General features: G+C 39.1%; 6 protein-coding genes across 7 annotated transcripts; all 6 read right to left on the bottom strand.

Moving 5' to 3' along the window:
- Window positions 1-3,155: 3,155 nt before the first annotated feature.
- LOC118794111 (homeobox protein Hox-B5a) lies at window positions 3,156-4,877 on the bottom strand. The gene is made up of 2 exons (XM_036552272.1): window positions 4,157-4,877; window positions 3,156-3,482 (listed from the first exon to the last, which is right to left on the bottom strand). Exons 1-2 carry the CDS (start codon window positions 4,743-4,745, stop codon window positions 3,235-3,237), a joined length of 837 nt encoding a protein of 278 aa, XP_036408165.1. The 5' UTR covers window positions 4,746-4,877; the 3' UTR covers window positions 3,156-3,234.
- Window positions 4,878-7,444: 2,567 nt separating this feature from the next.
- Window positions 7,445-9,390, bottom strand: LOC118794113 (homeobox protein Hox-B6a). Its single transcript, XM_036552274.1, has 2 exons — window positions 8,886-9,390; window positions 7,445-7,705 (listed from the first exon to the last, which is right to left on the bottom strand). Exons 1-2 carry the CDS (start codon window positions 9,310-9,312, stop codon window positions 7,449-7,451), a joined length of 684 nt encoding a protein of 227 aa, XP_036408167.1. The 5' UTR covers window positions 9,313-9,390; the 3' UTR covers window positions 7,445-7,448.
- An 8,578-nt stretch (window positions 9,391-17,968) lies between these two features.
- LOC118794114 (homeobox protein Hox-B7-B-like) lies at window positions 17,969-21,859 on the bottom strand. The gene is made up of 2 exons (XM_036552276.1): window positions 21,421-21,859; window positions 17,969-18,270 (listed from the first exon to the last, which is right to left on the bottom strand). Exons 1-2 carry the CDS (start codon window positions 21,821-21,823, stop codon window positions 18,008-18,010), a joined length of 666 nt encoding a protein of 221 aa, XP_036408169.1. The 5' UTR covers window positions 21,824-21,859; the 3' UTR covers window positions 17,969-18,007.
- A 1,494-nt stretch (window positions 21,860-23,353) lies between these two features.
- Window positions 23,354-24,910, bottom strand: hoxb8a (homeobox B8a). 2 transcript variants are annotated; one of them, XM_036552504.1, is made up of 2 exons: window positions 24,481-24,910; window positions 23,354-23,798 (listed from the first exon to the last, which is right to left on the bottom strand). In XM_036552504.1, exons 1-2 carry the CDS (start codon window positions 24,902-24,904, stop codon window positions 23,482-23,484), a joined length of 741 nt encoding a protein of 246 aa, XP_036408397.1. In that variant the 5' UTR covers window positions 24,905-24,910; the 3' UTR covers window positions 23,354-23,481. The 2 variants fall into 2 exon arrangements, with proteins under 2 accessions (XP_036408397.1, XP_036408398.1); XM_036552505.1 differs by having other exon boundaries at window positions 23,354-23,795.
- Window positions 24,911-31,782: 6,872 nt separating this feature from the next.
- On the bottom strand, window positions 31,783-35,966 carry hoxb9a (homeobox B9a). The gene is made up of 2 exons (XM_036552981.1): window positions 35,341-35,966; window positions 31,783-32,257 (listed from the first exon to the last, which is right to left on the bottom strand). The coding sequence occupies exons 1-2, from the start codon at window positions 35,852-35,854 to the stop codon at window positions 32,022-32,024; spliced, it is 750 nt and encodes a 249-aa protein (XP_036408874.1). The 5' UTR covers window positions 35,855-35,966; the 3' UTR covers window positions 31,783-32,021.
- Window positions 35,967-43,170: 7,204 nt separating this feature from the next.
- Window positions 43,171-45,827, bottom strand: hoxb10a (homeobox B10a). Its single transcript, XM_036553318.1, has 2 exons — window positions 45,206-45,827; window positions 43,171-43,445 (listed from the first exon to the last, which is right to left on the bottom strand). Exons 1-2 carry the CDS (start codon window positions 45,825-45,827, stop codon window positions 43,171-43,173), a joined length of 897 nt encoding a protein of 298 aa, XP_036409211.1.
- Window positions 45,828-52,907: the final 7,080 nt, after the last annotated feature.

Here is a 52,907-nt window from a genome sequence, read left to right as displayed (position 1 = left end):
TTTGCGTAAAGTGACAACTTGGACCTTTTCAGGCGTTCTTCTTGTCAGGAAAAAATGGCCATTTAAATAGAGGGCAATTTAACAGCGACTGTCGGTGGCAAAGTCGCTGGAAAACAGATGTGTAAAAGATTTGGTCAAACAGTCAAAAACTTTGGTCAAATACTTAGGTCACCGTATGTGCCACTATTGCACCAATATCAATGCATTATATCTTTACATTCTACAAGGTGTTTCATCTGAAGTGAAAGCTCTGTTACATTTCGTGTTCTACGTTCAATGTACAAAGTAAGTCTTTGTGATGAGGGGTCAATAAGGGGTCTATAACAATCTGTTTTTCAGAGGCTTCCTGTATTAACTTGGAAGGAAATGAGTAAAAGACAAAGGGTGAAAACAAAGACATTATGCTAAAAGGAAGCTCGTTTGTATCACAGAGGAGTGTGTGTGTGTGTGTGTGTGTGTGTGTGTGTGTGTATGTGTGTGCGTGTGTGCATGTGTGTGCATATGAGCCTTTAATTTCCTCTTTAGAAACCAACAGCGTTTTTATTGAAAGTTATGGTTAAATATTTAAATATAACAACTACATAACGTTTAAAAGATTTCACCTGTGTCTTTCCGTTCTTCGCACAACTCCGTTTAAAGTAGTTTATAATAATAGAAGTAAACAGAAATATGGCATTTCGCAAGCTGTTCTGGAAATAGGGCACGCATATTGTTATGACAAGGAAAACGTCGTTACAATTTTAAAGTATGTTCCAGTTTGCTAATGAATGTATTGCTTCCAAAGCTTACGGGGGAGGAATAGGCTAGATGGTTCTGATAAGAAAGGGTGAAGTCAGATCAGCCATGTCAAAAAGACTCCAGCGTGAACTATCTATGTCAAATACAATTAGCTTGCCCAACACCATGGTTAAAATAAAAATGAAGTTTACTCTTGGACTCTAGATTTAGGCACCATACTTAGTATGTGTAATTCTCTTCTTTCGTTGAAGTCTCATTGGCATAAATGTACATGCATTTAAAAGGACATGAATAGTTCTATCACACCATAGAACCAGATATGATGACATTTACGACAAACCAGACCTATATCTTGACATACACACATAGAGACGTATAGGTTAAGCCTCCTACATAAACACACACACACACGAGCGCGTATTAATAAAAGCACATAGCTCCCATTAATACATTTGAAGACCTTTGCGCGGCCTATATAGCCTATAGTAGACTGCTAAAATCCTAAAACACACAAGTAGTGGGACTTACCACCACAGCAATACAACTAAGAGGCTCCAAATTAATTAAGGACGCCCCCTCCTTCCCTCACCCAGGAGTAAGTCACCAGACTGCATAAAGAGTGTAACAAATGTACTTACTGAGTGCTGATCCAGTTTCATGTCTGCTTTTCCGGGTTAAAACACACCGCATTGTCAAAATCCAGAGAGTAGGCACAGCAAGTGTGATGGCAAAGGCTCGGCACTGGCTTAGCACTGTGCTCGCTCGTAACTGACCCTTTGGAATCCCTTCGAAGCAGTTAAACCGTCACTTGTATTCTAGAATGTGAAATATATAGTACATTGTCAACTCCCCAAAACCATAAAACTAACTTTATGGACCCCACGTGACTTTTGAGAGCCAGTAAGGGGTATCTGTCTGTGGCCTGGGAGATTTTTACGATCTAACTTCACGATAAAACCCTCATACGTTTGACATGTAAATGTCATAGCTACTTTTGGTTTAGTTTGGCAATGGGTGAAGCAAATTTTCAGAAAGAAGGCCGCCAGGCAGCGCGGAGCAGATGGCTCTCTGTCAGGAACTCTCCTCAGCTCTCGAAAGTAACGTAAGAAGTAGCATAACGACGAAGATTCATCGGTAAGTTTAAAAGTTCAGTGTTTGTTTATTGAAAACGAAGGCATAAAGTAGATAATGTGGGAGGACTGCGTTTTACATCAATCAAATCGTGAACAAAACTTAGCTGTTCCAGTTTGTTTTAGATAATTCAAGACACTGTTTAACTAAGCAGAAACCTGGTGCGCTCGTTCTAACTTGACGTTGCACTGACAAGGTACGCCATTGGGTATCGGCGAGCGTTGCATCACATATGACGGAACTTTACTTTATAATGCAGTAGTTGACCAACGTATTGAATTGTTTTCAGCAAAGGGAAAAGTTATTTAGGTATTTGTGCAAGTTGCTTGAATAATTCCGTATGATAAAGACTTTGTCATACACATAACATTTCAGCTAAAACGTTTTAATATCTAGTGAATGTGGATGTACTTTAAATTTACACGGTGCCGTCCTAAGGCTTTTACAAAAAATGTGTTAATACACTGTGATGAACACGGTTTGGCATCTTGGTGCATGTGTAACCCTCTTGTTATGATAATTCGTGAAGCGGACATGGGTCAGATGAATACGACAACTGTATATGAAACATTTGGTCTGATTTAAAGAAACTTTATTATTACTTTTTTTCTTACTCCAAGTTAAGCTACAAACAAATACAAAAAGCTTATTGGCGAAATGCTTAAAGGCAGTCCGACATGACAATTGCCATTTTTTTTTCCACAGAACGCATGTCATTAACTCTGCCCACTACAAATAGCCCATTAGTCACATTAAAAATGTCAAATATATACATCCTTTCTAAGAACGATCCAATAATATACAGTTACAGTTTGTAGAATAATTACACACGTGTGAACGGAATCAAGAGAAGCTTGCTTTCAGGATTCTTTTGGGGGAAAAGAATAAATGACAAACAACGTCACTAAAAATAAGGAGGGGTTGGAATACACTGAGACTCCTGGAAAACTAAAACAGCAGCCGGTGTAAGTCTACCTTTTCATGTTTGGGCATAGGAGTCTCTGTTGTAAACTCAAAAACTATACACTTCTTATAGATTGTAAATAAGTTATGACATTTAATAGCTCACATGCTAACTGGCTGGAAAGCATCAACATAGCACTTGACACATAAACGATATTTATAACAATAACAACGGACACTAGAGAGCTTTTTTTTCTTTTTTTTTCAAATAATAATTACTATAGTCGTAAAAAACAACAGCTGAACACAAGTTTGTATTAGCAGTACCACAGTTAACATTTTAAGTTGTCTAAAACATCAACAACATGCTGAAAGGTGCCGCACTGTACAGTACTCAGGAATAATGTTATCTTGTCCTACATTTTATTAATTTACTTTTCCCCGCATTTTTTTGCGTGAATATTAGGGCTGGAAAGCACTACCTGCAGTAGCCAGGCTCATACTTTTCAGCTTATTGTCCTTCTTCCATTTCATCCTCCGGTTCTGGAACCAGATCTTAATTTGCCGTTCCGAGAGGCACAGCGCGTGGGCTATCTCTATTCTCCTCCTCCGGGTTAGATACCTATTGAAATGGAATTCTTTTTCCAGCTCTAGCGTCTGGTAGCGGGTGTAGGCAGTTCGGGCCCTTTTCCCGTCAGGTCCAGTCATATCTGAATAGCATGGACAAAATGTTGGAATAAGCATTAACGGGAGAGGACCAAAAACTGCATCATGAAGGAAAATATGAAAAACTTCATGCACATCATGTACGTACCTTTTATACCGTGTGCAACGCACGTGAACGATATGTCAAACGTTACAGTACACAGTTTCAACCCGCGAATTTTTCTTTATCTTTTATTCCTTTTTTTTCTTATTCTTGCTCACCACCCCCAGCCCCCACACTGTTGAAATTGCCATTTTCCCACCACAAACATCAAGCTTCGATATTCGCTATATTCTAATCTTCTTTCCCTCGCTCGCCAGTCTTCCTCCCACAGCCCACAACTTTGCACTCGTCTTTCTTTCCATTTTTTCTCCCTGATTCATTCTGCCCTTTTCCTTGCATGCTACTTTTGTCTGTTCTTCGGCATTAAGCAAGTTCCCACACGCCATAAAGCTAAGTTTTCAAAGGAATAAAAACTTCACTGTCTCCCTCCGTTTTGCCCTCTCCCTCTCTTTTCCATTCTCTCTCTGCCTGATAGATTTATGGCGCTTTCGTGGCATAGTCCGAAATAAAAGCTGGTTCAGGCTACACGGTAGAAAAAAACACAAAAACTAACGGATAAAAGAGAAAACAAGACACAACCTACTCGACAAAATAAAACACACAACACGTATGTACCATGGCTAATATGTAGTTTTCGCATCCATGGAAATATTTGTGGCGCTTGCCCGTCGGTCGATGGTGTCGTGGTTGAGGTTGCTGTAGGCTCCTGCTGTTGCTGCTGCGTCCGAGGAGTAGGGTTGCCGCCTCTGTGGGTGCTTTCTTCGGTCTCGGAAGAAGCGCTGGTCTCGTCTAATTCTGTGAAATGTGCGCTGCTGCTGTTGGTGAGGCTACTGCCGGTCGTGGCAGCGCTCTGGTCGGAAGGGGGCGAGGAGCTTTTGGGTCCCAGAGTCTCGCTGTTGGAGCAAGGCAAGGGATCGGGAGACGCGAGAGAACAACTAGACGGCTGTCTGAAACGCGTCTCCGGGGTCGGAGACTGGAAACCCCGGGAGTTATTTCCAACTGCCCCAAAGTGGCCGGTGGTGGTGGAACGATTGAGGCTCAGGTCCATCCCATTGTAGTTGTAGCTGTAAGAGCCCGAGTGCATGGTGCCGGAATCCCTGTACGAACCGTTCATAGCGCTGCTGCTAGTTCCATAATTTAGCAACTGATAGTCGGGGCCATTTGGATAGCGCCCTGAGAACGAGTTTACAAAGTAAGAGCTCATTTAGGGTATTTTAGAGGGCTTGATTTGTAGATCTTGGTCGTTATAACGCGGTGCTTCACGATTTATGATGTATTAATGAATTATAGCAATGCACTGTACTTCGTTTTTGCTATGTATGCGGCCAAATATGGGGGTGGGGGTGCGTTTGGGGATCACGTGCTTTTGTTGACCAGTCGTAAATTCTCACTGATGACTTCAAGAGGTAATTCATGCTCTATGGTTACAAACGATGACGATATGAGAGTCGTTAGGCTCAAGTCACTGTGTGCCTCCGAATAGCAGGATCGCCTTCCGTGTTAGCTGAGAGCGTCACCTACTGGGAATATAATTTATTGCACCCAAGGAGGACCTTTTCCCAGTTTTGATTTCGGTTTTATCTTCCCTTCTGATAATAATGCAAATTAATTGTGCTCCCCCCTATCTTGAATATCGATTATTACGTTCAAATCAACTATGTCTTCATTGTTTTTATAGACTCTTTTGTTGAGAAGTATATAACAATATAAATAAGGCGGTAGTGATAAAAAATATAACCACCAATGTAAAAATAATATTTATTCAACATTTATATCTGTCGGGACTTTTCTGTTTACACAGCATTTGTATTCTATTAATTATGAATTAAGATCAAGGCTAGTAGTATAGGTAGTGGCGTTCGAAGTGGGGAGGAGAAGTGAGAAGAAGTGTGTTTAAAGCGGAATCTTCCTCAAAGTAAATAGCAAAAAACTATTGTTTGATCTTTTCCCAAAACGCACGGCTTCCCCGACTGCAGAATCATAAACTTAAACATTGAAGGAATGTTCAGAATAACACATGAAAAGAAATCATTTACGCGCTATGCTTTTCAGTAATTATTTAGAGGAAATACACAAACTGAAACTGCCACCTGTAAACGGAGAAATCTATGTAGAATGTTGAAAAGAAAGCCACCAGTTCATGTAAACTGACTTTACATATCTCTTTTGCTTCTATATTTTTATGGAAATTGCCTACTTGTTTTCCATGGTCGTTTCTTGAATCTTTTAAACCCCTTAAGATTATTAAGGAGTGCAAATGTTTTATTTTCAGCGCCAGGAGGAATTGATTTCTTGTGGATGGTTTTGTTTATTCAAACGTACCAGTAAATTCATATGCATACAAGTATGTAAAGACATTCAGTTTCGCAGTTTATATCGGTGCGTCCACATGTAATTAAAAGAGTTTCGCTGGGAAAGGCATATGGAGGTACACAGTGTTATTCTCCCATCATAAAATTATTGGCACAAAACTGATGCACAATCAAAGTTATCAACCAAATGTAAACATGTGTACCCTATTTAAATATAATTTAAATATCTATGCCTGTGTACATGTAGATTGCTTGTTATGCGTTTCAAGCGTTTAGTACATGGAAATAGTACGCTGTTATTGTGTTAAACATAACACCTTATGGTTTATTACACAATATACTTGAAAACTGATCATATTATACGATATGATAGTAACAACAGGTGCCCGTGCACACAGAGGAACGTGTGCGTGCTTGGAGCCATTGAATTGCGGCCATTCAAACACTTGGATAAAGGCCCGAGAGGTCACTGTCCCTTTCCACCAAATCACTTGCACGATCTAATAGCTGACAAAGAGTCAGCCGCATTTGTGAACCCCAGATACCAACAATTCCAATGCCACATACCTTAGGAAAGGCGTAGAGCCCGGCTGTGAGCGACGGCTTGTCTGCGGTTACCTGCGCGCTTGATGGATGTTGTAGACCGCTTTGCACATGCGAAAGTGGAGGAACCAAACTCCCGACATTACAGTAATCATGTGGTGGACCTGTCTTCGAGTAAGCATGGGACCTACATGTAGGTTTTCCTTGTTTTATGTGAATTATTTCAATGCACTATTGTGCACTGTAAGCTCTGTCTTTATACCGGTACACCGGATAATTCCTGTTTGATACAATGAACACGTTGTCACTTTATATCTGACTCCATCTGATCTTTAGTTGGAAAGATATCAGTGAACAATCCATTTTGAGCATTACGTGACCTCTCAGTTGTGGCTGACGCCCATAAAAAGCTCCCCCAAAACCTCTGGAAGAAATTACTGCAAGTCAGACATCGAAAAATAAGTTGAAACATTATTTTATTGAATGACCTCTACATTATATACCCTTTGTGACGAAACTACAAACACAACCAAGTACAAAATTAATAAAAAATAAAGTTTTGACCCAGACTAGGTAGTTCTGATTTTTTCAGTAGATTATTATGCGTCCTCTTCCCCCCCAAACAGAAAAAACTCACATTAGACTCTTGGAATTTAACTTACAAAAGAAATACATTAATTCACCTTACAAAGAACATGTTCTTTTATCTTTATACAGCTTAAATATGAGCACGAATATGACATATATTTCAATAGGTTCGTTAAATGGTCACTTTAGTCATTAAAGCAAATCAGGAGACGCGCCACAAATATACTTGGACAAGGTTTCCCGAAATATATATATACAAAACGAGAACATAAGAAACAAAAATAGCATGTAAATTTAGGAAGTTAGGTGGACCTCTGGAATGCTAAGACGACTTTACCAAACACAAACTTCACCGGTGCAAATTTAGACAAAAGAAAATGTCTTTTCAGCTGAATGATGACAGGCGGTAGCTGCGTTCCGTTTTGTTTTGTTTTGTTTTTTTTTTTTCTTCTGCTTCGGATCTGTCATTCTGTCCTCTTTTCTTCTTCTTCTTCTCCACTGATTTGTGATGAGTTAATGAGTTTGTTTTCTTTTTTCCACTTCATTCTGCGATTCTGGAACCAGATTTTTATCTGTCGTTCAGTCAGGCAGAGTGCGTGCGCAATCTCGATTCGACGCCGCCTGGTCAAATACCTGTTAAAATGGAACTCCTTTTCCAGCTCGAGCGTCTGGTAGCGGGTGTACGTCTGACGACCCCTGCGGCCGGGGTTACCGAAGGTTCCTGTAGAAAAAGAAAGGGAAAATAAAGTCAAACATTAACGCCCGAGAACAATTACTACTCTGATAAATGTGTCATGTACAACAGAAAACATAGCTAAGTAGCTTCCATGTTACAACATGCTTTCAAACCCGACACAGATCACTTAAATACAGATTGGGAGTTAAGATGCATTTTTTCAAAGCATAATCGTGTCAAGTAGCCTAATGATATTAAGGTTGACAAATGTCAGTGTCATACACAGTAATATGTATTTCATAATACTGTAAACAATATTCACATATTTACTGCATACAGCAATTACTTCATTTAGTGCATGTTATGTATATCTAAGAGATTCGAAGTAGCAGCTGAATTCTGTCGTGCGTCATCTCTCACATAATCACAGGAACCATTTTCCACTCTGTTGTGTTTCAACAATCCGCTGTGACTCTTCTGAGCATTTACACAAAACGACTGTTGATTCTAGAACAACTGTGTGCATGAAAATATATTCATATGCTCAGAATTAATGGATATCAAATGTAATCCTTTGTGTCAACATGAACATGAACATTTTCTATCTCTTGAATGTAGGCTCAGTACTCGCTTTGCTATGGATCAAAGATGAGAACTGCACTTTTTAAGTAGTTCACAGTTAAGCTCCACATTATGTAATGCATTGCTCCCATTTGTTTTCCTTTTGTATTCGACGTGTTTCGCTGTCATTTTTCATGTACAACATTTATTGTAGTCAGCGTACGTGATGATTCAAGTGCATTTGCCTAGTGGTATCGCGTGAGTACTGATAATATTCAAACCGTGTCGTAGAAACCTGAGCGCTGTTACAGACCGTGTCAAAACAGCATAACAAACTAGATTTATATGTTTTTCATTGCCAAATAATGTGTGCGGGTGATTTTTATATGAATCTCGGGGAATGTGGATCTAGCTACTTCCGAATTACGCAAACCATCTGATAAATGGACGGCGCAAAAGTTTGCAAGGTTTCTGCTCCCTCTAGCTTCAGGCTGTGGGTTAGTTGAGCTGAATAGCAGAGCGACATTATTTTCCCTCTGCTACGCATGCTAGCCCTGTACTGTAGAAATCACGCGTAATAGGCTGGCCGGCACAGTGGCGATAACAAAAACAACGACTATATACTGTCTAAACAACAGGAAAACAATAGGAGGCACCGACTTACCGTTGCATGAGTTCATCCTTTGCATCCACGGGTAGACCGGAGTGGTCGGCTTCTGATCGTCACTATCTGCGAATATGCTTTTATTCTGCCCCGTGCAGTCTGACTTGCGGTGGTCCTGGCTTAAGACGAGCGAGTGCTCCTCTATACTGGTGAGCGCGCAGGCGGGGTCCTTCTCCCTGTAAAAGCTGGCCGCCGCATAGTCGCAGGCACCGGCGGTGGTGGCCCGGCTGTAGGCACCGTTCGCCTGCTGATAATAAGAGGGTGGATACGCTTTGTCTTGGACGCTGGAAGTTCCATAAGCAGCGCCGGGGTAGTGTCTTAAAGGATCCGTGTATCCGGAGGAGTATAACGGTATCTGTCCCAAGAAAGACTCTTGTCCGCCGGGCAGAGTCACGGGGAAAGTTGAGTTTACAAAATAGGAACTCATTGGGAGGGTACAGTGCTATTCCTTGGTTTTTGATTTGTTGTGTTTTATAGTCCAAGTGGTTTAGCTATTAGTAGTTTATCGGAGATTGGGTTTTAGCTGAAGGGGGGTGGGGTGGGGGGGTGGCGAGGTGCCAGTGCGGGACAGAGGGAAATCGTACCATCTGATCAACGGCTGACCAATCGCAAGCGTTCGTGAGAGCAAAATAGCACCCATGAGGGGACTCGGATTGCATGCGCGAGGGACCCCGGTGCAAACCAGAGCTCGGCTTCTTATTCCTCTTTTCTCCCCTACCAATGAGGTTACACAATACAAATCATAGTGGGATTTGGAGCGCTAAATTGAATATATCGACACTCTACTTCTCTGCGCTGCAAATATAGTTAGGCCTGATTGTTTTACGGGAGAAATCGCTTCAACTGAACCCCCGCCGCGTGATTTTTACAAGATATGACAGCGGATGCGCAGATTGTATTTATATTTGGTCAAGATAGACATTTTCGATTTTTTGAGTTTTTCATTAGTCATTTTCCGAAGCTCTGAAATTTATTTTTCTATGTGGAATGGATTCACTTATCCACTGTATATATAAACAGACAAATATATACCATTCTAATTCTCCGTGGCCTCCTTTATTTTTTTTAACATATTCCCCGTTTCGGAATAACTGTATACTGAATAGGCTAATTTAAAGCCCCGACAAGAATCACGTACAATATGTTCAATGCTCCGTTTTAAACACTCTCTGTTCTTTTACTAAGAAAGTGAATATGCATTTAAATTTTGAAACCCCATTCTGGTTTTGTCGTCAACGGAATTGATTCCTGCCATGTAGGCTACCATTTTCTATAGGTTACTGCAGACCTGGATCGTTGTTGTGAAGTTCTGCTCTTTGCAGGCATTTCCCCGGCTAGTTCTCTTATTTCAGAATCACACAATAAGGATGTCACAGTGACACTGTAAACCTTTCGACGTTAGCTCTAAATTGTACCACACCGATCGCCCCTTGTCTGTTTAACAAATTGGAAAGTTCCTGTAGCAGAGCTCCCCGCGTTCTGTGGCCCTTAATCACGTTCAGTTATGAGCTGTAATGATGTCCCTCCTCCAAAATATACCGACGTGGATTTCAACATACTTGAGAATTATTATCCCCACTCTGCTAGAGTATGTGTTCTTTATTATCACTTGAATTTTTTTTACTCATAACATAGACGCCGTGTTTCCCAATGTTTCAGTTAGTTTCTCTGAAAATCCATATATATATATATATATATATATATATATATATATATATATATATATAGCAAAGAGAGCATAATGTCCCCAAATGCATGCAAATATTAATAAAGGAATAAATAAAACTGTTTCATGTGTACGCGTTGTCGGTTCTTTAAGTGAGTGATTATTAAGAAAAATCCAGTAAAAATGAAATGGTTAATTTATCCAGGCCCATTGGTATTACGGTTATTTCCTGTTGTTATTTCAGATCTCTCCTTTGAGTGGTGGCTGGATTCGTAAGGAATAGAAACACTTTTGGGAACTCTTCGGGGGAAAAAAACTGCATTTCAACTGCCTTAGAAAAGGGCTGAAGCGCAAATCATCAAGGAGGAAATCATTTCAAACAAATTATGGACAGTGAACTGTAACCCCAACAAGCACTTCGGACGTGGACACGATATGATTATGTCGAATGTTGCAAAGACAGACGCGGAAGGAAACATACCTACCAGATACTTTCATTTCGAAAAACTTCCACGGAACTTCAGTGTGCCGCCTAGCTTTGTATTTGTAAGTAGAATTCTTGACCTTGTCATTTTTAAATGAAATAATTTGCGAATGAATGTATTGTGTATACATGTATTTGCTTGTGAAATTCGTATGATTTTTTTAGTACAACAAATATTCGCGTTTGAAAAAAGTATATTTTGATTAACAAAGTTTGCTTTTTTGGCCATGAATGTGCCTTTGAAGCCGTTAATTTAATGTAGAATGTAACATTTCAGATATAAACTTTTAAAATCATTTGTTGCACTAGTTACAATTTAAATATTTGTAAGATTGATATGTGCGCTGCGCACTGTTGATATTCTATTGGACGTTTCATCATTTTACCTGTGTGCATATAAAACAGGTTTTAAAGCCATTGTACATGCGACACAGCAGCCTCATTTTGTTCTTATGATGAATTTTATTAAAACATTTTCAATGGCTAGACTGAGTTGCGTGTTTTTTTCTATTGAAAGTTAGTTGTGTATGTGGGAAAACAGGAAAATTCACGGGCAAGGTTTAAATTCCAAACAGACCGTAGCGACTGAATTGAAAACACATACGCTGAACTATGTCTTCTTCGCCATGTGCATTTTCACCAAATATTCAGGCTTTTTCTGGCAACACGCAGCCTATCGTAAAACAATAAAACACCAAAATACCATTGGCTTTTTCTTAAATGTCCAGTTTTACTCTGGAAAAAATAAACACATTTTAGAATCATAAAATACGCATGCACGTCTTTGCATCCATACAGTTAGGCCTACAACTGAGCGCTGTAAACTCATTGTGAAGTCAATCAGAAACCAAATAGCATTAAAATGTCCTCGAAATAACAATCTAGTCCTGCGTTGTTTTCACAGACAAAAAAAAAAAAACTTTGCTTAAAAAGTGCATACATTAATGCGCATAGTTACCTTAAATCCACAGAAACACACCTACAGACTTTTTATTGGAATTAGTTCTAATAAAGGCCACCCTGCTTTTGAATTTCCAGCGGTGCAAAGCTTAATAGAGTCTAGACATAACTAAGGAAAGCGGAAAGTTAAAAGTCATCCATTATAAGCAACACGAGGAACTCGTTGGCACGCAAAACAGGAGTGCCTTTTATGGAACGTAACTACAGTAAGTAAAAAACAACAACTATTTAAAGGCATGAAACACGAAAAAAAATCGAGAGAATTAGGCATCCGGTTTTCAGAGCGCTGTTAGGGCAAGCAGCTGTTTCGCCGGGTGAATGACTCCTCTCTATGGCATACCAGACTGAACATTTCTTAGCTATTCATAATTGCTCCATTGGAATGACTCACCCTTCGCAGACTTGGAGCTCCCGTGAACCCATTAGACCGTTACCTGATATAATTTCCTACCCCAAGCCTTTCGATGCCGTTTAACTGTTAAATATTTCATTGCGTTGGCTAGAGTTTAATCTATATACTTTAGTCCCTGACCGCATAATCGCAAATTTAATGGGAGCTTTCAGAGATCTGAAACATTGCTCATAGTGTTGTGCGATCCGAAATTAAAATAAGCCAATGCTTAGCAAGGAGCACGCTGGTATTTGGAATTTTTCTTCTTCTTATAGTACGACGCTGCTTTTTGCGCAGAGAGAAGAAATGCTCAGCGCTACAAAAGAAATTATTTCATTGAGAAGGGCCATTAAACGAATCAAAAGCCTTTTTATGGCTTTTCTTTTAACTTATTTTTTTTCTCTTTTATGACCCTTAGAGAATTAAGAATATATGTGAAAAATGTGTATTTGATTTCATAATGCACTGATGAGTGGGAATTACATATCTGAATGGCATTCCATAAGTATGCATCTTACAGTAGGCATGCTCTCTACAACATCGCCCCAGTGACACATCGAAGTATCGCGCACTGTATTCCTCTTAACACCCAAAGCGATTACAGCTGATCATAGCACTGCATGGACTAAGGGCAAATTCTGACTGCCAAAAAGTCATAGTCCCCACCCCATTCCCACCACACACTCACACATACACTCGCACGCACGCACGCACATATCCTAATTCTCAGACCTCTTTCCACCCTAAAACACAAACACGCCCCTTCTACATAAAATACACCCTTTGAACAGAATGGCCCATTAGGTTGGGTGCAGACGACCTATAGAATATTAAACGACGCGGCCCTCTGTTAAAGACCACAACATGAAAACGTAAAGGAGACTTTTTGCGACAACTGACTGCAACGCATACGCTTTCCTGCGGTATCCTTGGAAGAATAGGTTGTTAATGCTGTGGAGTTTGGAGGAGAGAGAGCGGGAGATAAAACAGCCCCAGTTTTGCTTTTGTGCAGTGTGTTACAAGCCCTTCTCACATATGCAGGAACATCAAAGACTCGTGACAACAGCTCCAGAATTTACAGCCACTGCATTCTTTTCCATTTCAGGAGCACCCCGACCGCAGGGCCCTCCCCCTTTCAGCTTTACGGTTATCTCTCGCTCCTCTGCGTGTTTCACTGAAAACAGCGCACACTCACTCACACACCCGGAGGTTGTGACCTCAGCCCATCGGTGTAACATTTTTTTTATCTTAAAACGAACGCTAGATGGCACCAAAGAGCAAGGAAAGAGCCGAGTTTGCACTGCTGTGAAATACCAACGTCAGTGGTTAAAATCAAAAGCCAGTGGGCACTGCAAATCATGCGGACTGACATGACAACTCTTCACACTTTTGGATGTATTTTTAAACATCAACCTAGTAATAGCTCTCTCTCTCGTTGTGTGAAATATTTGCCAATATGCTATTAACATCAACATATACTTATTCACAATTTTTTCGTTACATCTATCTATTAAGCTAAGATAGTAATAATATGTGTGTGCTTTCACTAAAAAAGACAGCATGAAAACAATTGCAGTCGGCTGTATTTGTTGCAGATGCTCTCCTGATAGATGTTTATATACAGCTGTGCTTGGTAATACAGCTATTGCTAATAGCACGAATAGGTGTGAGTTCAGAATTTGTGAGTTCAGAAAAGCTTTACAGGCATAGGGGGAAAAACATTTTCAAGGGAGTCTCGGAAGGTGCTAGAACGCGCCACGCTAGAGGTGCCCAAAACAAAAGCACACCCAACAAAACAGCAAAATCACCCGCATTTAAATGCACAATATTATAACCCACGGTGCATTTAAGTAAAAAAAGAAATAAACGACACAACAACTGATCTTGGCGTGTTCGTCGAAAAGCAAACTGGAAGTGCAAAAGGAGTACAAGAAGTGTACAGCAGAAACAACGAAATTTCTCGTTAAGTTAGCCTAAAGAACACAAATTATCTGAACACTGTTTGAAAGGACTCAAATCTCGATTATGTGTGTATATTTGAGGAGTGGTTTTTTTCGTGCTGCGTAACGCGGGGTCAAGAGTGAACCAATGTCGCAGAGCGGTTACCCCTTAATTAAGCATTCCACGTAAGAGGTGGCCCAAGACAATTCAGCAAACCCGACTGGCAGAAGAAGAGTTCCATCACACCCCAGCATCTCCATCCAGCTCGGCAACAATATTCGTTTCGCCGTAAGCTCTCACAATCAACCGAGTTTTAAAAACCCATGTTAAAAAAATTCTCTACATACTTTCCAAAAGAAAGCAAATCTAGAAACGATATAACTCCGAGCGAGAAGTGTTATCAAATACAGTCTGACGGCATAAAATCATTCACTCTGCAAATTCCAAAAAAAATTGCATACGTAAATATATTTTTAAAATCACGCGGAGATGACCATAACAAGCACGCATTCAAGTACGGATGCTCGCAGGCAATGTCTATTCGAGAACGAGACGGAAAATGCATAATATTACGTCCTACCTTTGTTGATAATCCGTCACTCCACCTCTCGATAGCCATGTGAAAATCGTTCTGTTCCTGCTTTTCCTGTGACATGGCTGTCGGTCCGATCTGTGACATGGCTGTCGGTCGATCTGTCCCGCCGTTACCGCGAAGCGGTGACTCTTAACGTGGCCGCGCTGTCCACAGCGATCATATACGTTAAGTAAAGAATGCGGGATCACTATATGAAAAATGAGGCGAGATCTCCATCGTAGCCAGATTTCACAGTCAACCTCCATTGCAGCGGATATCCCAATCAGAGCGGGCCACATTAGCATAGCGGAGCGCAGGGAGGCTGCTCGTTGGCTCTGTGTGTAGAGCGAACGAAGTCATTAAGGAGCTAATCAAAGCTCGTTAGCGGTTATATATACATATATTCCAAAAAACAGTCAGGAACCTACAAGGAGCACAGTGTTGCTACACAAGGTGCGGTGGCCAAAAGAATACTGCAATATAACCACTTGGGAAATCATAAAAAGTTCATGTTCACGGTTACCCATCCACATGACCATCCTCGGCCAATCCTAGAACCCAGCCACTCATAAAGTTCTATCACAAAGTTGTAAATTTTCATAAAACAACAAGGAATTTATTGCTTTTCTTCATGACTGCTTCAGCAGCAGTCATTCCACAGTCGCCATCTTCTTTTCTGAAAAAGAAGAAGAAACCGGTTATGTTACGTTGATATTAGATGTATTATTTGATATTTGTCACAGGGACGTTGATTGAAGCGAAGGGACAGGAAACACAGCGACACATGCATGTGCGCTGTGGCGTTTGGAACACCTTTGACAACGACTTAAGGGCGAATTTAACGTTTGTCCTTTTTGTCGAAGCACGCAATGAAATTCGTCCCTATCCCCCTTATTAAATGAATTTAATGAAGTAAAATAATAGACATGAAGAGGGACCGCGTCTATTTTCCTATGTATGGGTATGTACACAAAATTTAAAATGCATGAAAAAAAATGTTTCTCTAATGCATTATATATAATGCATCTATAAACATCTGAAATATAAAATACAGGGTGCTAACTGCATCTTGCAAAGAGGCAAGATCATGAATAACGCTGAATGGTAATGCGTTTTCTGTAGTTTATGTAGTTTGTGTTACTTTTCTTTTCCAAAAATAGCCTATATCACGTAGTATTGTTGGAAACACAGCTGAAATGAAAACAAAATGAGAGGAATCAAGATATAAAATGCCCGTAAACAAATGTTGGCCTACAAGTTACTCGGCTACGAATGTGCTTTACACTTTGGATTGCTGCAGTGCGCATTCTTGACCCTTTTAAGCCTTTATGCAACATCCAGTGAGTCTGAAATTGTACACAATAACATATATTACACCAGTTATTTCACAGTTTTAAAACGTCTGCTATATGTTGGGTTATTGGGATTTTACTTAGTTTGATTTTTTTCCCTCTGAAACAATATAATTCAAAGTGTTTGAGATATGTTTAATTCAGGCCATAGACATTTTATTCTTCCAATTTTATTTTTTCGTCTGTTATTAAATGTTTTGTGTCTTTACCAGCCAAATATAAAGAACATTGGCTCCCAATAGTCAAACTACAGTCAAACTACGCTTTCTATCTGCCCCTGACTGCGCATGAGTTTATACCAGCATTGGTACAAAACACAATTTTCGGATTAGGATTTTTGCATTTATTCGCAAATGATCCTAACGAAACAAGCAGATTTTTTTTTCCTTGCCTGACGGCATCGATTGTAGGTTATGCAACTAAGGCATAAAAGTAGAAGCGCGTGACATTTGTGAAAAGACCTTCCATTGCAACTAAAACAATTGCTCGAGGAAGCCAAATGATCAGGTTCGGAAAAGGCGTTCGTTTCAGTTCACAGCTATTTTGTTGTTTTTGTAGTGATTTCCGACGTTTATTGCTGCAATTAACGGATTACAACCCTCAATATAACAACTAGCTCTGGGTAGGAGCAATATTTACACAGCAGAGAGGAAGCAGGAAGTTTCTGATTCTTTCTTCGAAGAGAAAGGCCGCAAAGGAAGTTTCATATAGGCTACCTTTGTATAAAAAAATTATTATCAACTACTACTATTACTATTACTACTACTAATACTACTACTACAACTACTACTACTACTACTACTAATAATAATAATAATAATAATAATAATAATAATAATACCGCTCCAACAACAACTACTAGTACTACTACGACTAATAATAATAATAATAATAATAATAATAATAATAAGAAGAAGAAGAAGAAGAAGAAGAAGAAGAAGAAGAAGAAGAAGCAGAATTATGATTATACACCAAAAAGGAATAACAATCATAGGCCTTTAGGTGATACTTCTGTTATTACTGAAAAGGATACACGACATTGCTCTGGGTATATATACAATGGATAAGTAATGGACATGTATATAATATAATATAATATAATATAATATAATATAATATAACACAATATTATATTATATTATATTATATTATATTATATAGTATTTAAATTAGTTCCTGCAGAAACATATATAGGATTAGAATTTGATTTGTATTTTGTCAACAGAAGAATAACTGTAATAATTTTTAAATGAAAGACTGGCCATTTTAATCCTTCGCAACCCCCAAGAAGTATTCATTCCAACTTTACCTTGTAGTGGACTGTACAGACAGTAGCCTACATAGCACACAAAAAATAAAAGCTTATAATAAATAAAATCAGTTACATAATCATAATAAATATGTATCTATGCAGCTATATACACAAAATGTTGATATCAATATAGCACAATATTGAAGTATTTATATGATTAAGATTCGTCCTGAATAATGTCCTGAAGTCAAAGTAACACATATTAGTTTTCTCACGCATGTTCTTATCATTTGTGCATTCAGTTATATATTTATTCTAATTTGTTTCAATCCATACAATGGTATAGGTAGATATCCTTATGTCTCCCACAAACCAATAATTATTTTAGGTAGTATTGTAGATTTTACTCAGTGTTACACAAAATAAGGAGCTTGTGAGTCCTCCATTTATCGTAATATCGGCTCCAACTTTCTTCTTCCGCCATGTGAATGAGAAAAGCTCCTCACTCCTGTTCTTCATCCTCTTCCTCCTCGTCCTCAGGTTTGTCTTCAGCGGTTAATTTGTGTCCGGCGGCCTTGTTCTCTTTCTTCCACTTCATGCGCCGGTTCTGGAACCAGATTTTGATCTGACGCTCAGTGAGACAGAGCGCGTGGGCTATCTCTACGCGTCTCCGCCTGGTCAGGTAGCGGTTAAAGTAGAACTCCTTCTCCAGCTCCAGCGTCTGGGACCGTGTGTACGTCTGGCGGCCCCGCTTTCTGTCAGAACCTGCAAATAACAAAATAATAGATTGATTGCTATGGTGATATTAATCTGCAGTGTTTGGGGGGGGGGGGGGGCGGGGGGGGTGCTTCAAAAGATTCGTTTGTTCTGAAATACGAATGGAAAGTGCACGTCCATAATTAAGAAGTTGGCATAAAATTAGAACGAAATCATTCATAAAATTGGTGAATATGACCGAATTCTATTTCATATGAACACAGATAATGTTGTACTGCTTTGTTCTATTTATCTTCGAGACAAATCCCTGGATTTAATTACAACCGCCAGGTGAAATAATTTGTTCTAGAAGGTTATTTTCGTTTTGTTTTTATGTGAGATATTTAATTTGACATTGTTATTGTTATTATTATTAGTAGTAGTGGTGGTGGTGGTGGTGGTGGTAACAGCAGTATATTTTTCTGTTTTGACTGAATACCACTTTCCCTTAAAATGACTTACATTTACATCTATTCATTTGGCAGATGCTTTTCGCCAAAGCGACTTACGAGTGAAAGCTTTATTTGACTCCAGGGGTCAGTGGAAAGTCGCCTTATCTGCTTTCCAATGTTATGAAATTCTTCTATTACAAATATTGCTTCAAGTGAGGTCTTATAGTGACCTGTGATTTCTTAATTTTATTGCTACTACTACTACTACTACTACTTTTAATTGCAGCAGCGGACCTCCCAGGGACAGTAGTAGTATTTTGCCACGGTCAATGATCAAAAACTATATTAACTGAACACAATTACATAAAAAATACATATTATATTAAATATAATGTGCTGAAAAATTCCGCAATATCTTCATATTTTTGCGTATCAGTTCCTGCTTGGATTCCCCGTCACACATAAATGTACAACTGTTATTATGATCGTTAGCACATTTAAGTTATTTCGTTAGGATTGTTAGGATTTTGTTAGGATGTTAGGATTTTGAACACTTTCTCAGTTAAAATATGTAGCCTGTTTTTAAAACGAGAAAGTATGGTAGCAAAAACAAGTGTGGAAGGAAATGGCCCAATTGTGTGAAATTGCCAAGCAGATAATGAAGAATGCATCCAGGAGAATCAAAAGTATAGCCTAAATGCAAATAATCAATCTACAGCAGTATAGGAACGAATCAAATTTACATTTTGCATTCAGTTATTTAGTCAACGGTCTTATCCGGACCCTGTTATAAGACCGTATACAAAAAGGTTGGCTTATACCCCAGTGGGGTTGCGCATCTTGAAAACCGCAACTGATCCCAATACGGAAACCAGTGAACATGTTGACCTGTACCTTCCCATGTTGGTCTATAAACATCATGAACGGGCCTTGTTTTTGTCCTTGGCAAACAGCATCCAGTGGAGAATCATGTTTCCCCAAGACCACTGCTGCTTTCTCGGGCGCATTAGCCGCTGCTATCACACTATAGTTTTCATTCGCCGATGTGTTACTTTCGGTTTTCAGTGTTCTGCGGCTGTGCGTTCTGTAATTCTGAATGAAGACACGGGTGGGTTCTGAACTGGTCTAATTTTACCAAGGGCGTATGCTGTATTTGAAAGCCCTGTCTCAGCACCTTCCTGCCTTGCGCACACACCCCAGGGCACTTAACAGTAACGAAGCAAAAGTAGGACAAATCTGTTACTTTGAAGGAGTAGCTTTTCCAATAATGTGTGTGCGCGCGTGTGTGTGTGTGCGTGTGCGCCTGTGTGTTTGCCTGCGTGTGTGCCTGTGTGTGCGCGCGCGCGCACGTGCGCGTCTGTACGTGTGCGTGTGCGTGTGAGTATGTGTCTTTGCTGATGAAAATTAACCTAATTCCCTTAGGACGCTGCAGCAATAATATTTAACTGGATCTGGACTGCTGTGACCACGCATGCTCACCACAGTTTAACAGTTTGGAGTAGTCTGCTGTACACCTCTCATCAACAATAACATGTTGATCTATGCCCTACAGAATCAGCAAGCCCACTGGAATGCCTGGACTGGAGATTTTCACTTCTGGAGCGCAGACCTTCCCTCACCAGCTGGAATCAATGATATCTCGCGATAAACTGTATCTGTATCTTTAACATCTGTGGACCTTAAATAATGTGGACCTTCAGAGGGCCTTTATCAACTCCAAGTCTGTACATATTTGGTGGGTGTGTACATGTGTAATATAGGCACAAACGTGTCTACATCATGTGCACATATATATATATATATATATATATATATATATATATATATATATATACGTACACAAACACACATACAGTGCTCTGATCTGGCCTCCATGTACAAGCTCTTCTGATTTTATGAAGGTCCTGCTCAGGAAATTAAGCTCCACGCAGATATACCGTTTAGACCTGGAGAGTGGTTCGTTTTAAATAATATATAAATAAGGTTGCTGGTCGCTAAATGTTCTGCAAGTGTAGCTTCATGTGAAAAACTTTTTTTGCACATTTCACACAAATGTTATTGCAACTGGTGAACGCATGTATTTGGAAAGGTGTAGCAAATTTTGTATGATCATAAACGTTCACAATGTCCAGATAATGAGGATCTTAAAAAAGATGAATCAATCACATTATGTTGCATAGTTACGCCAGAGACAATAGTATAGCTTGACTGGCATGCATTTCCTGTCAACGGAATGCAAAATTTCCATAAGATTTACATGGTCACAGAAAGTCTTTAGGTTTCAATAAACCTCAATAAACACGCAATTTGAAGTGTCTGTTCTTTATAAACCTGTTTTTCTTTCAGTGGCATTACTGGTAAAAATAAAATCAGTTATTATGCAACCTATATCAGTCAAACAATGCTCCGCGCTGACAGTCATGTATTGGAATGTTACAGTTTTGAGGGGAGCACGCCATTTCTTCGCAACAATCACAAGTGAATCAAAGGGAGCGTCTCTTGTTTATCTTTGTGCTTAGGTCAGCGCTGGGTACGTCCCTCCTCTTTTTAACACAAGTCCACCTTATGAATATTTAAAGAAGGGGAATTATGGCCTTATGGCTAGTTCTGACACTGAATACGCCACTTAAAAATCTGCTTGGGCAAGGAGAATTCTGGCAAGATGCCCATACCGTTTGAAAACCTTTTCAAAAACCGGATGATTACGGAATCTTTAAGGTTCAGGGTGTGTTTGAGTCAGTGTTGTAAGCATTATTTGTTAACATACCTGTGCTTCTCATCCAAGGGTAAATCCGAAAATTACCACTTTCTTGGTGGCAGTTGCCTTGTTCCGCGTTCCCGCAGCTGGACTGCTTAGAAGGGTCTCCGGCGTACATGGAAAGGTTATTGTCAAAGAGGGGACAGTGGATGTTGAAGGACCCGACGCTGAGTCCACAACTCTCGGGATACATGTTCTGACTTGGGGGGATCACGGTCCCGCTGTTGTTGTAGAGTCTCTGCATTGAGGAGGAGGAGAAGGCAATGCCACCGGACCCCGAGACATAGCCGCTACTTCGTGGAGAACTGGACGAAAAAGCGCAAGTTCGCTCAGGGAAGGCTCCGGCTGGAAAAACAGAACTTGTAGATTGATATTTGGCAAACACAGAATTCGCATAATACAACGAACTCATAATTTGGCTTGATGATTTGTAGGCCGGGACGTGTTAGTGTCGGTTTTTACGATGTACCGTGATATATTACAGACTTACAGACCAGATTTACACCAAAATCACCCCTTTTTCCCTCAGAGGCCACGTGACAACAGGCACGTGATTTACAGTCATCCAATAGAAACCGTACCTCTCACTTTTCCACTGATGTGGACAATGTGTATGATGGCCCTGATTGATAAAATAGATTACGTTATTTATTTGAAGACACCAATATAGGCGTGGGCAACACAAACAAATCGACAGCCGATTGACAATCCGATATGTACTGAATAGTCCTGCAAATTCATATGTGCATAAAAGTCCGTGTCTAGCTGGGTCCGAACAAAAATAAACATGTATGTTTTGATATATATGTCGACAGAGATCGAAAGAGAGATTGTGTGTGTGTGAGTGTGTGTGCGTGCGTGCGTGCGTGCGCGAGACAGAGAAAGAGAAAGAGAGAAAGAGATGAAGAAAGAAAGACAGAATGAAAGAAAGCGAGAGAGTGCGCTAAATAGGAATTCTTCCCTATCATTACTGACACGTGCAGTGCTTTGGTCAGCCTGTCCGTGAAAAATCACCTTCGCGTGGATCAAATGCATTTGTGCGTAATGGCAGGTTTACCAAGCTGCAACAGGATCCACCCTGTTCATTCAGAACAACAGAAATCCTCATTAATTATATTGTCAGTTAATATTTTAGGCTGCACCATTAGTATTTTATGTTATGTGTGCAGGTCATACCTTCCATTGATTTTTTACTAAATTGATGTATTTCTTGGTGGGTTTGAAACGTGTGAACAGTTTTTGGTTTAGTTGTTGTCTCCAAAATACGTTTGTTGTTTGGAGGTGTCCAGGCAATGGCAAGCGACAGTCCCACAAGCACCTCGGACGGAAACGAAGCAGAGAACAATAATGATGTCACGGATTCTCGGTTGTAAACTTTATTGTACCCCCTTTGTTCCGCCGCTTCCAGCTTTAAACAATAGAACAAAGTGATGAAGAACACTGAAGCATATCATTACGTCCCCATAAACTAATTCACGAGTACAGTACACATTCTGTTTCACAGTAGGCTAAAGGAAGAGTCACATGACATCATTTTTTCTCTTTTTTTTTTTTTTTTTTTTTTTTTTGCACTGTGCGCATGCTTATCCAAGAACGGAAGACAACAAAAATACCATTAACAAAGTAATAAGGAACAAACGTCAAAAGTGAGAACCTACAGCATAAATAGGCAGTTTCATGTTGTTGGAATTCATTATTTGCTAGGTTATTATCATAACACTGAGTAAGAACAGTAAAAAGTGCACCAATTAACTTAATAAAATACAGCTGCCAATGTAATTGTTAAAGATAATATCAATAGAAATGTTCCACATTGATGTCCCACAAGAAGAGGAAGCTAGTTTATGACACTATAATATTTCCAACATCAGGTAAAAAAAAAAGAATGCTTCGTTTCTCCCTTTTCACAGTTCTGCCTCAGATTTTGCCTTCTGTCCTCGTTCTTCCCATCGCTTTAGCGAGCAGCAACCATCAGAAGATTGCAGTGTCTCCCAAACGCAATAAAACACGGTGATTTTATGTCCCACGCCGTCGCTTGTAGCGCTGAGCACTTCTGTGTATGCTATCCCTCTACATTTGTTTGGCTTCGTTGCAGTCCTCGCTCACAGGCTCAGTCCCTCCGCCTTGCTCCTTCGCTTTCTTCTCTTTCTCGATTTCCTCCTGCTCCGACTTGCTGCTCGGGAACTTGTCTTTGTTGTTCTCTTTTTTCCATTTCATTCGCCTGTTTTGAAACCAGATTTTGACTTGCCTCTCGGTCAGTCCCAGGGCATGTGACACCTCTATCCGCCGCTTGCGAGTCAGATAGGGGTTGAAAAGGAACTCCTTCTCCAACTCCAGCGTCTGGTAACGGCTGTATGTCTGCCGGCCTCGCCTCCGCCCGGCGGCTACTGGCAAGAATAAGTGCTCATGTTAAAGTCAAACAGATCTATATCTAGGCTATTCAGCAGATACCAGGTGTATTTCAAAATTTAAGCAATGTTGCAATAATATATCTTAAGCATATGCAGTGCTTTTTTATGTGTAACCTGATTTCTAGCGTAACTGACAAGCTTACAGAGAAATAACAAAATATACATATAATTGTATTGGATATGTGCAAGTAAATGCGCATAAATCATACACTTATAAGAGCTCCATACACGTCATTTAGAAGTATACATATGATATGTTTATACAATAACTAATTTATATGATATATATAATAAACGCGGGTATTCACATACACAGCACATAGCCTACGCAGTAAAGACAGGGACGCGGGGTAAAACGATCAACTCGCAGTGAAGAAACCCCCAAGATGACGGTAAGTCATAAAATGTGCCGTAAAACTTTGACCAGAGCAAGACGTAGAGGGTAAACTGCAACTCAGTGGCTCACACATGGAAAGCACGGGGCCATTAAACTGTAAAGTGATTCACAAGTTTGGACACCATAAAACAGTAAACGGCTTATTGCCTCTCTCTCAACAAACAGGAAATGTACCTCTAGCGTGTTGGCCAAGCATTTTAAGGAACTGTATTACCCTTTCGCACTACGCGGTGCTTTGTACATTACTTTGCTCCAGCTCACCTTGAGGTCTCATCCACGGGAAGAGTTGCGTCGGAGAGGGGCTCTGCTCCGTGTTTTCCGCCTCATCCCCGATGCTGTTAGTCGTCAGTTTACAATCGCTGTACTGGACCAGATCCGCGTCTTGGGTTCCGAAAAGCGTCTGCCTCTGCAAGGCGTCGTAACCATAGAAGTTGCCAGGTTCTCCGTGACATGTTACTGCACAAGGACTCTGCTGGTAAGGAGCGGTGGAAAGCGTGGACGCGCCATGGTGGTAGAAGTCCTGTATTTGAGTTGGATGTTGGAAAGTTCCTCCGGTACTGGGTCCATAAACTACGGTGGGTCTACTGCCCAAGTCCTGTGGGAATCCGCACTCATAGTAACTGGGACGTAAAGAATCGCCACTTTTGTATTTGGAGAAGATAGAATTGACAAAATATGAACTCATTTTTTGTTAATGTTTATTGTTGTTTTTTTTAAGAAGCAGTCGATTTGGAGTATTAAGCACAGTATTTCTGGGGTATAAGTAACACTTCGTAATCCCTAATGCAAATAAATATTGTATATTTTAAGAGCCTTTCACTGTTTAAGCCACAATCATGCCGATTCCATAAAATCTCCTCCGCTGAAGTATCCCTTCATCAGAGTTCCAGCGTGGGGTGCCAGTTCATAAACAGTTTTCGGTGATTTACTCCTCCGCAAATGAGTTGTTTCATATTTTGCAGCGTCTTTTCACGACAATTTGCATCTATTATCGGGTCCTCATCCTATTGGCTTCGGCATTTCCACACGGACGCAGCTCGGCGCGCTTTGCGATGCGGAGGGAGTGAGAGAATGAAAAAGAGAGAAAAAGAGAAAGCGCGAGAGAGGGAGAGAGGGAGTATAGGAGAAAGGGGGGCGAGAGGGAGCGAGAGGAGGGGAGAATGTGCGCATTAATATATTCAACCGGGTAAGTTAATGAGATATCTGCCGCTTTGCTTTAGATCAAGTGCAGAAGTCCCCCTGCTGCACCGACGCCAAACCCCTTTAAAAAGATTGATTTTGGGATGCAGCTAATAGGCGACCTAAAGAGACGCGCACTTAGTCGTTAATTTCTAAATTTTAACGAGGTGGATTCTCTTTTCTAAAATGTCAGGCTCCCATTGGCAAATTGTATTAGTACTGGATTTAATTGATATCGGTTTTAACAGGTCTTATAAATACAATCGGTGCTCCAGAACAACATGTCTATGATTCAAACGGTCAACATAACCGGGGTCGTAATATTTATCATTTTAATGATCAACATTTTAAATTATGAAATTAAAACTGATTCAGATACCCCCTGAAAAGGACGCCACCACTGTTACGACACCGAAAGTGACTGTTAATGGTCGAACAAACCCCACGACGTAATGAACACTAAGAATATTTGCTGTTTACGTCGTGGACCAAAAAGTTGTTTTAATGGGAGATTCACGGCTAACGTTGTGAAATTTTGGCTCCCCTTCGAACATTCCTGAAGATACGAAAAGCGTCATGTATTTAATTAACTGTGCTTTCAACGGGAATACCCATGTCTAAGCGAAAAGCTAATATGTTAACCCTGCGTCTAATGGAGTGAACACAGTAGGATAACTTGTGGTGGAATCACGGACAAGCTATCACTGGTATGAACAAGGTACACCAATTGTGAAGTATGGGTTGCAAGTCAATAACCGTTCCTGCCGACAAATTTGGTAGTTTACCAATCCGATTGATACTTGTTATTCATAAACACAGTATGTTCTACGAACCGGGTGGGTTTTTTAGGGCTTTGATTTTTATGTCTAATTTCTCCCTCATCCTTTTCCAGTAGGATGCAAATGAATTGTATACAGATTTGTGAGAAATTGAATGGTGGTGTGCCTCTCTATGAATTATTCACATTCCTTAACTTTACAAGACAGTCTTATTTTGTTTTAATCTTATGATGCCTATTGTTTTTGCATGTTGATGTGTATATTATCATTATTTATATATGTAATTATCTACACTAACATGTCGTAACCTTTTAACGTCGTTACGATTTCTAAGAAACACAAGAGACATTTCCTCTTTACATTTATGTGTTAGAATATTTAAGAGGTTTTTCTTTCTTCCTTCTGTTAGGCTTAGATTGCAGGCTATATATCCAATTATGTGGTACTTTGACGACTATAAACGAATTATACGTTTCAAATAAAACGTTTGCAGATTAAACAAAGCTTTGTGCGTGTTACCACAAGCGTAGCTAGGCCAAAGCCTATTGTTCTGTAAAATTAAATTTCTTTGAAGAACGAGATCTCATTTCTGCTGGTAAAACCATTTGACTATTTATTTCCAGACTTGTAGTTTATGTATCTTTATGTTATAACATTTATACTCAGTTTAAAATGCTTCATGCTGCATTATTGGTTTATTTGACTGTTTCCTGTTTGTATTACCTAATGTTTGTTTTGGAGTGCAAATTAAAATATGATGAATTTTCGAAAACTGTCCAATGTCGTGTGTAAAATTTTCTGTCAAATGCGTTAGGTTTGAATATGACTATTATGAAAAGTGAATCAACTTATATTACTATTACAGCGCACACACATTCACAAAACAAAGCACGGCGTAAAGAAACTTCAGTTGCTGCATTTGCCGTGTTAACACGCGAATTATTAAAACCTTAAATGTAATTAGAACTCTTGCTTCTTTCAAAACTTGAAATGCATTTGGCTTTCACCAAGCTTAATTATTTCCTATTAAAATCAAAGTGTAAAATTACATACCGATCAACATTTGGTAGCAGATTCAAATAATGTGCCATTAATTGAATAGTTTATCCACCCCAAATAATTCGACGTATTAGTCTTTTTTACACTGCTTTGTAAAAAAAAAAAAAAGACCGTGGTGGAGCGTAAGAGACATGAAGGATTATCAAGTTTAGCTGAGTAGGAAACAGGGTTTCTGCGGCCTTTAAAGTCTTCCGGGAGCACGCAGAACGAAACGTGAGTTTTTTTGGTGGAACAACATTGCCATCACGCGGCCACTGCTGTAAACGACAAGCTTTATTTCCACTTAGATGAACGCTCTGCATTTGGGTTTTAATTGATGCGCGTAAAAAAACAGTCAAGGTGTAACTTTGCTACATCTATTAAAAATCGTAAATGAATATAATAAAGGACCGTCCAACATTCCAGTCTTTATCGGCTGCAAATTAAAAATGAAGCATAATGTCTTATATGTACTCAAAGCAACCATGATGAAACACACATTTACAATAACAATAACTGTCATGAATTAACCACAGAGAAAACCAACAGCCTACAGTGAAATGGTTTCACTATCAATACTACGTAAGGGATAAAATTTAACCAGAAACGTAAACGTCAAAGATTGTTATGATCAGTTTCACTACCTCTACAAGCAATTAATAAGCACTAAAGCTATGCCGTTCTGAAATATCATCTTAACAGTACAGTATTATTCAACAGTTTTTATTAAAAAAAAATATATATATATTAAACATTAGATTCTAGCTCAAATACATGTAGTACTTAGTTAATAGACCATCCATTTAAATTAAATAAAGTAAATTTAAATGAAAATGTCCTTTAAGACTCATTCATGTGCTCAATAGGTTTGTCATAATGGTTTTATTATTATTGTTATTATTATTATTATTATTATTATTATTATTATTACAACAATAATAATATCATCATCATCATAACCTTTGTGTGGTGTAGTTTTGAATGATCGTGACCACTGTTATTTGCTTTATTTCTCATAATAACTCTCTGCAGTACGGATAGCGGGCGCAATAAACGGCCGAGGGTTGGGAGTAGTGGAATATATACATTTTAAAAGTGGGGGTGAACAGCCCTTTGGAAACAAGCTATTGTTTGTGGTTCCGAGACCAAACAATCGCGCATTCTGGTACGAAATGTCGAGTCGAGCAGGAGCGCAGGGTTGTAAACAGATTAAGGTTCGCTATCCCAGACGTCTGGCCAGAACCTTTATGTAGGATTTTATGGCCCGCTATCTGGCAAGCCAGGCGAGCTCTGAAACGGAACAAAAGAAGACGTCTAAAACACTGGAATCAGCTCAGCATCTGGAAGTCCAGGCCTCGCCGTTCAAACCCCCCAGTCCGCGAAGAATTTGTAAACAGCAAATGCTGGTCAAATGCAGAAAAAACAAAGTCCCAGACCGGATAATCGATAGTCCCGCAAAATGATCATTGAGGAGGTTTAGAAACTTTTCCTTCCCCAGTGTTAGCTTTACAGCCGTTTAGTTCTGAACCCTCAGAAATTTATACCCTATAAAGTTTTATTGCAGTCATATTCTTTTATTGCGGCGCACTACATTGAATTTTCTTTTCTTTTTTTATGACGCTCGACTTCCCATCCCCTCCCCCAAAGTAAGCACCTACATCCTTTTCGCTGTTTGTCCCATTTTGAAATACAAAAATAAAGCAAAAAAAACTGTATTGGGAGGTGGGGAATACGCGTTTCAATTTTTTTGTCTATTTTTTACGAGTAGTGGGGAATTTTGACCTTTCTAGGCGATTTTACATTTATATACAACCTTTATCTGTTAGCTATCATAGTTGGGTCAGGTATAGGAAATGTGTTTAATTCATGCCTGACAGTATTTTTTCAGACTGAATTGTCTACTCTTTCATGGTGTAGATGTAAAACGACATCCTTTTTAGTAAAAAAAAAAAAAATAAATAAATAACAAATATTTTAAAAACGCACAAATTTCACATTCAGACGCAACGCTCACAACAGGACATTGCGTGCATGTTTAATACCGTCGAATCCCAGGTACATGGGATAAGGTGTTCTATAACATTTCAGTACAAGATTAATGGTTGTACACATGCTCAACGCGCGTCGCAGTATCCTGTCTCATTTTTACAATTTTACAAAAAAATACAATTTGCACAACGACATAACACACATTAAAATAGATTAGATATTGTATTTTTATTTAATGCAATGAATTCTCATCTTTTCTATAATCTATTTCATTATATAGAATACGGAATAATGTAAACAATGAATTGTAATTTTTAACAGATAGTTGTGTTTCATACTTACCAATCAATTGGCAGGAAAGGTTCGACGGCGAACTCGCGTCCACATAAGAAACCGAGGCCTGCACGTTGCAATAAAGTTATTAGGCATCTAGAAAACCTTGCTTGATGTTACGTAACAAATAATGGGATGAATTAGCCTTAAACAGTTCTCTTCAGAAGTTCATGTGTCAGTCGCACTTTCCTTTATCTATCATTAGAGACAAATGTTTCAGAGCGCGAGCGCATATTTTAACCACATGCCTCTCATTAAGATGAAATGAAAACTGAGCTACATAAAAACGGGGACATATTGTCATCGTATGTAAAGCGAAGGGTTTGGGAATGCGTAGATACCATGTGCAAGATTGTATCCTTTCACATTAAAAAAATAATTGTAAAATGGGTGAATGGTCGGATAAATAAATTGATTTCGTCCATGGATTTTATTCTTTCATATTTTATACATCAACTATAATTAAAGGCGCCACACATGGTTTGATGGAATTTTTTAATACGAACCCAGCATTAACATTGCTATTGCATCGTTAGAGACAGACACACGATACATAATGGAGGGCGCGGTGAAGAAAACAGACATTAGCGTTATCAATGCATTTTCTAGAAGGAAAGTGTCTCTGGAATCTACATCCGTTGTGTGATCGAATTGGTATGATAAAGAGTCCATCTGAAAAGCCAGCAACGGAGAGTGGGTGTAGGCGCGAACTGCAGAAGGCCCAAGTGAAGAGAATGGCGTCTTTGCTCTCGCCCTTCCTTTTCACAGACTCAGATTACTACCTACTACAGTGAATGAACACATCGATTCACGCCCAGTTCAAGAAGACCCCAGAAACATAACAGGAGCACTTAAAAGCAAAATATGCAGGTAAACAAAAACAAAAAAAAAAAATATATATATATATAGTATTGGGAATGTTTTATTGACAACACAACTAAACCAGTGAATATATATCTGTTATCTGGACAGCAACACGTAAACGATATTTAAAATGGGCTCCTCTGTTTTGTTATTCAGCCATGGCTTGCCATCATCAGACTGACTATCCAATCTAGAAGTAGAAATTACATTCGCAATGAGGGAATTCGACGTTATGCACGCTTCAACAATAAATTAGCTGAATGAATCTCCGGTATGTTGATAATTTAAAAAGTAAAAAAGGGGTAGCAACCCAAAATGAGTTTAAAAATTATGTAAATCATTGAGATTCATGGTGATACTCACACAGTAAACATTTGACTCTTGAACAAGGTGGAAGTTATGTTAAAGGAGGTTATTATTATTTTGCTCAATGTAATTATACATTTGCGCATGTATATACACCCCCCTTGTTCACTGGTAGGCTTAAACATGAAAAGAAAGGGAGTTAGTCTGATCTGATCGCTTAATTTTTCCATTAATTGTTTTAGTAACATTCCTTGTTAAAGAAAAACAATGCTCAATATGAATTCAAACAGAGCTTAAATACAGAAACGATAATTATAATGCAGTGTTTGTGACGGTGCGACGACCACACTGAACCTCGTGTACTCCGCCTTTGTACACTTACTCTAACGAAGATACGTTTGCAGCGAAATTCTTCACTGTCGTAGTTATTATAGACAAAAAAGCAAAAATGACAGCTTTTGCACACATGCTGTACCATCCCTGTTGAAATTGTATTATGCATCGCTGATGTTTGTATTATGAAGAAGCAGTGCAGTCAAATGCAATAAACGATAACTAGATTAATAAAACTTGGTTCATTTGGAAATGAACGGAGCCCGCAATGCGAGCTTTACACGAAAGAACATACACACAGAGACTAGTAACTACAACGGTACTTTTAAGATTTGAAACAAAGTCAAAAATAAACACGAGCACAAAAATTTGGAAGCAATTGTGTTGTTTTTTGTTGTTGTTGTGGGTCTTGTTTTTTTTTCTTTCTTTCTTTTATTTCATTTATGAGCTGTTAAACATGTTGGTGGAAGAGTTCTGAAATCGTTTAATTAATCAAGCCGAAGTGTCTCTGGGACACAGTTTCTTCAAAATCATCAAGCGGTCTGTTGCATTTTTTTCCTATAATGTAATAATAATATGTTACAGATAATGCTATGAAGACTATGCAAGACTTTATGAAAAAATGTGCATTTTCCATGTCAAGGATGAAGATATTTTAAATGATACATGGCTAGAACACTTTTCTTATAGGCTACAAGCACAAGGGACTCAAATCCTCAAATAAAATAACGCAATTCAGGGGCATATGAATTTTAATACTCAGTGTTACACATTTCAAATAAAAAAAAACACTTCTTCTAAAGTCAACTCACAAACTATTATTGGACATAATTAAGGGATTTTCTCTGAAAATAGGAATGGTGAAAACAAACGTGTAAGATCCTACTTAAGAACTGTCCATGTTTTAACAAAGAGGGCGGCAAAGAAAACAGAAACCATCCCTGTCGTTGTGTTGTTGTTTTTAACGGAGCCATCCCCGGACTATTCCTTGGGCTGGTCCTTATTCATCTTCTTCATTTTCATCCGTCGATTCTGAAACCATATTTTAACTTGTCTCTCTGTCAAGTTCAGTTGACGCGATACTTCGTGTCTCCTGTCCCGCGTGAGGTACATGTTGAAAAGAAACTCCTTCTCGAGCTCCAGGGTTTGGTATTTGGTGTACGGGCACCGCTTCTTCCGAGAGGACCGGGCATGCAACCAGTTGGCAGATGGGTCGTCTGTAAATAACAACGATCGAAAGGTTTCAGCAAATCAAAAATCAAGCACGACTACAGGCCAACAAATCACATACAGAATAGCTTATAACTGATATAAACACTGTACAGATATAAATGTCTGAGAAGGCATAATTCAACCATCTTAAGGTGAGTTTTATTCATAGTATGGACGCTGTACAGTAAGTAACGGTAAAGTGTTTCACTGGCGATGCGACAATGGGAAACCTACACATAATGAAACAATGAGCTGACAGTAAAATTCTACACCCCCTCAAGCTCCAGAGTGACCTTGGTTGTCAAGATTTGTGTGGCAAAGACTCTGCTGCGATATTTCAGTATAATCTCTACCCTTTTAAATACTTCCTAAACCTCTCAAGGAGGTTATCTGTGGCATATTCCTACTTCCATAATAACAGACAACGAGATATATTTGAATCAAGATGGAGGTGTATAATTACATGTATGTAAACTGTACACATTTGCTCTGGATAAACTCCGCAAAGCAAATTAGGAAAGCTAATTGGCAACTTTTGGGAATTCGTTGTCCTCATTGGCTTATCATTTAACATCCAATGGTATTACATCACAACTACAAGACAGTTCGTCTTCGTCAGGAATATTATATTAAAAACATCTGATTTGTCCCCCTTTCAAATTATACTAAACAAAGTGTTTGGCTAGAAATGCTTTCTTAGACCATTACGGAAAATCTGACGACGAATACAGCCCCCTGTTGCGGATTCCCCTTTTTGGGGGAAATATGCAGACAATTATCATAAGCAGCAATTCCCTTCAGTCGCTCTTCTCTCTGTGGTGTTCTCAGGAATGCAGACATATGCCCAGATGCATATTTCCCTGCAACTTCCTGCTTAGGAACAACGCACAATATAATAACATCTTGGGGAGAAAAATAAACATCTTTATGTTTTATTCTCACATTGACTCCCTTCTCATGAAAGGACCACACAAAGTAGTGTTAAAATATAGTGCCAGGACCGGACTATAGTCTCCAAACTAGCTACATTATCTGTCCTAGGGGCACAGAAGAAGAAGTTTGCTCTCTCCCATGCAAAGAGGTGTATATTATTCCCGACGTATGTAGAGTGTTCAGCTTGCACAACCCAGTCACTGAACAAGCAGCCTCTCTGTGTTACTCAATAGGTGACATATCTTCTAAGGATGACATCTTAGGTGAGTGGTATGGGCGAAACAACCGTGGAGTGGGTCCCCCAACTTCTTTCGCTATAAGGAAAACGCCTATGGCTTCAGGTCCCAAACCCATAGAAATACTGCAATACCTGTCTCCAATATCCTAAGTGTTATCATGCAACACTCTTTTTATGATTAAAGGGAAAATACCCTTCAAAGGATGATGTATGTTCTACAACGCCACGGAGCGCCCCAGACACGCCGGGGGAGGGTATATTATCTCAATACTTTGAAGACAGCTCAGAGGTCTGATTTATATCTATACAGGTTTGCTGTCCATAAAAAACGTAATGTTGTTTGGTAAGCAATACTGGAAACGGCATGAAACGGCCAAGGTACCGTTCGCAACGGCGTTAAACCGCAATTTTACTGGGTTGTTCTGAATAACGGTCTTTTCCCATTCAGACTTCAACGTGTCCGTGGATTTCTCCCCATAAAGTTTGCATCGTTTGTAATTCATTTTTGTCCCGTTTTACGTCCCACGGAGCCCTCATAGTGCAATTAATTGAAATATCTGCTACCGTTATAACTTAATAAAGTTCAGGGGCAAATAAGGTTTTTCGCTTATGGGCCACTGTAAGCACAAAGAGGGATGTGTAATTCTCAACTTCATTGCTCTTTGCTTGTAGTTTATTCTGGAATCCGGCCCAGAGAAACGCAGTGGGAATTGCTGTTGCTTTCTATCTATATGGAGTTCGTGTTGTATGAGGCCCTATCGCTAAAATCAGTGCTTTTCCATGTAACACCAAACACATCTAAAATAATCTTCGAAATACTGACTCTACCGATTTGAATCACAGTACATGTCTTTTTTGTTAAATTCCCTGCCTCCTGAATATATACCAGCCCGGAAAAGCACGGTGCCTAATCAAACATGCAGTTTTACAAATGTTAAGTGTTGGTAAAGAAAAAATAGTAGCTTTCAGATTTACTTTCAGTGCAAGTTTCCCTTGCACGCTATGATGTGGACCAATTGTGCCTTAAAATACCGAGTTCTTCTGGCTGACATTATCCGAATAAGTCTGCTATGCTAACAGACGGAGCCGTGTCAAATCTGTTTTAGCTTTTCATGGGAAAATATCTGAGATTTATTTAGGGAGTAGAAATGTGAACGTAGCCCACACCGCTGCCGAATTATGAACTTCCTTGCCAGAGGTCGGTTTACTTGCAGCGTGTGTCATTACATATTTTCCCAAAATGCTGTATTCCCATTTTCCATCATAAGTGTTTACACATGTACAAACCTGGACAGCTTCCAGAAAACTCTCTCCAAAACCAAAAAACATTTTTTTCCTAAAATTGTAGCCAAATACTTTCATGGTACCTGGCAATGTTATGTGAAATAATGTGTCGTTGCGCGTTCGAGTTGCTATTTGAATTAATTAAAACGGTAAATTTTCTGAACTGAACTGAACCTCCGGACCGCATAGGTCTGCTGCCCCCAGATCTATGTTTCAAAAAGTAATTTGTCGAGTGGCAATCAACTCCGGCCATCTAATGGCATGCATTTCCACTTACACACCAAAACACTGAGCGAAATACGCATCAAACACGTGCAATCCTGAGGAAATTCACAACACCCTGAGATAGGTCTGCTCCCCGCATAAACTGACACTAAAGGCAAGTGTATCGAACAAACGACCATGTAACACATCGATGTACATGGGGTTCCGGGGGCAAATGCACACACACATACACACACACGCGCGTGCACACAAAGTAGCATTCTAAAACAGCAAAATAGTATGCGGGCAGTGAGTTTTTCCAGAACCAAATCCTAGCTGCATGTGTTTCTGTCTTGCCCCTCTTTGTTCTTTTTTATGACAGAGTTTAAACGCTTTACAGACTGTTTACTTCCTCCTTTTATAACTTACTTTGATCTGGACCGTCTTTGTCCTCGCTACCTTCGCAAACATCCTTATTGTCCTCGAAGCCGGAGCCTTGATTGGAATTAAACTCCCTAGCCGAAGAAGACTCCAAAATGTACTCGTGTCCTCCGATTTTGGGGGGCTCTCCGAGATGTCCCAGCAGCGGCTCTAACTTGACTTGCCCCTGTCCGGCCAGGGACTCGGACCTCGGGGTGCAGTCAAGCCAAGTGCGAAGGTATCTAGTGTCCGTTGAAGGTACGGGCTGAGACGGGATATAAGGATGGTAGACCGCGGGCAAACCATTTGACGCGTGGGGGCTAAAAGGATTCCAGGAGGCGCTGAAAACCGGAGGCTTTGGCTGGAAGCTGCACGAGGGGAATTCTGGATGTTCAGTGTGCTCTCCCGGCTGCCTGGAACTTGAATACTGTACACTGGAGAACTTGGCTGAATTCGGATCTTCGCTTTCATGACTTATGATGGAATCGACATAGTAATTGCTAAGAGTTCCAGAAATGGACATTCTCGGACATCATAAAAAGCGCGGTTCATTGAGGGGAAAATATATAGGACAGATTTGTACGCTACTGTTCTCAACTTGCTAGCCAACAAAGTAGAGCTGGGATGCAGTGTTGTTCGCTCCTAGCGAAATGATTGGACAGACTTTTTTCGTGAGCCTGATAAAGCGTCAATGAGGCGTAAATCAATCCGCCAAGGGGCTGCCCAGAGCTCTCCTCTTCTCGCGCTATCCATATTTTCATCTCTAAATACATTGTCTTGTTTATGTAATATGCAAAATAGGACTAAACTCATGTATCCAATGTAATCTAGTCTATTAGCCAAATATCCAGTAAAAGAATGCATTACTTTGAAATTTTAAATAATATGCATATGGCATCCATTACACAACTGGCAGCACAATTAAGAGAATGAGAAAAGCAAACAGAAAACAATTGCTACAAGGCTCACAATAGGCTAAGATATTGTTGGACTGAAACGTGACTAATAACAAGTTTATTTTAAATATTTCAGTGCCACCATTAGCTTCGAGTTTACAGAAGAAGGTCTGAATAAGCCGTTATCCTACTAGCCTATCTGTCACGTTCATTAGAAAGTATTCAATTGTCTTATCAATTTCACAAGAACATTTATAGGACGGCTTTCAAATTCGCACCGCAGCTCTTTTCGGTGTTAGAAATGCCCACGTAAAAGGGAATTTATTGGAAGATTAACTGTCATTTTTCTTAACGAGTGCGTTAAACGCTACTTCTTGGCGTCCCCTCAGTATTTGTGGAAGAAACTACTTACACTTTTCAGTAGTTAAATGCTATAATAAAACTACGTCGGGCAGCTTTGATTTTTATAGACTTGATATACTGCCTGTGGAGAGGACCGTAAAAAGCACGATTGTGGCATTCCGTCCGAAAAAAAAAACCGTTCAGTACATTCACACCCACGAAGAAAACGTAAATAAGAGGAGAATCGCAGTTCAGAACGCACGAGACCACAGCCGTGGCACATACAGAGGAAAATGCGAGAAGGGCATGACAGGTCGGGAGCTGGACACATTTAATAATTTTTTTAGGCTTAGCTATCCGGTGTGGATGACCTGGCACAACTGCGCACCCAAGCGTTGCTGGCGCTGTCGACTTGGCTTTCACTCCTCTACCGTCCCTTCCCGTAAGGCACCATTTTACCTCAGCGCCTGGACTAGCAGAATCCGCGCAGCAGTGCTCCCTTTTGCGATACGAGCACCCCAAAATCCACACACAACAGAGGCAGATATTCAATAAATGAATAAAATAACAATACATAATGATCGATGTACGCAAGTAGACCTCAGTGCTTATGCATGAGATAGTACTGCTTGCCTGTGTTTCACAGTTACTATTCTTTACATAAAATCGGGCATTTGTGGAGCTGTACCGTGAAACATCTAGCCGAATTCAGCTTGCAGAACTTATAAGTGCAGGCGATGTATTTGTTGTTGTTGTTGTTGTTGCATGAAATCGTTTTACGAACCACACCCCATGTTTCTTATGCCAAGAGCGCTAATGTGATCCATTCGAGCTATAAAATATGGGGAGGTCGCTGTAAAGCACAAAGATGAAGCGAGGAAACGCACTTACAAACAACTGAAGTTGTATCCCGACGTGGCATTTTGCGTGCTGTATTCACATCTCGGTAAACCTTGTGTATTTCTTTAACACAATTACGTAATACGTATAACTGGCGAGCACAATTTACCCTTCACCGTGATCACTCAGGTAGTTAGGACGCTCAATAAATTCTTTAAGAAATGCAAAAAATGAATGCGGACAATGTAGCACACATATAATCTTGCGAAGGTCTAAATATGGCAAAATGGGAAACTACTGAACAGCACCCGATTCTGTTGTAATGTTTGTGTAATTTTTATTAACAGTTTTAATATATCCTCAAAAGTGTCGGCCTTGATGATTCGGCCACAGGAATGTAATACATAGCTAATCGGGTCTAAATTACGATAGTACGCATGGAAACTATGATTCCAAAATGTCGTATCAAGTAAAAAACTGGCATGAAAGCTAGAAAAATATTTCATCCCCACAAAAACGTATTTTGCATCCACATCTTCGTCTGTAACTCCGATACGTTTTAAGAACTACACGTATATGATTCATATGTCTACTTGAACATTCTGTAGTCCTTTTAATGAAATTATTAGTGTTGGTTCAATTAAAATATTCACTGACTTTTTACTGTGCTGATTTGAATTACAGGCCTACTACTAAGCCTTTGGTTATATCTATACCTATACCATCTATACACATGTGTTTCTAAATATTTTAAACAGCCCTTTTTGATTCCTCAGACTGAAATAGATACGAATTATGCTGCTTTGAATTGTTTTTTTTGTAATGTAAGTCCATGACTTGTCAGAATTAAATCGACACCATGGTCTTTAAAAGTACTTCGAGTATTGAACAAGGTTCGTGCACGCATCAGCCTGTCTTAACATGTATATTCACGTTCTTTGTACATGTTTTACTGTATGACAAAACACAATGCCATTCCTGTGTCATGCACATAAATGCACTGTCCAATTTTACTCTAAGTCAGTAAGATTACGTCAGTTTTGAAAGGAATCCTCCATTATGATAGCATAATCAGTGCTAATTAACAGAAGGCGTATTAGCACATTTATTACAAACTCATAACTGTGAACTGAATCATAACGTGTGTGTGCGTGTGTGTGTGTGTGTAACAACAGGTACATTCTCAGGAATGAACTTTGAAGCTTATACCGCGTGATAAAGAATTACTGACATTGATTTCTTAGGCGACGGTGCACAACAATTTATTACTCATGGATAAGCGCAATAATCGGTTTATTTTTCATATACATGATTTTATAAACCTTAAGAAAATTTAATGAAGACAGGGAGCTATCCTTGAATATTGTTAGTGAAGATATCTCTTAAGTGCAAACGTATTGACCTTTGGCATTTAGACTGTTGTCAAAGGTCAACGCCGATTCTTTTCCCCAGTTTTCGAATACAAATTCCATAAACACAGTCCACAGTACCTGGGACAGGAGTACTGTATTATTATTATTATTATTATTATTAGTAGTAGTAGTAGTAGTAGTAGTAGTAGTAGTAGTAGTAGTAGTAGTAATAGTAGTAGCAGCAGCAGCAGTCGTAGAAGTAGAAGTAGTAGTGGTAGTAGTGGTGGTAGTAGTATCAGGATTGTTGTAAGAAGAACACAGGGGCAACTCTCGCACATTCATATACATGCACACGTTATCCACGTTAAGATAGAGGAGACAACACCTTTGTACACGTTAAGGTTTCTAACCGAACGATTCTCGGAATATAGATACATTGTGTCAAAGCCTACCTGCGTCTTCATGTATAGTGTTTAGTGTAGCGTTTCCCAAACCTCTCCTGGAGGACCCCTTGTCCTGCATGTTTTAGATCTCTCCCTGCTCCAACACAGCTGATTCAAATGATCAACTCGTTATGAACTCCTGAAGCTGTTTAATAACGAACTGGTCATTTAAATCAGTTGTGTTGGAGCAGGGATAGATCTAAAACATGCAGGACAAGGGGTCCTCCAGGAGAGGTTTGGGAAACGCTGGTTTAGCGTAAATATAACATTATCATCATATATATCATTATCAGTATCACATAGCAGGCGTTGTTTCAGTGGGTGCCAACAGCTTAAATATTTTGGTCTTTCCATTTTTTGTTGTTGTCTTGTTTTTTATGATTATGTGTTTGTTTGTTTTGTGGGTTGGTTTTGGTTTTTTGTTTTTCCAAATTAAAACAAAATAAAACCGTTGCGCGTGTTATGTACAGGCTTCACTATGGCTGTATGAGGTGTATGAGTCGATATTTCATAGCCTTCAGTGTCCTCTATCTTAATTCTGTATTATCCAACACTCTCTGGAAATCTTGAAATAATTAAGTCCTCAGCTTTTCACATTCCCTGAAGGCAGATGGTATACATGTGCACACGAATCGTGAATGTTGCATCTTACAAAATGAAGGAAGCGCCTCTTGACTGTAACGACTTAACAGTAAAATTCATAACGAATAAACATTTTATTTACTGCTTTAATTTTTTTTTTCAATTCGAGCTCTTTTGTGCATGACAGTAATTTCTTCTTTTTTCAAATAAGCGGCACGTCGACAATTTAGGTATAATGCAGGTTGGTTTCATGACTTCTGAGTCCCACAACACAAACTCAAACCACATACACATATTTATGTGTGTATAAATCTTGTCTTGCCTTACAGCACATTAACGAAGTCATTGGAAGTGAGTGATAATTTTACTGACTAGTATGCTCAAATAAAAAATGAGAGATAACCTTACTGATTAGTATGCTCAAATAAACTAAATTATGAAAATAATTGTTATCGATGTCTTTTCTTTTACTGTAAAATATGCAAGTATAGACTATTGAATTTACTTTGAGTTCCTCCTATAAATTCAAGATATGTGTGTATGAATATGTACTAAACGTGTTTCGTGTTGCTATATTGCAGTATATTATGTGCAATTTATTATATCCCACTATTCCCATTCGCATTGTGAAGGCGTACTGGAAACGAGGATGAAAGGGGGTCGGGTATGATGTTTTCAGCATATTGGTTTATTATTATTACTTATTACTATTATTACGTATAATGCTCAAATACTCATCATACCCAAGTGTATTCATGCAACATCAATTAAATACCCTGCATGTGCCGTTTCAGCTATCCATAAGCTCCCTGCAAAAGGTCGTCGCTGGCAACCAAGTAGTAATAAAACACCTCACCATCCACACTGACAACACGACTATCTTTATGTATTCAGTCCTGCAAATAAAACTAACAGAAAAATAACATTTTTAATTCGTACATGTGGTAGTCATGGGTGTCCATTGCGCAGGGGAGTCGAAGCGGAAAACTGGCGTAATTCAGGCAGTTTCAGGTTCCTGTGATATTAAACTTGCAGCCCAACAACTCGAAACTACCTAAATCACACAGCAGCTTGGTCGTCCGTAGGGTCAAAGCCGATAATTTGCATATACTTGGTTGTTTCTGGGTAGCCATTGGACAAGCTTCCGCACTGACATCAGAGACAGCCTCGAGCGTCAGTCGAGGAACACCGTTGCTAGGAAACATTACAGCTCGAAGTAAATTACAACAGAATATATGCGCCAGTGGACTGTTGAAGACATGCAAGGCAAGTTAAAATGGAATAAAACATTATGAGAGAAAAGAGGTTCAACCAACTCAAAGATAATTACGTCCATTTTAAAACCAGCCCGTTCCATTTTAACACGTATTTACGCATGCAAGCGCATTGGCGGCGATTCAATGTGGCAATATGGAAGTAGCTAAATTTCTCCAGAAATGCAGTCTCGTCTTCATTGCTACAACCTACAAACATGAAATATGACAATATATCGACAACGGTCCCCTCTAAACATGGCGGTTCGAACAACAAAATCTAGTCTTTTTTGAGACAGATGGGTAATAACAAGTCATTATACACAAGGAAGTTGGAATTGCACGCGTTTCACAGTAAAGCCACAATCCAACAATCAAGGGTAATGAAAAGAAATTGCCGTGAGACTGCATTAGACAGTCGGAAACAATAAAACAAGCGCGCGCGCACATACACACACACACACACACACGAGGGAGAGAGAGAAAGAGAGAGGTGACCAGTATCCCTCACCGTTGTATCAAATACAATATGTTGTCTCATCTATTTTAACTTTTTTTAACATGTTATGTTCCTTAGCTCCAAAAATATCGGATCCATACACCACTGGCACAGACAAAGGTAGGATGGAACTTTCGCGTCAAATTAAATTAGGCTTGGATTTTATTTTTAGCTGTGAACATCTCTACTTCCTAGCTCACGGGAATAAGTGACAACTATAATATATTTTTAAAAAATGATCAAAGGAGAGTTTAGCTGGCTATAAGTAGTGCGTTCTTCACAAACTTGCTTATTGTACCGCACAGCATACCACAAAGTGGGGCACATGTGTATCGCAGGTTTTAAATATGTATGGGTATATTATCAGTTGATAATGTGCACCCATATCACCGCCACATTCCAAAGTAGTATGCCATTTTAGATTGAATAAATGTGGTAATTTTTTTCAAACTGAAATAAAATTCGAAAATTTTGCATATATCACAGTAAGGCTGTATGGTTTATATTACTGGTTCTTTTGTGTCGAACAATTTGTTTCCTAATTTACTCCCACAATCAACATTTATATTTTAGGTGTAAATAACACTAATTTTAGATTTAAAAGATCCACGAGTTTCCAAAATATTATATATTGCGATAAATTGCATTACACTACCCAAATCTAATCACGTTAATCATCCTCATCAATAATTTATTTTAAGAGGTATATCAGTGACAAAATATTGTGCATACGTTTTCAAATCGCACTGAAATAAAAGCACACGAAAACGCTCATACCGAATTCACACTACTGGCCTAAAAACTTCGAACTAGCTACAGCACAATGACCGGTTGTCACACCAAAACAACCATATTTATTTACAAGGACAGGACAATTATTCAAAAGCACTTATCGAAAACCAGAATATAGGAAGTCAAATGGCCATAAGCATCATGTTACATCCATTCATGCTTGCACTATGAACACAATCTCCTGTTCTTGTCAAACAGTAGACTGACATTTTCAGTTAGGCCTACAGGCCTAGCTTTTCAAACCCACAAGTATCGTTGCTTATCTCTGCAAGACTGTACACTGTGCTCATATCGGTAAAAAAAAATCAAGCAACTGCGAATTACGTAATGCTTTACAAAGTGTGCACGGTACTCAAATAAATAAAACAGTGCGGATATAAGAAAATAAAGCGATTATTACTTGTAAATGGTCGCTTTCAAAATAGAGCAGGCATCGGCCTGTATTTCCATACTCACGAACTGTAAACGACAAATCTGCAAATCACCACAAATCGTCTTGCAGATGTCATCTGAAAACGTTCAACTAAACGACATAGGAAACATTCACAGCACAAGTGTTTTCAACAAATTAACTGTAAGGTGCATGGATATTGTGACACAGAGCGCATGCGGCCCTGAAAAAAAACCGCAGTAAACACACACTCCCTTCTAACACCACGATTTTTTTTTTTCAGTTTGTCAGAAGAGGTATCGCGAGACGCAAACGCCCACATGCAAATGTTTAATAATTCTCCTTTGTTGGACCGCAGCCTCCATTACCATCCACATTTTTCATTGTAAGCACGTTGTGTAATAGAGTTCTGTCCAGTGTTCATTCAGTTTCAGTCTTCTGGGATTGTATCAGACAGAGAAATGCGCGCTCATGTCCCGGGCCCTGTGCTCGCGGGTCATTTTCTTCAGTTTCATCCGACGGTTCTGGAACCAGATTTTGACCTGGCGGTCGCTGAGATTGACGCTGCGACTGATCTCCAGGCGGCGCTCTCGAGTCAGGTACATGTTGAAGAGGAATTCCTTCTCCAGCTCTAGCGTCTGGTGTTTGGTATAAGGGCATCGCTTTTTCCTCCCGGCTTTTGCCGACAACCAGCCGCTTGGAGCGTTCTCGAATTTCGTCTCCTCTGCCAAACGAGAAAATATGCCTCATACATCGGAATTTCTGCGTTACTTTTGTGTGCAAAAGTGTAGAAATGAACATGTTGATGTGACACACTCACGCACCTAGTTGAGGCTAATACCTCATCACGAGACAACAGCACAACTACTATAAACCCTGTATTTGTGTGATTGTGTATGTGTTATGGATAGGCTCAGTTGTAGACTGTTCTAGTAATACTTGCGTGTCACAAATATAATACTGCTATCTCGCACAGTCCCCTGCATTCTTTATGCTTAAACGTTCAAAGCAGGAAAAGGCCTCGTACTGACCCACTTAGGACACCAGGACAAAATGCTACGTTAAACTATGGGAGTGAACTCTACCTTCATAATATTTAATCAATATTCTAATATAGCACGTAAAGCATGTTTTTTATTATGTTATTGCACTAAATAAACTGCTCAAAGAAATTATAAGTAATACGCAATTGTGTAATATTATTACTGACAGAACCTGACAAATGGGAATATAAAAATTAACCAATTGAAAAACATTCGCGATTCGTAGTTGAATCGGCCTATAGCTGTATAGCCGTATTTCAATAAATGCAATACGTTGCATGAATTGCGTGTTTGTGCATTTGAAATAATTTATTTTATTTTGTTCTGTTTCTCGATTTTTATTTTACATCGCAAAATAATACTATAATCACAAGAGCTAGTTAAATGTATTATTTTATAACAGATGATACAGTCAACTGACAGGTCTGAGGTGTGATCAAATCAACCTGTAAAAATGTCATGAGATAAACATACAGTTTATATCTGATTCCGGATATGTCATTCATTTGTAATCCTTAATATATCTGACGCTCAAATCATATTTTACACGTAGAATAGCAGCGACATGTACATATTATCCACAATAAGATATTAAAATTTACTTTCAAACACATTATCATGGAGGCGCAAATTATGGCATTGACGTCTTTGAAATACAGGCAGCTCGTTAAACACTCGCTAAAAAGATGTGCCAGCTTCAGAACTGTTCTCTTTTTACAGTAAATATTCTGTCCAAACTCGAAGGTATAGAATTGAGTTTGGTTAAACGTTAATCTAGTGTCTGAAAAAACCTAAAACTTTAATCACATGTTGACTATTATTGAATGATATTGTGATACTATTATGATAAGAAAGAAACGACAACAGTTCCCACAGTTGTAATGTGTGAAAAAATCTCCTGAAGACTTCATTTAAATACTCCTAAAAGCGATGTAAAGAATTTTTTACTATATTAAAGATTTTTCTCACTATTCTTTTTCGAAGGTAAACTATGCTTTATGTTTTGAAACAATATTTTTTCAAACATTATTGCCTGTTGCAACTAATAATATTATTAATAAAGGAAAGTGTACATCGATATCTTTAAGATTTCTTCCATTTCTGAGGAAGTTACTTGAGGATATATTCGCCTTGTAAACCTGCGTCCAAGCCGACCAGCATACCTGGCCGCCTCTGTGACTACCAGTTCACAATGGAGCCTTCCGCTGTTTTGATGTTCCAAAGAGCTCAGTAAATGGAATGCAATTTAGTCTGGCCAGAGCGGTTCCGTGCAATAAACTAATTTTGAACCCCTTGGTAGCCTTTTTGTTCTACCAGGAAGGATCTTTTACAGCCTTTATAAAATCACCTTGTTTCGGTCGAATGGCATCGTGTTTTTTTCCGTCGTTATTGCCAATGATGCCATTTTATCTCTTTAAGACCCTTATTTCTATTTACCCACCTTGCGTCTCCTGTCTGCGAGTTTTATTGCCATCAGGAAACTCTGAGAGGGGCTTTTCTTGCCGTAAACCTAGGTCTACTTCTTCCTCGTTGCTGCTGTGACTGTTGTTGAGGGTGAGGATGACGGTGCTATTGGTCCTCTGGGCTGGACATTCAGTGCTGCAGACCGCTAAGTCATCGCTAACGAGCTTTTTATCTAGGCAAGGTTTGTCTGGAAAGCTCAGATTGTACAACTGCCGGCTATCAGAATGGGAGGCGTTCGGGTGGCTCACTGAGGAAAAGTCCTGACTGGTGTGCTCGAGGAATTTCAGCCCAGGGTAGGACTGTTCTGCACGGAAGTAGCCCTGAATGGGACCAGCGCCGCTGCTCATGGACCCCACGTCTGTCATTAGTCTGGTGAAGGCGGAAACGTCTGTTACTGGTTTATTAGAGTGCTTGTCCGAGTCCACCGTGAAGTAGGAGGAATCGTCTTTCCCATTTGGCGCGGTGAAAGCGCACGCGCTGACCTGCGGCACACGGCCAGGACTCAAGTGCGGTTCTCCCCAATTTACTAATCCCTGGTGGAACTGGTGTCGAAGCAAAGCCATGCCTTCCTGCGGCGGCGATTGCTGGTGCTGGTTCATTTCCCCGAGTGTGGTTTCATTTGGTACAGACCCCCAGCTATTTTGGACATGGCAGTCCTCGTCAGAATTGTCGAGATGATACGTGGCGTCGGAGGACTCCTTTGGACCGCCGATTATTAAAGAGTTAACAGAAAACGCTGTAAAAACGGATTTTTCTGAGCATGACATGCTGGGAAATATTTTTGGCGAAGGCAAACGAGGTCCTTTACAATCAGCTTTTCAAACAGACAACCGTTTGCAAGCTGCTTCCTGCGAGGGGGCCAATAAGGGACTTTGGTTACAAGAAAGACTCCTCCCCTTGCAGTACTACTTTAATTCAAGATGCAGCGTCTCCATACCAGAACCTCACGTTCAATTGATTTTAGCAAAAGGTTGTAGATGCCATATTTATCCTCTCAACCTCTCTAACGCTGCAATTCTGCATGAAATGAATAACCAGTAGGCCTACTTTGTTGGGCCTTGAGGAAAATTAAATAGAAGAAAGCCTATGAATACTGATTCATCGTGAATATGGATTCTGGCATTTCTTAGATGAGTTTAAAACGTTTACTATGTGCATTTGTCGAAAAGTTTATCCGTTCTCATTCGTTCAACAATTTAGCTAATCGTTCGGTTTGCTAAGTGTAGTCAAAAATATATATAGAAAGGTCGTGTTTAGATAAATCCATACACGAATACAGTTTTTACTTCATTACTCAGAACCTCGATCTGTCCAGCAAATGTGCCCGAGAGTTTTATTTTGTTTTTGCTTAGTTTTTTTTCCATTGTGTGTGTGTGTGTGTGTGTGTGTGCGTGTGTGTGTGGACAGAGTTCAAGAGGGATATAGGCCGATATGATATTTTGTATTCCAATTATTCGCTATTCCGCCGAAAAAACAACAACAAAGGCTATACATGCTTTTATATTAAATGTTTTATACTACAAAAAGGAAAATAACCTTTCACACCAAATGTGAAAGCATAGTGAAAATATTACAGATACTGGACACGTATTTTAAATCTATATTTTAACTAAAAATGCCAGCAAGTATAGTGCACGCTCTCGGGCTTGGCAAATAATTATTGTTTTATTAATATTTTTGCAGTAGTTTGATTAAAATTAAAGGAAAAATTTGGCCTTTATTTGATCAATTTCTCTTTTTTCCTTTGAACTAAGTCTCCACACAATAACCGACAAAAATTATCTAATAAGAAGGTGTGACGTATACAGTGTGATTTTATACAAACTGTTAAAATCATTCATTTATTTAGCAGACGGGGATTTACGTCGTATTTGTATTTAAGTTGGAAATTCAAAACACAAAATTGTGTCATTAAAACCGAAAAGGGCAGACAAAATAGGGGCAAAAACTTTTAACTTTATTAAAATCCTCTTATATTTTCGTTATTATTATAATTCTACGTTGTGTAAAATATACCACCCTGGTATGTATTCATTATGTATGATAAATACAAGTTCAGAATGTAAGTGAGTACAAATAAACCTCATGTTAAATATTCCTGACCATTGAGGAAACGTGTCTAGGTTCGACTACAAAGTCAAAAAACACGTCGTGACTACAGGACAGACAAATAGTGCTTTCCTTTATTTTTGCCGAACATGGGTAGCTTAGACTGTTGTTTGGTGTTACAATATGCAATAGTACATATTTAAATCCATCTTAAAACTTTGTTATTGTTATTGTAATCCTTAGAAACCCCATATTTTATCAATTAACTAATTCATGATAGACCTAAAAGAAAACATTTATTACAAAACACAAATATCAAATACTGGTTATTAAATCAGGAAGTGCCCAAGTCTAGCCACATGGCGTCTGTCCAAAATAACGTGCAGTTTCAGTACGGCCCATGTTAATTTATGTCCTAATGCTTTTCTGAGACTATTATCAACGCTTTTTTCACTAAAAGACCAATGGGCAAATATTTACAAGAACCGTGTAAGATACAGAAAGAACACGCGAGACTCAAGCAGTGATTTTGTATTTAGATCTAGAAAAACGTCAACGGGGAAAGCCTTTAAAACGTTCACGTTCACGTAAAAAGAGAAGCGTTCACAACACCCTCTAGATGTCGCTGTAACTCGAAGGAAACTTCACACTGCACAGTAGGCGAAATGAGAGCGCCACACAATAACTACAAAATTGGTGCAGCCTTCATCAGGTCTGATAAATTGGTTTTGCAGGGTATATAGAGTTTTTAAACCCTTTGATATTTTACCCCAATTTTCCAGTGAAGGTACCTGGTGCAAATTCATTATATTATATTATGTTCACATGTTATATAAACGACACAAGTGGCTTTAGGTTTTAAGGGCGTTCCAGATAATCTTTACTTTACAGATTAATTTTAGACACAGATATTGCACAATAGTTGATTTTAACACCTATCAATTATGTTGCCCACGTTGAAACGAATAACATGTCAGTGTAATTTAAATCAACAGTAATCTTTTGATAAATAAAAGATAATTCCACTGTGTGGCCTGACTCTCTAAGTATGCGCACCCTGAAATACCTAGGGTAATAGTCTAATCTACCCACAATGTACCTCAGAGCCTTTATTTTAGCAACGTGTTTCTTTAAAGGCCATTGTGCTGTGCAAATTCTTTCTAGTTATTTTGAAGAATAGAGGGCACATCATGTTTGTCTGTATGCCTTAAACACGTGGTCATAACCCAAAATAAAGAACTAAAATGAAGAAAGAATCCACTATAATGTGTGGCACAAGTTATTAACAAAAATTGAAGGAATTACCCAGAAGAACATCGTGGTATAAGGTCTAAAATAAACGCAGCCCAGATACAATTTTGCATGTTCGTCCATGACCGCAGTATAGAGCAATTGCCTTTAAATTTTGCAATGCAGTATTGCTTGCCTCTGCTGACACTAGGCGGTTAATACTAATTGCAGAGCAAGAACGTCAATTACGTTAAATATCACGTTTCCCAAATTGTACATGAACGACACTGCCATGCTAAAAACTCAAAACTGCCATTCCGGGTATTAAGACGTTTGGTATCTGCATGCATGACTGCTTTCTCCTAACTATTTTAACCGCATTTTTGATGTTGAAACCAAGAATTCCATTTTACGTTTTGGTCTAAATTAAAACTATAAAATATAAGTATTGTGACCCATTTTCGGAAAAGTACAGCTGCGCAGCTAAAATGTGATCTTTATTCGAAGTCTAATATTATATTCCTTTAGTATCTGCTCTTTTCCACTCCGTTCCCCTAATCAGATTCAGAAAGTCTGTGTACTCCAAACTAAAAAAAAAACAAAAACAATCTTAGGCCTGGCTCGTGTGATTGTTTCAGCGACAGCACATCCATTTTTCACTATAAGAATTTAATAATTTAAAAAGATTCTAAATATGATGCAGTGGTTTGGAAGATATTGCAATTGCTCTTTAAAAAAAAACAGCTAAAATAATTTCGGCGGTAAATAGAATGATGTGCCCAGAAAATCTGCGCTTGTTTCAAATGTTGAAGGTACAAGCTTTCTTCTTATTACATCTGAGGTTGAAAGGCAAGGAACGTTCACAAAACACACAGTATCCTTTGCGTTTAAGGAAAAGCATGCATGAAGTCTAAATAAGGTGACCGTACAATACTACAAAATACGCCTATCGTGGTGAGATTCGACTGACACGGCTGTACTTTTTTTCCTATAATGATAGCGATGCAGTGAGTTCTATCATTTGTACCCTATCAGAACATAGCTACAAAGGTAATGTTAAATCTTAATATTTGTAATGGCTACAAATACTGATTAGGTGCTATTTTCTGGCTGGGCGTCCGTGCTGAGGAAAATATAGATGATCAAACAGAGTCCTTGGATCACTGACAATGTTTTTCGCGTACTGGATACATACTAGTAAATACTATATAATACTAGTACTAACTAAATACTAGTAAAAATTAAATACATTTTATATGAATTTGAATAGCTAATAACCCATTATTCTTACCGATGTAGCAGGTAATGAAGGATGCTGTTTGCGGGCTATTTGCTATGTGTGTATGGTATATGTCATATGATTTAAATTACTCTGGCTTCATCTGTCGCTATAAAATAGCTCTTCCAGAATTTGGTCGCACTGTAATTTCTTCACTTTTTTTGATGCGTCAAAGCTCTGGCCTTGTATATACCATCGTGGGGTGTTTTTTTTTGCATTTTGCATTTTGCATTTTGATTCAACAATATTTTCAATTTTATCTTCATGTAATATTTCATTGTCATATTTACGGTGATTCCTATAAACGAGATCCGCTTTGGAACTGAAGACCAAAACGTAGAAACATTGGGAATAAAAATACGTATGCTAACATAGCACGCATGGTAACAAGGCCAAGCTAAAGTGCAGAGACCCAGACGCCCTACAGACACAAATTTCACCAGCTTCCGCCCGTGAGCGCGCAAGATAGGAAAATACTGCCCGCTTCCGGAACCAATCAAATTACGGCATTCGCAGAATGCCGCCAGCCCAGGCAACGATAAACAAATAGCCTGCTAAATATTACGAATCTGCGCAAATTACATACCTAGCTTCGAAACGGAAAAAGGCACCGATGGGATTCAGGTTGCTGATAATGGGAACGCTGCAAGATTTCAGTCTTCATCTGTGCAAACTGGCTACTTATCTTCCACGATCAAGAGCCTACAATCCTCAGAAGAAACCAATTATTATCTCACCGAATCATGGTACATAAAAAAGGTAAGCTGGAAAAAAAAACAGACCTGAATTGCCAAATGATTTTTCTTAGGCTGCGCCACGTTCCCCTTGTATAAATCCCTTGCTTAAAACGAACAATTAAGCATGCAATCACTAGACGAACGCATCACATTTAGCCAACGCGCATGGAGAGACTCAGTGCAAGTTCTGTGAACAATTACTAGTTCACATACTTCGCATACATACCATTGAACTTAACACCATATAGCATGTTTCACACTCGAAACAACGGAGGCGTATTTCAGTGGGCGCGTGCAGTAATTCCAGAACTTTTTTTTCTTTTTAAAAAGCACATGTAGAAATCGGCCGAAATGTTCAAATATTTCTTTATTCTTACAAAAATAAACACACACACACACGGGCCTATATAGATAGATAGATCACAAGAACACCGAAAATTGTTCAGGCCAGACCTTCATATTAAAACAGACTATTTATTAAAATAGATGCTTCAAGCTAAAAAGTATTTAAAGTAACTACTCATTGTAATTTCAGTTCGATTCCCTCGACCGGCATTTAATACTGTAAGATTATTACAGATTAATTCTGGAGGCTGTTGAATTGGTCGAAACAGGGCAGAGAAGAGGAATATTGTATAGATTCAAAAGAATCTTGTCCCTTTGTATTCGTTGCTTATTTGTGTGTAAGGTCTCGCTGGACACGAACTTTAGGTTGAAAAAGCAAAAAAAAAACCTTTTCAGAGTATTTTTGTATTGTTGATAGACTAATGGTTAAATTTCACAGATAAATGTCGAGGTAAACTGGCCAATTTGTAGCTTAATTTCCTTTGAGTGTGTGTGTGAGAGAGAGAGGGAGAGAGGGGGAGAAATAAAATACATTTATGAATTATTAATATCATACAGAAGCACACGTTAAAACGCCAATGTCACGTGTTGGTTCCCTCATTTAATTCATAATGTAGTAACTCGCATTTACCTGCCCCTAACTTTTCGTTCATCTGCAGTTCCACTGCGCCTATTTTGTGTTTATATTCAAATTGTCTACACTGGCTCCTTATTCGAAACATTAGGAATTTGCAGCTCCAGTTTTTCGTTTCATTCTATATTCGTGTTGCTATTGACTGGGTACAACACCGCACTGTGGTTGCGGATCAACATCATGCTTTAAGTATACACTGGCGACAAAACTGTATCCGCATTTACCTTTTAAAAGCAACGGATTCACGTCGAGGGTATTTGCAGGGATCATATTGACTCCAGTCAGCAAGAGCTGCAGCGTCAGCATGTAATATTGCATTGTGAACACCAGGTGGCGACATAATGTAACCTTGAGTTCTGGAAGGGGTGACTCCTAAGCTATTGAAACCTAAACATATTTCGCGGCGCAGAGAAGAATAGATGAGTGTCTAACGGAAAGTACGTAATTAGGAAAGAAACACAACAGCAAGGTTATTATTTCTTTACTTGAGTTTATAAAGACGCTTCGCCCTGTAGACATGCAGGCAGAGGCGGAAGTCTCATGTCCTCCAGAAACAGAAGGACGTGCATGTATTTGTTCCACCAATGGACCATCTGATTTCACTAATTAGTTCCCCTTTCTGGCTGAAGAGTTGTTAGAAAATTCAAGTGATCTGGAAGAAATACTGGGAGTAACTCTACTTTGCACACCCGGACTTTCCGTTTCTGCGTAAAGGCTGGGGTGCTAATTTGAAAGCTGTGGGATGAAGGTCACATTTATTTATTTATATAATACACACGGTCAGGTTTTATCTTCGGATATGGCAAATGCAAGCGGACCAGTCTGAACTGACCCTTCCGCGTAGCCGGCAGCAAGTAGGAAGCATGTCCTCTTTGAAAGTGACAATGTGATGGATTAAAAAAATAATACGCTAGACTACAGTGACCACACACTTTTTTTGGATCGTGGGTAACGCCGACAGATATAAGCCCTTGTAACTGAAATACGTTTGAATTTGAGCTGAAATGGGAAGCAGAAATAAGCAATCATTACTGACACAATTTACGAATCACAGTTTTTTTTTCCTCTGTTAAAAAATATGCTTAATAACTTTACTTTCAAGGGCTATTTTTCACTTCAGTTAAAATACCGAGACACGTTTAACTGATTTAATTTGAATAGGCGCATTTATTTTCAAAGCATAGAGCAACGTGGCCATATCCACAATACACCTTGTACTTAACTTTGACAAACAAATGAGATTAATTATGTAATTAATTACTTGTAAATAAATTTAATACATATCAACCAAAAGTAACAATGAATTCATGTTGAATTCATTAGATTGAATTTAGGCCTGCAATTCATGAATTTCTTTAAAACAACCACACTATTTGTAAGACTTTTTAAACAATTCTTTACACGG

Source organism: Megalops cyprinoides, chromosome 19 (genome assembly GCF_013368585.1).
Source record: "Megalops cyprinoides isolate fMegCyp1 chromosome 19, fMegCyp1.pri, whole genome shotgun sequence".
Classification (NCBI taxonomy): Eukaryota; Metazoa; Chordata; class Actinopteri; order Elopiformes; family Megalopidae; genus Megalops; species Megalops cyprinoides.
This window is presented reverse-complemented; position numbering and strand designations above follow the sequence as displayed.

Bases quoted from the DNA above. Each gene is read 5' to 3' on its own strand.
- hoxb10a (XM_036553318.1), bottom strand. From the start codon at position 45,827: ATGAACCAGCACCAGCAATCGCCGCCGCAGGAAGGCATGGCTTTGCTT. The intron at 43,446-45,205 runs GTGGGTAAATAG...CTCGTTTGGCAG, and splicing joins TCGCAGACAGGAGACGCAAG to AGGAGACGAAATTCGAGAAC.
- LOC118794113 (XM_036552274.1), bottom strand. From the start codon at position 9,312: ATGAGTTCCTATTTTGTAAACTCAACTTTCCCCGTGACTCTGCCCGGC. The intron at 7,706-8,885 runs GTAAGTCGGTGC...CTTTTTCTACAG, and splicing joins AAGGATGAACTCATGCAACG to GAACCTTCGGTAACCCCGGC.
- LOC118794114 (XM_036552276.1), bottom strand. From the start codon at position 21,823: ATGAGTTCGTTGTATTATGCGAATTCTGTGTTTGCCAAATATCAATCT. The intron at 18,271-21,420 runs GTATGTTAACAA...TGTTATTTGCAG, and splicing joins CCCTTGGATGAGAAGCACAG to GTTCTGACAGAAAGCGGGGC.
- hoxb9a (XM_036552981.1), bottom strand. From the start codon at position 35,854: ATGTCCATTTCTGGAACTCTTAGCAATTACTATGTCGATTCCATCATA. The intron at 32,258-35,340 runs GTAAGTTATAAA...TGTTATTTACAG, and splicing joins CAAAGACGGTCCAGATCAAA to ACGACCCATCTGCCAACTGG.
- hoxb8a (XM_036552504.1), bottom strand. From the start codon at position 24,904: ATGAGTTCATATTTTGTCAATTCTATCTTCTCCAAATACAAAAGTGGC. The intron at 23,799-24,480 runs GTGAGCTGGAGC...TATTCTTGCCAG, and splicing joins CCCGTGGATGAGACCTCAAG to TAGCCGCCGGGCGGAGGCGA.
- LOC118794111 (XM_036552272.1), bottom strand. From the start codon at position 4,745: ATGAGCTCTTACTTTGTAAACTCGTTCTCAGGGCGCTATCCAAATGGC. The intron at 3,483-4,156 runs GTACATACGTGT...CATGCTATTCAG, and splicing joins AAAACTACATATTAGCCATG to ATATGACTGGACCTGACGGG.